The 56,555-nt window shown below is 28.6% G+C and overlaps 4 protein-coding genes across 7 annotated transcripts; 1 reads left to right on the forward strand and 3 right to left on the reverse strand.

The window, feature by feature from the left end:
* Nucleotides 1-170: 170 nt before the first annotated feature.
* On the reverse strand, nt 171-3,777 carry LOC111037232 (facilitated trehalose transporter Tret1-2 homolog). Its single transcript, XM_022319642.1, has one exon. The coding sequence runs from the start codon at nt 2,573-2,575 to the stop codon at nt 1,232-1,234; it is 1,344 nt and encodes a 447-aa protein (XP_022175334.1). The 5' UTR covers nt 2,576-3,777; the 3' UTR covers nt 171-1,231.
* Nucleotides 3,778-10,321: 6,544 nt separating this feature from the next.
* On the reverse strand, nt 10,322-25,466 carry LOC111037225 (probable phospholipid-transporting ATPase IA). Its single transcript, XM_022319632.1, has 24 exons — nt 25,355-25,466; nt 23,211-23,317; nt 22,846-22,999; nt 21,000-21,220; nt 16,554-16,652; nt 16,312-16,472; nt 16,027-16,224; nt 15,689-15,966; nt 15,500-15,609; nt 15,342-15,437; nt 15,167-15,283; nt 14,971-15,097; nt 14,711-14,907; nt 14,361-14,645; nt 14,147-14,299; nt 13,885-14,085; nt 13,668-13,826; nt 13,410-13,595; nt 13,079-13,336; nt 12,894-13,012; nt 11,392-11,526; nt 11,219-11,314; nt 10,700-10,791; nt 10,322-10,559 (listed from the first exon to the last, which is right to left on the reverse strand). Exons 3-24 carry the CDS (start codon nt 22,895-22,897, stop codon nt 10,462-10,464), a joined length of 3,438 nt encoding a protein of 1,145 aa, XP_022175324.1. The 5' UTR covers nt 22,898-22,999; nt 23,211-23,317; nt 25,355-25,466; the 3' UTR covers nt 10,322-10,461.
* LOC111037226 (vesicle-associated membrane protein 7) lies at nt 21,169-45,219 on the forward strand. 4 transcript variants are annotated; one of them, XM_022319634.1, is made up of 6 exons: nt 21,169-21,260; nt 43,532-43,761; nt 43,965-44,102; nt 44,169-44,259; nt 44,320-44,480; nt 45,097-45,219. In XM_022319634.1, exons 2-6 carry the CDS (start codon nt 43,558-43,560, stop codon nt 45,154-45,156), a joined length of 654 nt encoding a protein of 217 aa, XP_022175326.1. In that variant the 5' UTR covers nt 21,169-21,260; nt 43,532-43,557; the 3' UTR covers nt 45,157-45,219. The 4 variants fall into 4 exon arrangements, with proteins under 4 accessions (XP_022175326.1, XP_022175325.1, XP_022175328.1 ...); XM_022319633.1 differs by lacking the exon at nt 21,169-21,260 and adding an exon at nt 39,090-40,372; XM_022319636.1 differs by lacking the exon at nt 21,169-21,260 and adding an exon at nt 40,717-40,857.
* A 5,196-nt stretch (nt 45,220-50,415) lies between these two features.
* LOC111037222 (WD40 repeat-containing protein SMU1-like) lies at nt 50,416-53,453 on the reverse strand. Its single transcript, XM_022319627.1, has 10 exons — nt 53,111-53,453; nt 52,964-53,030; nt 52,664-52,807; nt 52,476-52,590; nt 52,060-52,248; nt 51,760-51,989; nt 51,466-51,689; nt 51,294-51,395; nt 51,047-51,230; nt 50,416-50,681 (listed from the first exon to the last, which is right to left on the reverse strand). The coding sequence occupies exons 1-10, from the start codon at nt 53,134-53,136 to the stop codon at nt 50,430-50,432; spliced, it is 1,533 nt and encodes a 510-aa protein (XP_022175319.1). The 5' UTR covers nt 53,137-53,453; the 3' UTR covers nt 50,416-50,429.
* Nucleotides 53,454-56,555: the final 3,102 nt, after the last annotated feature.

Genomic DNA, 56,555 nt, shown 5'->3' on the forward strand with positions numbered 1-56,555 from the left:
TCGGGCATCGATAATGATTATAATATAAATAAGGTACCTAAAATGATAGAGTCGATAAATCAAGATATTATTCATACTTTATTTTAATATTTTTATTTTTATATTCAATATTTTTTTTCTTATACTTAATATTACTATTTCGTAAGTTGATTTATGATACATTTTTAAAATGATGAAAATAATAAAAGTAAATAGTTGTACCTATATCGTATAATATATAGTTATTTTGTATGTTTTAATTGTACCACTCACAAAGAAAAATTCGCCTAAACTCTAATTTAAGGGGGGTGAGATTTTAGTAAATTTACAAGGGGGCGTAGAATGAAAAAGGTTGGAAACCACTGATTTAGACATACTCAGTCCAAGTTTGTTTTTAACTTAAATCTTGACTAACTAAGAATTGAAGATAAATATTTAAGCAATAATCCCTATGTTATACCTAACTAAAATTATCGAAACGAATAGTTACATATTATTATAGCAAACAATAAGAATAAAAATAAACCTCGTTATCAATATATTAATGCAACGAGGTTTTAATCTAAGAATTATTTATTATAAAATATATGTTTTAAAGAGAAATACATGCTCGTTGAACTATCTTAGTAGAAGTAGGTACTTCATAACATAACCACTTTAAAGATAATATAGTTAGATATAATATAATGTGCGCTTGCTGTAGAGAACGTAATTTTTGAAAGAATAATAACCTCAAAAGATATTAATTATCGAATAACGAAGAGAACATTGCATATTGAAATATTAACTGATTGCATGACTTGATGATCATTTCTGGGCCAAATTTAGATCAATTATACTCGTGGAATGATCAATATTGTAAAGGCAATCTAGTATACAACTTTTTTGAACGAAAATTCGTTGAATATTAAGATTTGCAGGCGGTGGTTTCATTTGACATGGATCGATTATGTACGAGATCTTACAAATATAGCTACGTTGTATGCTGTCTTCGACTTTGAGTGATAGGTACCCACTAAATCGAGTAGGCAAGAAACACGTATAGGAGTTAAATTCAAACAAATTGACGAATTGTAACATGATGACTTGTTTCGGACAGCCCGGCGCGCAAAGGCAACTCGAGCTTTTCACAGACGACGTTCACGGGGATGATGGTCGTAAATGGTGGGTGTGGGTGTGGGTCTGCAGAATATGTGATGCACGGTGCGAGTGAGGGGTGATTCAATAAATAGGTTACGACGGACAGGACGCGTCACAAACGTGCCTCGGGGCTGGGCAGCTTACTCTCGTCCTCGTTGCCGGACGACGATGAACTGTTGTAGTCGTCCAGGTGATCTTGGATGGCGGACAGAGACATGCCTTTGGTCTCGAACAGGAACAGGTACGCGAGGATGGTCCACGCGGCGTTGACGAAGCAGAACACGAAGAACATGACGTGCACGCCGAACGCGTCGCTGACGGGCAGGTACGCTTTGTTCATCATGAACGAGCCCAGCGACGAGACGACGGACACCACGGTGACGGCGCGCGACTTGACGTTGGCCGGGAACATCTCGCCCACCAGCGCGCCAGGCACGATACCGGCGCCCATCGAATAGGCCATCGAGAACAGGACGACGCACACGGATGGGCCCCAGTTATCGGGCCGATCGTCGATGTACAGCAGGCAGAGAGCGTACGCGGCGGTTATGGCGGCCAAGGCCAGATGCGAGCCAACGAGCAACGGCCGGCGGCCGTATACGTCGATGAGCGGTACCACGGCCACGGAGCACACCAGCCGGACGACGGCCAACACGACAGCCACGTCGCCGGGCCGGACGGGACCGTGGGTGGGCATCGTGGTGGTCGAGTAGGCCAACACGCAGCCTATGCCGCCAGCACGCTGTGCGAAACACGCTCCGACCACCAGCAACACCGCGACCCGGTTGCCGTCGTCAGTGAACAGCTCGCGGTACGTACCGGGATCTCGCATGTCGTCTCGCACGGCCAACGTTATCTTGTTGAGGCGGCGGTTGTTGTCCACGGTCGTGGAACGCGGCCGGTACCAGCGGAGCGCTGTCCTGGCGTCGTCCAACCGGCTCTTGGCCAGCAGGTAGTGCGGCGTCTCGGGCACGCGGATGACGGCTGCCAGGAATGCCAGCCCGACGGCCAGCGAAATCCCGTTCATGATCTCGTACTTGATCTGCGGCCCAACGGATAGGGCGACGAGCATACCCAGCGAGTCGGACATGACCACGATGACGTTGAGCCGGCCGCGTGCCCGATCAGCTGATATTTCGGCCATGAAGCCGGGAACAGAGGCGTACGCCACAGACTTGCAGGCGCCGGCCAGCGAACGCGCGGCAAACACGGCCCACCGGCTCGGCGCATAGAGCAGTCCGAACGACGCGACCAGGCCCACGCCCACGGCCAACAGACACCCTTTCCGGCCGGCGTGTTCAGCCAGCAAACTGGCCGGCCACGCGCTCATCAGGTTGGCCAGGTCGAACGACGCCACTGCCCAAGAGTGGTCGTCCCGGCTCAGCCATTCGGCCGGCGTGTCGGCTTCCGGCCGCTTAATCAGCGCCCATGACGGCCACCCGGCCCACAGGCCCATCACGAACTCGCTGGCTGATACTAATATAAATAATATTATAATAATTTACATGACAATTAAAACATTGCTCATATAAATATCACACATTGATATTATTTAATATTTTGGTTTAAGCATATTTTTATTTTTTTATTACTAGCAGACCCTGTGCACTTCGTTGCCCGTTAAAATATATGTGGTCCAAACTTTGTTTGATTTGTTATCCAAAAGTTGGTGTATGGTGATGGTGATCAAAACTTAAACATTTTCATCGATCATTTTGAATCTCAAAATACTTGTGCAAGCACCAATTTAAAATGCTTTCTCTATAAAGATTAGCCTTTCTACACAAATCCTGGCAACGGCACTTAGCACTAACCCAAAGCATACATTTTATTGACATTTATAGAATAGAAAACAAATCAAATTTCAAATTTTAAATGTCTATAAATAACTCAAATTGAGTCAAAATATTTCAAAAATTTTATCATGTATACAAAATGATATAGAAAAATGAAAGATTTTACATCTCTGTTTTTCTTGACGCTTTTGAAAACCATAGGGAATTTTTATTTTTGACTACCTAACTAGGTACCAACTAGATTCACTTTCATACCATAAAAGATGCTATTGAAGAAAATCGAACATTTTTATTGTCCCAAAAGGTGATAATAGACACAAAAAAAAATAAAAATCATTGCAAAATCTGCATTAGTCGGTACATTCATTGCTTTGCTCAGAATCTAAAATTAAAATCCACTTATTGAAATAAAATATAGGCTATAGGCTATAAGTTATAGGCTATAGAGTATTTAAACTTTTTTTTTCCGTTCAAAAAACTAGAAACGGGTGGGAACCGTTTAGCACAATACTGCCACCGCGAATATTAAAACCTATGTCAATGGATGCAGTAGCTTTAGAAATTGAACTCTTAGAATTATTGGACGATCAAGGACTGAAACAGTTAAAATACTGCAGTTATCATTATTTGTTGGAATTTTAGAAACATGTGCCCGTTATTAAATATCCAAAAATTACTTTTTGAGCTCAAAAATTAAGAAACAACACATTCTTGTGAGTCAAATACTCGAAAACGTAAATGACTAAATCTAAACATCGCTCTATTTTGACGGATGATTATTTAACGGAATTGTTAAGGACTACTCTAACAACGTATAATCCTGTCAATACTGACATCATAAAACTTACAAAAAATTAAACAAGCAACAAATAAGATATTAATTAATAATTTAAAATTTTAAAAAATGTATACATTTTTTCTATAAATTCTAATGCAATAAAATATTATACTTCTTCAAATACATCGTTATTCATATGAAAACATTTTTTTTGTAAAAATGTTTTGTATCTTACGATAAAATGCGAACCGCATGAGTCTATGACCCAAGCCGCAATTTGGCCACCCCTGATATAGATCCTTAATAGTAAAGGTTTCTGGTGGTTAAATTTGTTTAAAATCGGTAGAGTAATTGTAATTTTATCTAGGTTATCAGATTCTTTTTTCATTAAGTGTACTTAAGTTATGACCAATTTGTATTATTTTATATTTTTATAGCGGGTACCTACTTGGGACCAGGGTTACAAGCACAATATTTTCTTCGGGTATTTTGTTCTAAGCATATTTTTCATATTTTTGTTGTTTTTACCTACCTACCTACATTAGACTCTTAATAAGATAAGATTTAAACATTTCGATGTTTGCTTCTAAGTACAATATATTTGTGGGTACCTAGGTACCTATTGTATATTAATTATTATTTGTACATTTGAATTGTAAATGGATATTTATTCAAAATAGTTTTTATTATTAGTTATTCGTTGATTTATATGTTTTATTTAAAAAATAATTTTTTTTCAAATGTTTTTTATAACCTATAGGTTTTTGCAAATCACAAGATTTTTAGAGCATAAGTACCTACATACTATTTGAATGCATATTTTTTGCCAATTTCCAGCACATTAAATTCACAGCTTTGGTCAAACTATGGATCTTGCTAATGATATATGGTACCTACTAAAAATAGAACAGTTAGCAATCCACGTAAAATCAAAAAATAAACGTTTAAAAATCAATTCAATCAATCGAACAAAATATCATGAAGTAAAATCTTTACAGTTAGGTACTATAAAAAAAAAGATTAAAAATATATAAGTCTTAATGTTTGCACTTGAAATACTCGCTTTACGACTTGGAAGATTTGACGAAGCATATAATAGGTGCCTATAATATTGTTTAGTGTTTTTCGGAAAACTGATACAAAACTTATTCGATTGTCTTATTATATTCATACCTGTAACGACCGCGTAAATTAACCTTTTTCGACTCATGATGATGAATTTTGATAAACTTGTGTGATCAGGTATTCAAGTAGGTTTTTTCAATACAAAAAAAAAAATGTTAGATGCTGATATTTTTTTGTTTAGAATGTATTTCAACTCATAACCCGAGTAACATGAATTTGTTGAATGTACGATTATTTAATAAGCTAATTAAAAAAAAACTATAACCTATAACTAGATACCTATATTCTAAAAATATAACATAACAACGTAAATACTAAATAATAGATACTAATATTATTAAGTAGGTACCTAGGTACCTAGGTACCTACCAGACCTAACGGGAAACCTTATTACAATGTTAGTTATCAGGGGAAGGATTTCTATTCCTTATGAAAAAGTTTTCCGTAGCTGAGAGTTTGAGCACTTAAATGCAAGAGGTTGTTATTAATAAAAATACACGTTTAGTTTATAAATCTAGAAGTATCATTAACATATTTTAATATTTTAAATACTTTATCGTTGGAATATTGGAACTTGGAAGATATGGAATTTCAATAATAAATAATTATTTGGACTGAGTAAAGATATTGTGTGTAAATAAATTATTTCATATTTTGTATTTAGTGTACTTATAATAATGCATAATAATATTATATAGGTTGTAACAAATGTTACAGTTCTACCACAGAATAGATGGAATCTATTAAATCTATTTCATATATTCTGTGAATTGTGATACTACTAATAATATACCTATGTATGTTATTCTATCAGTAGGTATATATACAGTGATTCACCAAGCATTCTAATCCCCTTTTTTTCTGTACTACCTATTGCCCGAAATGATCAATCGCTGACGCAAAAAGTCGCCATATTAATAGGTTATTATCATGACCGTTATTTTTAGCTAACTATTCATATACCTAGCAAATAAATGTAGGATACAGATTAGGTAGGTACCTATGCATAATCAATTGAGTAGGTATGTATGATGATTCCATGTAATAATACTCCATGTAATTAACTAACCACCAAAATTGAATTAAAAAAATTTCATCTGTATATTGTATAAAAAAAATAGAATAAATGTAGCAGAGAAAATACGACAATGCTCTTATAACCACAATTATAAACGTTGATAGCTTAGAACATAATAGAAAAAGAAATCATAAGCTGCAACCAGTACTCACTCGACATTAATGGCTGTATTTTAATTTTTATTAGAATGCAATAAAAATAATAATTAAACTTAGGTACCTACCTATTTTTTGAATCTATACATTATTTTATTATGTATTACATATGAACATAAGTAGTGCCTACTTATATTTAATGGACTTGCAGTTTTTTCTGATTGTCATATTGATTTTTATTGCTAAAGATACATCATACATCAGGGTGATGCACCATGTACCTATGCAGTACATCGGGTTTCTTCATAGAAAACAAAAAAAAAAATATAACACTTCAATATCAATCAATAGTTTCCTAGATTATATTATGATTGATTTGTGGAGCAACTAAATTTAATTTATAAAAACCATTTTGTTAGTACAAGCTCTGTCTATACTCTGTAGACAATAGACATGCAATCAATAGCTCAAACATCAAACTGTAAACGATACCTATTAAGTAAAAATATATACATAGTAACTAAACATTTGTTTTGATTTATTTTATTATAAACCGCACATTTAAACTAGAAAACGTAATTTACGTTGTCTATATAGTAATAATAGCATATACCATTATCTACTTACCAAGAACTGAATCCAGCCAAATCAGAAATAGAAAATAAAAATAAAAAACCTAAAGCTTTATATTATGATCAAAACTTTAGATATTTTATGTTTGCATGACTCGTTAGCTCATACAAATCTATACAATACATAAATAACACATAATCAAATTTACTGTAGATAGTAGATACCTACCAACAGTTATTTGAATAAAAACATTTTATTCAAGTAAAATAAATGTCAAGATTAACTACAGCATCATAAATATTCATAATAACAAGGTTTTTCCTTCGAGTTCATTGAACAATTGGAACTCCAATTGAATGCAATTAACTATTTAGTTTGGAAAATGCAAAATTATTAAATACCCCTTTTATACAACCTACTTCAAAATATTTTAGTAGTATTAATATACCTACCTACTTACCATGTTGTAAGTGGAGATTTAATCTCCCCACCTCCCCATAAGGGACACTTACTATGAACCTAAAGGCTAAAATATAAGGATAAACTTTTATATTTAACTTTTAAATATTACGCGTAGGTAATATTATAGGTATACAATGTAGATGCAACTATAAACTAAGTAATAAGGTATACTTGAACTAAAGAATTTAACTTAACCTAATTTTATTATGTTGAGAAAATATTTCTATAAAATAAATGTGATAACACGCAATTAAAGCATGACAAATAAAATATGTTTTTTTACCCAAGTTTACCAGGTTTTTTCAAACATTTTTGCTCGTTAGCGATGATATAGCATATTATATTATTGGGCATATCGCGAGCGAAAAATTAAAAGACTGTGACAAATTTAACACAACGAATATAGAAATTGACAATTATATTTATCTAAAAACAGTATTTTGTATAAATAATATTACGTTAGATACTACGGTATAAATTAAATATATTTTAAAATATTAAAATAAATATAATATATATTATATGTATAGCCAATATAGCCGTAAAAACTATTAAAGTTCCCAGATCATTCAGACAACACACGAGATACACACATGATAACATACAACGAACAATTGTGATGAAAACGAAACTCGTGCTTTTTATCGTTAACGGTTTCACAGATCAATTTAGTGAAAGAAGCTATATCACATTGTTGTTTAACAATTTATAAATACACATTTATTAACATATAGGTACCTTTATATAGGTACTGAATTATACGATAGTAATATACTTGTATATAAATATATACAGGGTGATTCAAAATTTATGTTACAGCCATTTTAACATATAAATATTCAAATTAGTGAAAAATGTATGGTACAAAAGTTTTTTGATTTAGAAACATCTATTATGATTTCCCAATTTTGTAATTGTTAACAACATTTTAGGGGGGTTTTGGGGGGTCAACTTTAGAAATTCAAATGGAAACCTATNATTTGAATTTCTAAAGTTGACCCCCCAAAACCCCCCTAAAATGTTGTTAACAATTACAAAATTGGGAAATCATAATAGATGTTTCTAAATCAAAAAACTTTTGTACCATACATTTTTCACTAATTTGAATATTTATATGTTAAAATGGCTGTAACATAAATTTTGAATCACCCTGTATATATATATAAATAATTGGTATTCGCTTAATCGAATTGACGTTAAATATAAACAAATAATAAAAAAATAACGAAAGCGCCCTATCAGTCATCGTTTACCTCCTTAATTCAACAAGTGTAAAATACAATATATTATTAGGAAGATACCTTGATGTACCTCTGCACTGAACGAAATGCACAGGTCCCACTATATACACTCAACTGAATAAAACAAATTTCGGGTTTGACGTGAACATTTGAAAGAAAATCTAACGCGGTCCGTCGTGTGGTGATGCAATTGGAGTAATTGGACGGACAATTTTCCGTAACTTTTCTGCCAACTGCCAAAGTCTTACCTTTATAACACGTTGACATTTATGTCGTAGAGAGCTGACTGCAATACTTAGATACTATTTACCTGTTGTATGGTACAGTTATAGAGGGTGAGCACAACATCAGCGATCCAAAACGAAAAACAGACTTCAGCACAACGATTATTAGTTTAGTATAAAATTCGTAACTGAGACATCGAGTACCATCCATGTATTAAGTATATAGTGGGACATGCGGCGTTCTGTGTACGATGACGTAAGTCCAGAGATTTGTACACATACCTACCTATATTTTAAAATGTGTAGGTAGCATATTATTTACATTGACATTATTGTATTAATATAAATTAGTGGGTGCGAAAGTACGATTCTTATAGAATGTCTAAGTATTGTACACACAACACACACGTGCGCGATGGGTACCTACATGGGAAACGCACAATAATAGATGTAACAAATTAGGTATAAACATATTATAGTTATAGGCACGTATAAAAATATTATTATCGACTAGTCTCATAATAGAGGGGAGAAGTGACAAGCTCGCGTCTGTGGGTCAGAGGAATGCTTGTCAGTTGTCGATGACATTGAGGCGCGTAAAATTACCATGGTCGATACTCGATAGTGCCTTCTGTCATGCCGTGAGAAAATTACGATAACTAGACCGAATCGTGTATTCCTCATATGTCTCGAGGTCTAGGAAGTCGAGGGAGACATGGTTCTGGGTTCGACAACTCTACCGCTACTTTAAAATCCCTAACCCACGGGAACGAGTGCCGATTAGCAAGTTTTGTACGATTAATTTCGAGGTTTTAAAGGTCGACGAGTTGATCGAAAACAATAATAATAACGATGGTTAAATCAAATTGAAACTTAAATTAATTATGAATATTTTATAGTCAACAGAAGTGTGACCGGAGAAAAATCGATTTTTTGATAGAAACATAAATATACAAATATTAACACAAATATTTGTCTCGATAAACTGGTGGCTCTTCACAGAGAATGAAACAAGTCTAGCGTTGTCTTAAAAAGTATTGTGTGACTAGAAATTCCTTTACAAAAATAAAAACTCAGTTTTTTCCAAGATAGTTTACCTTTGAGTATGGAAGTTCACTCTAATAAAAAGCACTACATATTATTTTCTAGAGATACTTAAGATGAAAAAGTGTGCAGTCCGCTTTATATAATATATCTACAATCTACTAGTTAGGTACTGAATTTGCCATGTACATCGTACCTACAGAAAAATACTTCTGCTAGTAATTAGGTCTTCTATGAGCTTTAATGTTTTAGCCATACACTTTTAAGTAAGTAGTAGGTACTACACTAGATAAAAATAATGTCATCAAACTATTATATGATCTTTTTCCCAGAATATTCATGGTTACTGATTCAGCAAACACACATTGATAATATAAAATATATAAATATAAATAAAATATATTATTATGCAACTTATAAGTCAAAATATGGTGGGTGGGCACTATTAATTAAATGTTTCTAGTATTTGCACCTATAGCTTATAGGCTTTAAGATATTTTTATTTTTCTCATTTAAGTTAGCAGTAAAATGTTGTTATCTTTATCTAGTGTAGTATATAGCCATAGTGAATAGTCGAGAAATAACTGTAAGCAAATGTCAACGAGTACCTATTGATCGATGAGATTTGCACCAGATATTTTAATGTACTGAATATTTAAAATAACATTATTATGGTGAGCACAATGTCAAAAAAAAATGATCACGATGATAATGGAGATGACGATGATAATAATAGTAAAAATAATAATAGTAAATATCATAACAAAAAAATTATAGCGACAATAATGAAATTAACAATAAAAATAATATGTATGACCAGCTAACAGATTACAGATTGTAAAACTAAGTGCTTGACACGCGGTATTATATGTTTAAGATTATTATCCGTTATTACTAACAGTGGTTTAGCGGCAGTTCGCACGCATTTATACGACTTCTGGAGTTGGTGAGCACGTGTTGTACACGCGTATCATATCTGACTGACTGACGGCGCCTCCTTCTTCTTGTGAAAAAGCAAAACCATCTAAAAAATAATATTAATTAACCAATAAACGAACACCACTAGACATTGATCATACCAGATCACTGAACAAACAAAACTGCGTGCAGAAACCAAACTAACGTACAAACAAAAGTCACAACACACAGAATTTTGTCACTTACGGTTCATTTCAACTTCCGTAGTCGATTGTAATCGAGATTTGAAATTGAAAACATTTTTTACGTTCTCAAGGAGACGTGCCTTTTCGTTTGTTCTAGAAACAATAAATAAATAACGTGCACACATATTAACATACGTGACTACACTTAAGAACATTAACACAACAAATTAATGATTTACATATTATATTATGTGCAACAGTTATAAATGATATTGCATGTCACCACCAATGGTTTTATGGATACTGTTCAACCGATATAATTTTACATTTCAAATTGTATACAAGATACCATTCAACCAATATCATTTTACATTTCAACTTGTATACAATAGTTCAACAACACAATATATCTACTACAAAATCATTATCATAAAATATTCCTGAATAAAATATAATACTAACTAATTAATAATGACACTTTTTACACGATATAAAAATTTATTCATCTAATAAAAACTGTACATCAAAGGTTATTTCGAAAACACGAAAAAAAATTTGTACCATAACATTTTACACAAACCTATGTCTCGGATTAACAACATTGTTTGTTTCTGGTTTTCGTAATTCGTTTTCCCTTAATGTTTGAACCAGAGTTTTTTTGGTGGTTGTTTGAATTCTGAAAATAAAATGATAGTTAAAAATAAAATATATATATAGGGTATAATAGCATTTTTTTAAGCCACTTTTACTAACGATAAAGCCGCTAAATCCAATCCCATGACAACAGTTACAGAAAACACCATTAAAATCCAAAAAATTGGTGATGTGAATACCATGAAATCCATACCAGTAAATACAGAACCAATAGGAAATACCTGCCATACACGACTGAAACAAAGGTCAAAAATGTAAATATTTAACATGGAAAATTAAGTAATTTATTATCATATCATTTTATGTATTAGAAAAATATATCAAAAAATTGATTATCATCATGATACAATAAATAATATTTTGCATTTTATCACATAAACTACAAAATATTATTTATGTATATGTATGTAATATTATTATAATTACATGATATTTTAAATTATAAAGTAATAAATACTTTTTAATTTGAACATAATTAAGAGGACTGCAGTTAGATGTGTCTGTGTAGTATGTAATACTACTATACTACTAAATATTTTATACTACAAAAATATAACATTTAAAATGGTATTATAATTTAAGTATTGCATTAAAACTGTTTTTTGAATATTAAAAATTGCTTCAATTTTAAACATGTTAACAATCCAAAATACATTAACAAAATTAAAATCCAGTAAATCAGAATACGAAAATGTTCCTAAACAATTAGTTATAATACATAATAATATGAAATAATATATTTTGCTTATAACTAGGGCTCAGATTTATATGTATTCAAAATAACTATATGTTCTAATATTATATATGTAATAAAAATTGATTTAAATGTCACCAAAAAATGAAAATATGGAATATTATAAAAAAAAATTAAAAAGTACAATTTATATAATTAAATATTATTCTTGATTGCAATGTGATACTACGTATATGCTCAAATTAATGAAATTAAATCTAAGGTCTGGCCGTAACACAGATTTATAATGGCTGGAGGAATGCTTAACCTCAACTGATGTAATTGGTGCAAATTTCATTTTTACAATGGCCGAAACAGTAAGTTTAGTCTTCAATAATGTCCCATTTATTCCAAAATGGACTTCTCTAATTAATTTTAAGGAATGTAAACTAGGATTTTTATTTTATACACTGCATTTTTCTTTAACAGCCACTCCCAATGGCCCTAGAACTTGTTTTATGTTCTCTACAGATTCTTCTGCGAGTCCTAAACTTTGAACTAAAGTAATTTTAAGTGTTTCTTATTGTTTTATTGTATTAATTATTATTATACAGTTGACAAAATATCCAATACAAATCAAAATTGTGTTAATGTGTAAGAAAGAATAGAACTAGTGAGAAATGTTTAAAAATATGTTTGTATGATGAAATATGTAAAAATATGTAATATTCAGTATAGCTCATTTTATTACAATTCATTTGAAAAGAAATTTATCTCTTGCCTTAATTAAATTATCTAGGTCATAATAAAAACATGTATCAACATATAAATCGGAGCCCTACTTATAACAAACAATATTAAAGTCGATAACAATTATTATAAATAATATTGTTTTCTTCAATAATCCACTATACTTAAACATTCTTACCTGTAGATGACCAGAAACACAAACCACGCAGCAATTGAACCCCATATAGCTATGTGTACAATATAAGACCATGACTGTATGTGAAGCCCAGCTTTGAGACATACAACAATGACAACATACTAAAATACAAAATGTTTTATGTAGTGTATGTTACTGTATTGCAGGAATAATGGAATTTAATTTACTGTGTATATAAAATTTCCCATGAGTAAGTAACCGCCTTCTTTTCCATTAGACCAGACAACTTCATGTTTCATTGCAAACATACAGATCCAGAATAACAAAAATGAGTGAAGTATAGCGTTAAACACCCATATCCAAAATATCCGTACGTTAAATGTGTCCAAAGTTTGTGAATAGAGTTGAGGAAACTTGAGCCTTGTATTTGCAGTGCACACAATGTCAAATATACCAATAACCAAGGGTGGAGCAGCAGTAAACAGCTATGAAACAAAATTAAGTGTGAAATTTGAAATAAACATTTTCAATTACACTTTAAATTTTAAAAACACTTACAACATTATACAGTCCAATTGTCCACCTTTCAAAAATGATTTGACCGGACCAACCGGAATAAATTGCAAACCACAGTTCAATGATGTATAAGCAAATATTTTTGTAAAAACTGTACAAAATCAACTTTGACATTCTATTATAATTCCAAGCACCGTGGACAAACAACAATTTCAACAGGAACTTAAACTATAAATTATTAATGTTATTAATAAAATGTTAATAAAAAAATTTAAAACAATATATAATTAAAATGCATACTTGGGCTATAGAATAATCAGATGCGCAAGCAGCCTGCAATCCTTCAACACCAGATATACCAACACCAACATGCGCTTTTTGGATCATTGCCACATCATTTGCTCCATCGCCGATTGCTAATGTCACTTGATGTGTATTTAATGTTACTAACTCTACAACCTGTTTCAAGATAAAATTTAATTAAAATAAATGAGAAAATTGTAGAATTAAAACATACTTCTGCTTTTTGCATAGGTGATACGCGGCAACATATAACAGACTTGCAACTCATACATAGTTCTAAGAAATCCATTTTTAGATCATGGGATAAAGCATGTTTCAATGACTGTCCATCAATTACCAGTGTTAAAGGATTATCAGGCTTCCCTACAGCTGGTCCTCGCTCACTCATGTGCTGCCGTAAAGATTCTCTAAGTTCCTTTAAATTAAAACCAACAATTAATTATTATGGTTTAATACCGACTGAATAGTACACTAACATCCAATGTAGGCTCATTGAGTATAATTAAAGGAGTTCCTTGTGTAATCAAATTTGTTGAGAATCCAATATTAATGGCAGTTTCTTGTTTATCACCAGTCAGTACCCAAACATTAATATCCGCTTTTATCAGAGCTGCAATGGTTTCTGGTACCTTTGTCAAAACATATTCATTAGTTAATAATCATCAAACATTTAAATTACTATGAACTGACTTGATCTTGTAATTTGTCTTCAACAGCTGTCGCCCCAAGTAGAATGAGATTTACTTCAATTAATTTGGCCACCTCATCAATAGCACCTTCGCGATTTGTGAGAACATTACCAGCTTTCAAAAATTCTTCATTCCAAGCTGAGAAAGTGTCCTCAGAAATCTCAGCATAAGCGAAACACAAAGTACGATAACCATTATTTGCAAACTCCTCAAGATGCTTTAATGTTATTTCTTTGTACTCTTCACCCGCTCTTGAAAGCCGTTCAAAAATAACAGTATCTGCACCCTGGTAAAATTAAGTTAAAATATTTAAAATCTACAACTTATTGTTGAAGTAATCCAAAAACTTACTTTACAATAAAGATAAATTTTTTTATCCGGTGCACGCACAATGACTGACATTCTCTTTCTAGCGCTGGTAAACTCTATGACAGTCAAAACTTCATATTCTTCATTGATGCCTAATGCTGAAATAGTGACCGCTCTTGGAGTACGGGTATGGAACACATAGCCAAACAATTGACATCCTTTTAATAAAGCTTGCTCATCTAATGATAACATAACATGTGAATAAAATTGTATATTAATAACAACATAAGCAGTTTAAAAACCTGGAGATGAAGCATGGTATAACATTTCATCTGAGTCTTTAACTTTCTCGGGAATAACAGTATGACAAACAGACATCATTCTTAAAAATTCTAACACATAATCTTGTGTTGGATGGTTTTTTGAATTCTGTGAAATCCAATTTTAAATTTTAAAACAATTTCAACAGCATAAATGAAAAACACAATATTTACACACATTTATTAAGGTATCTTGTGAACCTTCTAGGTAAAGAACTCCGGCTATAGAACAATGTTTAAATTCCATAACGTTTCTTGTTAACGTGCCCGTCTTATCAGAAAAAATGTATTTAACCTAAAAAAAAAACTGATATTACTTTTTTTGTTCATTTACAATGCTTAACACCAATTACCATGCCCAATTCTTCATTTAAATTTGAAGTACGTGCCATAGCTGGTGTATTACTTTCTTCGTGATACATTTCAATATCATTGTTGATAAACAGTGCCTAAAAAACAATTATAAACATAAAACACTAAGTGACCATTAAGTATTCAAGATATAACTTACTTGCATAAAACGTACAACCTCAACAGTTACTTGTAGCGAAATAGGAATCAAATTGTTAAACAATATAAAGAATGTGAGTAAATTAAATGCAAATTTGAATGTCACAAAGTCTGAAAATAAAAATGCATTAAAAATATTTTTAATTCAACAAAAACAGGAAGTGAGTAACAAGAAAGTAATCTTACTTACCATCTACTTGTAAGTACCAGTCTTTTGATCCTTTCTGTTTTGTCCAGATAATGTTGCAAAACGCGCTTATCAAACACAATGTACACAGCAACAAGAAAAGCATTATAATCTGAGTGTTAACAATTTTGTCTACAGTTGACCTTTTTAGAGGAGCTGAAGTTTGGTTCATCATGAGCTTTGTCTCATGGCCGGTGTATATAACTACACAACATACCCAAGCGGTATTACGCAGCATGGCACCTCGCAACAGTAGATGGTTGGGACCCAAAGACAACGGACTAAAAATAGAAATTGTTATAATACTAAATACTACACTACCTGCATAATGTAATACTCACACTCTATCTACCAATTTTAAGCTGCCAGCAAAATCGTAGATCAACCTATTTGGAAGCTCACACTCAATTACCCCTTTGAAGCGCATGAGATCATTTGCATCGACGTAACGCGAAGTTTCTGGAAGACCTTGTCGTATTTTAAGATTTGTTTCACCATCTAGGTTCATTGTTTCGATATAACACATACTTTGTGGTTCACTAGAAACAAAAACAATACATTGATTATAGGCCCAGTGGACAATACGTGTTTGCATTCACGTACATAATGAACATAAAGAAACATACCTGGAAGAAAGTATTAGAAGATCGGCGGGGAAGAAAGTATTGTTTTGCACTTTAACAATGTCACCTACGTTAATGAGATCCCATCGTTGTGGTGTCCAAATACCGTTATTTAAGACTTCTACCTTTCGATGGTTGATTTCACGGTCAGCTCTATGTCTTTTCTAATAAAACACATGTAAAAAAATCAGTAATGACAATAGTTATGGTATAATGGTTAAATGGTGGAATAAATTAACACTTACAAAGTCTTCAATAATTTCTTTAAGTGCAGAGACTAAAAGAATAAAACATAATGGTACCAATGTTGTGAATCGACCAGTGGGAGACACTTCTGGTATTTGCTGTAATAAAATAAAAACAAAAAATGATAATTTTAGTTATTGTGTAGCACTTTGGACAAAAAACTATAGAACTAACAGTCATTTATATTGAAAACACTAAGAAATAATTTTGACTTATGTGGGATTTGATTTATGTTATATTAAAATGTATTGATTAAAATATCAATATTTCAAAGATACATTATGTACCCGTATAAAAATAAAACTTTTTTTAGTAAATAATTTCTGAGTACTTATTAACTTTTTTTATTCTGCTTTATCTGATTATTATTCTGTAAATTCTAATTTAGAATCATTTTAAAGATTAGATATTATCAATTTTAATTTAATATACAATTAAAATTATAAAAATAAAATATTATCAATTTCAAATGATTCAATCCATTTCAAAAAAAGTACAAACAGTTCCAGTTTATACCAATTTTGAATGTTACATACAAAAAGTGTGTTACATCCAGTCTCAATAGTAAGAAACAAATCATTTCAGTTCTTAACCAAAATAAAAAATTAATTTATACTAAATATTAACATGTACAAATATTTTAATATTATAAATGTTTTAAATAAATATAGTAAAAAATAAAATAGGTATTATACTAGTATGTAATAATATTTACAAGTAATAATGCAAATTTAAAATTAAATTTTTTCAAATTTGCTATAGAATATCCTTAAACTTCTGCATGGAATGATAGAAATAATAACTCAATTTTAATAACTTATTTACTCATTTATTTCAATTTTCCTCTTGACACAATTATATTTTATTATTAATAAAATATTTCTAATAAACATTTAAAGTCATGTATTTAGTCTTCTTATATCTTATACAAGGAGAGAGAGGGGTAAATAGGGTAATTGCCAGCATAACTAGTTCCTGTGGATAGTAGGCACCTAGAATACGTACAAATTTGAATGTGAATATTCTAAAAGCCAATTTAATCAAAAGCCGACTATTTATTGGCAAGTGCAAATGAAAAAAGTTGGGCAGGTATGAAAGTAGATACCGTTCTGCTGTACATAAGGTGTTGTGTAGGTCACTGTAATTTTATTGATGTGTTAAATTTGAACTTTAAATGTTTATAAAAAAAATCATCCCTATGCATGTTTAGTATTTTGTAACTGCTATTAAATATACTAACAATATATTTAATAAAATACTAAACATTCTATAGCATATATTGTTGTGATAAAAGGTAAAATATAAAGAAAAAAATTGAGCATTCAGAGGAAAATTGTTTATTATAATTCAGAACTATAGAAGGCCTAAAATATAAACAGTCGACACTTGTGAGGGGAATGAAAAAAATTACCGTGTAAACATCTTTACTCGGATTACGTTTTATAAAATGTTGATAAAGGAACAAAAATAATTTAAAAAAATAAAAAAACTATTCTGACTGATATTTCAATAATATATTATTATCATTTATCGTCGAGTTTTATACATGTATATCGCCCAGAGCCCCTTGATGCATATTATAGGTAGTCAATTTTGCTGTGTTCTGCATGTATTTGAAATTGAAACAAGAAATACAATAGTCATCAAATAAACTGTATGCTGTATACTGATGTAAGGGAATAAAGTATAATGTATACTGTATACACCATGAGCCACACTACAATAACATTTATAATCAAATTTCTTATAAATTAAATATGTTCTTTATACAACTATATAATAACTGAGCAACTTGTAAGTTTTAGATAAGTAATAATAAAATTAAAAAATACATTACATATTTAAAGTGATTAAAATAACGTTGATGATAAATTTAAATATTTATTATATGACACAAGATTTTTTTGAAACGTTGACAATATTCTTATTTTTGTATTCGACTCATAAAAATATAAAATGGACAAACCATCCCTGTCACAAATATAATATATTATATGCAATACAATATACAATATATATATATTATGAGGATATATGCCTAGGTATATTGTATAATGTATGTACAATACATAAATTGTATGTACAATATGTATAATAATAATACATATGTATGTACAATATTCCACTGGAAACGAATTTATGATCTATTCCCGGGCACCAGCAGTGATAGCCCCGATACAAAGGTCACGAAGCCATTAACATTTACAGCCGAGTGGCCTCGACAGTAAGGTCAGTTAATATCAAAGAGTGCATAGAATATCATACTTTTAGCAAATTACAAGTCAAATACACTTGGGAAACGTTGTTTTCCTTATTGTATATCAGTTTATCGTTCAAACGCGTCGGCGGTGACACATAAATCCGAAACAGCGACGCCCAATAATAAATAAGTCCCGAGTGTGACGGTATACGTCCGGCGCCAGGCAGATAACAGTATAGCATTCACACATATAAATATAGGTACTCAAATTAGGATTTGTTATCAATGTATAGTATATTCGTTATTTTTCTAGCATAAAATACCTGATTTAAACTTTCAGCGAAAAAAACCAAATTATTGATAACAACCTAACGAATTGAAGCCTAACGAGTACAATAATTAATAATAATGATATATTTCTAATCAAATAGAAATTAGAAACTGTGTTATAATTCAAAACATCTTGAAATTTTTTTTTTTAATAATCAAAACGTTCGTTCTCAGACTATTTTTACCCACGAATGTTATATATTATATATTTTATTATGAATATTCCTATACACAGCTACACATACACATAGTATTAGGTATAAAGTTTATTAAATGAACCATAGTCTAATATGGTCTTAGACTATATGTAATAAGTATATACTATATAGCATTAGCATAGGCGATATACCTACTATGTATGATCCAAGTCTAAACACTAAGATGAGATAGGATAAGATAAGGAAACTGATGTCCTTATTTATACGGTCAGTGATAACTAGCGTTCGAATTTGAAGTTAATACTTAAAAATGTTTTAAAAATATTTATTATTGAATCTTAATAACTACTAATTTAATTTGTCTTCAATAAAATGTAATATTGGACATTTTTCAAAAAGCCTTACATTACCTAACAACAACCTAGGTGGCTAGGTTTGTTGTCAACACGTTGACAAAGATCGTGAAACATCAATATAAACAATACAAGTTTGAAGTTATAGGAAAGTATTACATTTTATTTTATTTTGTTGCCTCTTTTTAATCAAAACTATAAAAATATCAATATTTTCAAACTGTATATTATTGAAGTTTTGTAATAGAGCTTTAATTCGGATAACTAAAAAAAAAGTTTTTCATTATAAAAATATTTTTATTTATTATTTATAGACTTAAAATAAAATAAAAATAATTCTTGTAGTATATTGTAGGGTATAAGTAATTTATTTTACTATTACTTACTTGCTACTATAATAAAGTAGTTATTATTTTATTATTTCATAAGTGTATTAATATAAGATGTTATTAATTTAGATGGCACTATAATTGACGTATCTAATGGTAGACCGGTGTGAATAGGTTCGTTGATAAACATCGCAGATTAAAATAAATCTAAATATTTTGAAAATTGCATCAAGTAAGCAGGGTAAAAATAATATACCTAATGAAGAAACGTTTTAGTTTCCATGAATAATATTTTCGGAATTATAGCAAAATAACTGAAATCATTATTTTTCATTTAAATATCTAATAATATTGCATCGAAAATTAAACTTGAAATTCCTATAGCAAAAATTGTGATTGTTTTTTTAAAATATATTTTATAAATTGCTTTGACTTAGCATACAATTAATTTATGATGAACTTTGTAATCATTTTTTCGACTTTTTAACCGAGCATAACATTTTTACAAACATTTTTAGAAAGAAAACTAAAAAAATTCGGAAATCATAAAAAGCTTAAAATTTGTCTAAATATATTTTTTTAAATTTCATTTTACCCAGATAAATATATTTTAAGTAATGGTGAAATGTTTCAAGTTTCTATGACTGATATTTTTATGACCTCATTCGTATTTGCATTGATCTCAATCCCATACTTTAAATTTTAAAATGTCAACCCTAATTATTACAGCAGATACCGTCGGACACACTCAAATTTTATTTTGTGTACGTGGTTTTGCCAAAATTGTTCCTGCACAACACTTAATGTTATAATACTTACATGTGTTGTTGTACAATTAAACAAAAACTGAATTCTGCTTACGAGTGTAATAGACTGTTTAGTGTCTATCCTGTAGCAAGGTTAATATATTAAAGTCAGTTTCAAAATACGTCACTGCGGAGAAACAGTTTGCCCTATCAGCCACGCCCCTCTGTCATAATGTATATCGATATCATGTATTATAATTATTATTTATTAGCATTGTATACCATTAAATCAAATGAAATCGCAGTTTGCAGATAAAACTTTACATTACCTGTAAGAGCGCTATGAGTAGAAAAAAGCAGTTCGAATAACGCCGAAACTGTTCGAAGAGGAATATGGGCAAGAACGACAGTATACTGTACTTAGCCGTGGATATACAGTTCGAACAGTGCTTAAAGTTATGAACGCTGTTAACGTGTATCGTCCTGCTATCTCTTGCGCCCAGGCAATCGACGGAATCTGGTGGTCCATCGTCTTCGAACCCGTACTGATCTGAAACAATGTCCGAAAACTCGGAGATTAACATCGGCCTGTACGTACAAAAATCACATTGCTTGTATAGTATTTACACAATTATATAATGTACCTATATTATTATAATACAAATTGTATAGTTGACAGTGGCGTAACTGTAGGGGGCATGGGTGGATGGCTACCCCTAGGCTTTTTTAATCATGCTTACGACCTATATAGGTAAAAAAAAATTAGTATTTAAATAGCCCCCCCCCTTCATTGAGATCTAGTTAGGCTACTGATAGTTGATTTCACACTACGGTTTTATTTATCCATGAACAGAATTCGATGTAGTTCGAACAAAATATGTACAGTGTACAGGGATACCTAGTTTGTCTGTGTGAGAAGTTTTTCAAAACGAACACTGAACCTACAGAAAAGGAGTAGTTTGATTTAGCTCCGTGCTTGGCGTTCAAAATAGGTATAAACCATATAGGTATAACACTAGACGAACAACGATGACAAATATAAAGTGTGTGCTTAGTGCTAACTATATCGGCCATTGTTCACGGATAAATAAAACCGTGATCTGTCACCAGCTTGTCCATTACTGTTCCGTAAACGATTTTATTATATTCGAAAATCGAGTTGGTGAAATAGCCTGTAAAGTGTATACATAAAGATGTAAATATATATGTATTATTTTTTCAGTTTTTTTGTTGAATGCAAAATGCGTTTCTCTTGCTTTCGGGTGATAGAACGCGAGTGTGTGTGAAAATTCAAAATACTAAGTAGAAAATTTAGAAATATATCGCTAGCGTAAAAGGGATTGTTATAGTGGTACATTAAACAGTTATAGACTAAAAATATTCTTGGGAACCACACACTACCGTTAAAAATGGATAACGGTTAGTTGTCGTTTGACATTTAAAACAATAAGACCCAACATTAGGTTAATTACATTTTTCATAAGTAAGAATTTATTTAAATACGAAAGATACGATCAATGTAATTTGATTTCATTATCTGCGATATTTTTAGATGTAAATATACCTAGTAACTAATAACTATACATAAGTAAACAATTGACAAGTTATTTTAATGAATAATTATCTGTTTATTCTAATGGCGTGTTATTATATTAATAAGCATATATTTTGAACATGCATACTATCTACATGCGTCTAAAAACTACAAAAGCATTTTTTGATGACTACGAGTTGAATTAAATAAGACTTTGTGTAATCTTAAATATTGAAAGTCTTATGACTTATACGTTTATCATTATTCTGTTATAAAGTTCATTTTATGATTATGTCTTAGTATTGACTATAAAATATAGTATAATGATAATAAATGGTAAAATATATTAAATATATTAAATCAATGGCCAAGTATAAAAAGTTTACAAAATATTTATATTTAATGTTTTTAATTAGTTTAATATGTTGTTAATTAGATAGGTAAGCTATTGTTAATTAACATACAATAAACAAATTAAGTAGCAATATAGCAAATGGAAAGAAAATTAGACAAGAATAATAATAAATGTATACATATGGGTGTATACTGTATATATAAACTCACATAATATAGGTAATCATATATATCATACATGTGTAATATATAAGTAATACAAATATATATTATTTTATTTTTCTTACCTATGCCTTGGCTACTGGATTGTGGAGCCTGTGAATTCCCTTTTTTTGACATGGATTATAATATTTTGCACACTGAGGTAAGAACGATAGGAAGACAAGCTAGCACGACATTATATTTTGTCTGTTCATAAAAACCAAATCAGCACACACACTACTACATACAAATATAATTATACCAACTAAAATTTTACGATGTAAAATAAAATTACCCGACACCAAAAAAGTAAAAATCTTATTTGATATTAAGTAATTTATGAGAAAAATTATTAAGGTCATTTTGACGTTTTATGGACCATTTTGTGAGGTAAGATAAACACGTGTATATAATATGTGGGGGAAATCATTTTTAAAGGCCGAACACGTACATTGTATATCAGGATAGCGTCGATCGTAATACGCTTCGTGTAAGTAATTACATTTTGCCAACATAATGTCCCTGCAACCATAATACCATATAAATCGCTATCTGAAACTTTAAGCCAACAAGGTCATAATGCAATTACCAATAAAAAAGTAATGAATAATTTAAGACATGTTACTTTTAGACCATTAATCAATGATTCAAAAATGTATGCTATATAGTTTATATATATTATATAGGTACATGTAGTAGATTCATACAGGGTGAATAACGAACTATGTGATTTCTAATCATAAAGTAATCGGAACTCTAAAAACTCTCAGCCTAAAATTAGCCGGTATGATACAATTATCAAATATTCAAGTACATAATAGTTAAAGATTAATAAAACATTTAAAATTATATATATGTGCATCAATCAATTAAATGTAGCTATTATTATTTTAATTGTACACATATAATCTTGTACAAAGAATTATCCTAATATGAATAGAATTTTTTTTTAAGTTTTACCCATTGAGCCTTAATAAAAAAAATGTTAAAAAAAATATTATATTTTACAATATTTCTGCATTTATAAAAATGAATAATATTGCTAAAAAATATTATTCAAACCTGCATCATTCGTAAACATAACTATGAATAGGAAGGGAAAAATAATATTTTATGTAATTTAAAAATAAATATCATAAGCTCAATCGATTTTGTACTAAAAAAACACTGTTTTAGTAGGTAACTGATACAAAATCAGACTGAAATATTCTGTAACTGTATATTTGCATCACCGAGGTTATACATTTTTTTTTAATTATGTGTGTTTATACAACACAGTATGCTCGGATGACTAATTAACGTGAGTAACACTTGTTTAGTGAAATGTGACATTCACTGTAACACACGAGAGCTGCATCGTATTCAAACCATTGAAATATTGGATATAGATTATACAATCTACACTCAACGATTTTAATGCACAGTTAATATTTCAAAGTTCAATTACATTCATTACACTAAAATTATAGTAATTCGTGTTATTAAATTATTGTTAGGTTTGTGTACAAAAATATTGTTGGCTAAATCTAATCACTTATAACACAGTTAATAATATGTAGGTCCATATCAAATAACATTTTTTTTAATTCCGCTAAGCTAAACTAGACACTTAAAAAATGAACTTCGATGATTACTTAAGTAAAATGCATCCATGATATTTAAAAATTGAAATATCTCGGGTACCTTTTTCAGAACAATTTAAAAGTAACATGGAGCGCGATTCAATCCTTTAATGAATTATCTAATAAACGATTATTATACCATTAATATATCATGATCACGTTAATTTATCGCGTTAAAAAGCGAGTGACACGGACGGGATTAAACAAAAATATTAAAATAATTTGTTTTCAGATGATATAAGTTAGATGAAAATCGAATTTAAATGTCAAATGTATCAATTAATATTTTAAGATACTTTTCTAGATTTGGCAGTGACAATGAAAACAATAAGAACCACTGAACTCACAACTGGCTATGACATGTAACTTTTATATCATATCCAGAACACTTCATGTAATTAAATAGGTATATTATGTATAATAGAATTTAGTAATTTAACAGACAGTTGCAGTAAGAATAAAAAAAATAATCTAATCTACTCGTATATGCGTTTAGTATATCATACTTAATAGTAATAAATTATAAAATGCATTTCTATACAATGACGATGTTTATTGAACATATATATTGTAAAGGTTAATTAATTTTAAAATTCGATTTAAAATACATTAATGTAGGTATGTATAAGCTGATAATCAAAATATTTGAGTAAAATAAATACTATTAAAAATATACAAAACGTTTTTGTCCATGACTTTAATATGAACAATATCCTAAATTCCTGATAGTAATAATGTATAAAATAATAAGCCTACGAGTAGCACCGAACGAAAAAACATTTAATAAAAATTGTAAACTGAAGAATTGTATTAATTTTTAAGCAATAGTAAGTACTAATTATTAATATACGAAGGCAATTTAAATTATTTATATTGATGTGGATTTAAATTACAGGTTTAAAAAAAACCATCCCCCTAATAGAATTTAAATTATAATTTAATATTTATAACTAAAAAATATTGCATTACTCACTAGCACGTATGAATAACTAAAACAGCTTCAACATTTTACAATTTGACAATAACTATATCGAGTAACACCAAGTACTAAACAAGCTTAACAGTATACACAACATTACATTTTAATAATCAAATAGACCATATTATATTGATATAATTAATAATCAAATAATCAATTAGAATATTAAACTTCAAATGTCCGATAAGGAAAATGTAAAGGAGAGTCTACTACGTATCCGCCCCGACTGTTCAAATAAGTATTCAGATAATAGCAACGTTCGGCAACTTTATCTAGTCCAAATACATTTTAAGTAAGTAATCACAAGATAGAATAATATCGTTTAAAAAACAAATTAATGAATTACAATTTAACGACATACCTAATACTAACAAAATAATTGCTATTAACTATTTAACTGATATTATTTAATTACAATGAAAATATTATTAAATTATGTTTATGGGTACCATAAATATTATGAAATATCAATGAAATGATCACGTACGATCATCGAAAGACCAAATTACTAAACTCTAACAATATGTGAACTTTTGTACAGACCTTTTTTAATACTTGTATACAAGAATAACCATCGCAGCACACGTTTGTATACTATTAAACTTTCATTTAAACCAACTGAAATAGTTCAAAACTAAATTTTAATTTAGAATATTACCAATTTTACAGTCGACAACACTTAATAACGTAAATATGTACTTTTTTCTTTTACTATTTGAGATAAATAAATTATAATATTTACATATTATTTTAATTGATAACAATAAAGAGATATATAAATATATTTAAATATATATTTATAACACTGTAAAAATGTCTAACGTTAAATTGTATCTAATGTTATGTCTAATGTTGAATGTTTTCAGTTTGGCTTAAATAATAAATTATTTTAAAAAACCAAGAACGCCAACGATCTAACAATCAACTTTCATACGTCCACAAGCCGCAAGTATAAGTGAAAGACTGATAGTTATGCCATGTCAGTGGGTGAACACAATCAAATGTCAACCATGCGGGGGTGTAGTAGGTGTTTCCCTGCTGCACTCCTTCCACAGCATATCATTTTATTACCCACGAATCACGATAAACAAATATCTTTTCACAGTATAAAAATGAATAGGTACAATATAAACGATGTGATTTAATCACTTGAGGGGTCAAAATATATCAAATGATACTTATTTCACACAATAGATACCTCAGTAATATAATACCTAAGGTATAATAAAAATGAATCATGCCTATTAATAGATTTATTTGTGTAAAAACAATTTGCCATATATATAAATAAACTACTTCAATATATTTATACATATATATACGTATATTATTAATAAATATTTATTTAATTTCAATTTTGAGAAACATTTATCGACAAAAAAACTATATAATATAAGTATATCATGAGTTTTAAGTGTACCATAACAAATAACCAAATAAGGCATTAGGCAGGAGTGTCTAGTTGTGTGTCGTCTAAAGTTTAGAAGAAATAAATTAAAAATTGAAGAGATTACAGAGATCTACTAATGGCTTTGTAAATAATTATGAGGACGTCGAATCCAAATTTGTAGTCTCCATCTTACAAAAGAACAACATAGCAAATCTGAGTTTAGTAGAACCAATTTTGTGTTAGCTTTAATAGTTTAATGTATTAGTTAATATCAAATGTACTAAAAAATATAAACCAACCATATTATATAGGTACGCGCTGTAAAAAGTAATCAATGTCTTTAAATTGTAATATTATCTTACATATTGTTACACTTCAATAGCCGAATACAAAATGTAATTAATAATGGAAAACATTTTTTTTTGATTACGGTAGACACAAACTTATGAAAAATCTTGTATTAATTTTTCAAATCTCAAAGAAGTAAAATTAAAATGTTTTATGAATTTCTAACTCAAAACAATTTGCAAATGTTCGTGATTAATACGAATATTGTCAAAATTCTAACTTCAGAAACTCATAAAAAGATATTGTAAATTTACTCTCAATTTTTTTTAATTTCCACAAACAACAACTTGTGATGAACGTTGTATTACATTTTCAAGATTTTTGATCGAGCAAAAATTTTATCGACATTAATTTTTAAAAAACTAATACAAACCAAACGTTTCATATGTCTATAAATATCTCAAGATTAGTCAAAATATTTTTAAAATATATGGTGTACCGAAAATGCTAATATTAACGTTCGGAGAAAATTGCATGTATTTACAGTAATTTTTTTTAAAGTAACAACAAAACCAAAATGTCGAAATTATTGAAAACTGATTTGGGGTTAAAGTTCCCGTTTTTTTCAGGAAAAATATCATGGAACAATACTTAACTAAATAACATGTAAACTGCAGTGGTAAGAGTAAATTCTCACCCACATACTATAAATTTAAAGACTACTACGCTTTTGCCATCAACGAGTTTTACTAAAATAGAATTCGATGTAAGTAATAAGTATTAATGACAATTTCTGTTTTTACTTTCACTTTATTTTTTGTTTTTAAACTGTTTTATTAGAAAATCGTACACCAGTTTAAGAGACCTACATTTATAAAACGTATAAATAATATGCATGTTACTATAAGCCATATAAATAACGTTAATATAACGTTTAAAGTTACAATAACTCAGACTTGGAAAAATTTGTTGGCCCTTCAGCACTCTAAAAATATTAAAAAGGTAGCAATTGTTTTTGGTTCATAATTTGACGAAATTGGATATTTAAACAAGAAATAACTATCTTTCCTTTAATAACTTTAGTTACCAATTGTATATTATTCAAAAAATATTTATCTTTAAACTTTTCACTATTACGTATATTATTATTTTCTATACATAGTGACCTTTCCAAAATATTTTCACCGTTCAAATATAGGAACATAAGTCAATAACAATAATATTATATGATAAAATATTATGATTATTATCATACAATATACGCAATATTTTTGGCTAAGATAAAATGAACCTACTGAATTTACTAATAGTAATTAAAATAAACTAAAATATTTTTAGAAATAGAGACGGTATTCTGAATTCTCAGCTCGGAATCGGGCTTCGTTAATTCAAATTTAACTCATTTTTTACATGGTTATTCCTGCAATCCTACTCCATGAGGTCAACTTAAAACCTATACTATGCATTAGAGTAACTACGCCGATTTTTTATTTTTATTCGAATCCTAATATTATTTTTTTAATTTTCAGGAAAAATAATTATAGCCCATTGGAAATGAATTGATAATAATCTATAATCGCACCATCAGTTTTATAAAATAAAAAAATATAGGTATATTAAGTTGTACATTTTTAAGTATACCAAAAATAATATTACAAATTATAAATGTTAATTCATTATTATTTATTAATAATTATTATCTCAACTTAAAATTTAAACGTTATGGTAATAAGTAATAACAAATAACTATAGGGCTTGGGTAAAAATAATTTTTGTAAAAAAATATGTTCCATTTAATTTAAGATAATGGATGAATCTTTTTTTCGCCTTTTATACTTATAAATACCTTTTTGCTTTATTGTGTTTAATTACGTCTATTTTTAATCGTTGCCGCTGAATACTTTATCGAGTATTTGGTATGGCAAGTTAATTTAACATTTATAAAAGTACCCATACTTATCTATAGATTAAAATATGTTCTTAATGCATAGATTCAAGATTTTTCGTCAGTTCGCATACATCGATAGTCGTTTAGTCGTTTTTCCATACTAAATGTCCAAACCGTCAACCGTTTTTTGAAAAGAAAATTCATGTAAATATATAATGGTAGTTAATTTGTTTTTATACAAACAATTAAAATATAACATAAATCTATTATATTGTTTGAACTCATTTTTTAATTGCTGTTTTATCTCTATTTGTCTTTTTCGCACTTAAAGTGTTTTTTAATTCTTTAGATTGCCTTAAAATTTGAGCCCAACTGATAATTATGTTTACGGTGATTGCATATTTTTATCTTTTAGTATTACCTAATTCATATTTAATTTCGCATATTTTTGAATTTTTAGGAATTTTTAACAATAAATACTTTTTTAATTTTAAAACGACATTATTTTAATGCATTTAAATTGAAATATTTCTCAAATTGCATTTTTCAAATAACATTTTTTTTTCATTAGATTTTACACGTTCAAGTTACACAAGCGTGCCATACACGCTGTATACAAACCCGTTGACATTACCTACCTATAGGTAGGTATTATTATTTGTGGTACAACTCATGCGAACGAGTGAATATGAAACATTGAAATGTGTAGTTTATAAAATATTAAAAACGTAATTAATATAATCTTGGTACATAAAAATAAAATAGTTAAAACCCAATGAAAAAAATATTTTATATCTAAAAATGTTGTTTTTGGTTTTAGAAATTGTATTGGATAGAATTATAGGAAATAAGATTATAAGAACCATTAATAAAATGCGAAAAACCGATAAAATCATCCAGATATTACGCAAAGGGTCATTTTATGTTTGCGATTACAACTTAAAAAGTTTGGTAGTCATTAAAAACATGTTAAATATTTGTAAGAAAAATATTATACGAATCATGTATAAATTGTATTATATACTCGTAAGATTATAATATAGTAAATACATTTGCCCAATTTATTTTAATAGGTTTATAAAAAATATTTTGTGGCGTGAATACAAATATTATTAAGCTTTAAAGAATATCAAGCTCTTTTTATTAACATTCAATCTAAATACAAACAAGTCAAGTTGAGAGGACGTCTCACCCGCTGTGTTGTCCCCGTCTTACACACATACGACATCACAAATTTTTATTTACCAGTTCCAATAGTGTGCTGTTAGTTTTGATATTAGAGTGAAATGACCTAATATACAATTTAAAGGTAAGATTATTATCTAGAGCCCCACGTAGGCTTAGTGATATTATTATTTTTGATCATTTAAAACTGTACATTTTAAAATGATCATAACGAGACGTGGGACGTCCTCTTAATTAATTTATCTAAATCGATTTCAGCCATTCCCTTATATCTCAGTTATAAAATCTAATTATTCTAATTTCTGTGCAATTGTTCTTCAACTCAACCAATTTCTGTTTTCACTGATTTTTTTTCGTAAAATTTAAAATCTTATAATTTCAATCACTGCACTACAGTAGTACCACCAATGCAAATATATAAGAATTAGTATCACGAAAAAAATCTTAACATTCTTTTACCACACGCTACACGCATAACACATTAAACGATTTATTATTTTTCTGATTAAAATATTAAGATGTATATATATATTACTAGACATATTGCGTCAACATTTGTACTTCGTTCTTTCCTTGTCATAACAATAACAAACGTCAAATAATCACGAAATCGAAAGGTATGTTAATTTATTACGGCACAGCAGTAGATGGCCTTTTTATATGATACATTTATTACTTTTAATCAATTTCAATTGTTGGCACTTTCTATACACAGTTTTTTAGCCATTAAGAAAAAACTCAACCCAAGTTGAGTTTGACGTATTTCAGCATTTGACATTAATACAATTTATGAAAAATTACAGTGTAGTTTAATATTGAACAAGAATAAAAATGATAACATAAATTAAATTAATATTAAGTATTATTTATTTTTTAAAACTTCTATTCGTCTTTATGGCAAAAGGAAGAGGGCTATTTATAGGCACTACAGGAAGCTCTAGAGAAAAACTATTTCTTATAAGTTAAGGTTAGCATGCTATCCGAACAAAGAATGTTGGATTTTCTTATAGGATGTATAAATTATTGATTACTTTGGGTGGGGTGTTCCAATATTTCAAATATCTGTTTACATGGGTGTGGCAGGTTAACAAGGATTTAGATACTATCAAGTTCGTCTCCTAGTTCAATGGGAAGGAAGCAATAACAACTAAAATAATTAACTAACAAAAATAAACAAAACACAATACAGATAACAATCTAAAATAATTATTTTTTTTTGTACGTTAAATTCTAAAAAGTATGGTCATTTTACTAAATTAATATGACCACCATGTAATCAGATTTCAAAGTCTTCCACGACGAAATAAAATATAAAATGTAACAAAGTTCAATGGAGTACCTACCTGTGGGAGCATTAATTTATCCTCCCCCGTAGTCTGTTTATTTTTATTATATGAATTATTCGATTATTTAATACTTATAATATGTGAGGCATTGATAAACATTTGTCTATTAGATTTTTCAAACTTTTTCCTACCATTACAAATAATAGTATATTGCATTTTACTTCATGATAATTAACGAGTTTTAAAAACCTCAATGTTAAGTTTTTAAGGTTACTATAGCTTACTATTTAGTATTTCGATGTTTTAATTTTAATATTTGATTTGATAATTTTCATATAATTTAATATTTTTTTAAACACGCCTAATATTGAATTTTAGTAAATTAATTTTACTATTTGCTTTAATTAGTTTAATTTATGCTTTAATGCTTTAGATTTAACACGTGGTGCGCTCGAAAATAACCAAGAACGCTTATATTGCATGTATTCATCATCATCTAAAGGCTACGCTTTGTCGTTTGCAACATTCCCCAGTCATGGATATATATATATATATTAATAACTCGTTTAAGAATTACAATAAACTAAGAAAATTGATTTGGTCACAAACTGATTTTATGTAATGATTCCCGTTAAATCATTGCATGCAAAAAACAATTCTGAGCTGAGATGGTCTGTAAATTTATTTTACTATTAGTAACACAGTAGATTGAATATTCATTTTTACCAAAAACATAAAAATATTATTAATATTTAACTATTAAAAAATAAATATTTATATTGTGTATTATTATTATTAACTTTTATGTCAATACTGATTTACGGTAGAACGGTGTGAATAAGGTCGTAGTATAAAATAAATAAGCAATAGCTTAAAAAAATTATAGCTTTAAATATTTCGAAAATGTCGGTCTGTATATAAAATATAAAAATATACGTAAATGTTTCAAATCCACAAGAATAACGTTCATTTCATTGGGAATAGAAAATTATAACTTAAATAACAGTTAAATTTGAATGTTTCAAGTTTCTATAACAAATATCGAATTTTTAAGAAATTTAAGCTTCAGACGCTCAAACAAAATATTTGTGGAATTGCACTCAAATGTTTTTATAAGTTTTGCAAGAAAAACTTATATGAAACTTTGAATTACATATTTTTAAAACTTAAAAATAGGTATAGAAAGGTATGAACATTAAATGTCTATTTAAACTATACAATAATTTGTAAATTTTTATAATTTAGATGAATTTCCTAAAAAGTTGAACATTAAACACTTATAATGCTTATAAAAATATATTTTGATTTTTTTTTAGTTGATACCTAAACAATTTATAAGAAATTTTGTTTTAAATGTTCAAGCTTTTTCACTCAAAAACAAAAATTGTACTGTAAAAAAAATAAAGATTTAAAATACTTATAAATTGCACAAAAGACCCGAAATATTTTAAGAACTACTTCACAACTAGAAAATGCTAATATAATTGTTTAGTCAAAATGTTAAGTCTAAAATAATTAATTTTTTAGTTAAACAACAACATCAATTTTTTCAAAACTGGTACGGTATAAAATTATTTCGTTTGTCCAGATTAATTAGAAAAGTATAGACATTTTTCTTTTGACCCACCAAAATACCAACTACATCCAATTTGTTTTCAGAATTCATTAAATTCAATAATAGAAAAAACAACAACACATTTATCTTAACACTTATCGTCTTTATAACAAGTCCAATCTCAAGTATATTAAATGCTTAAATGAAACTAATAAACCTACCGTATAAATTAAAGGTAATAGACGCTTAGGCGCTTTATAAATTATACTCCTGACAAGATTCAATAACAAAAGTCAACCCTATAACCAAAATTTTTTCAAATTCCAAATTAAAAGAAAAACCTTGTCTGTAAGTAAACACCAGGTTAATAATTTAAAAAATTAACATATCCGTAGCAAAATGTTTTCCAAATTCAACTGTAAATTGTAATAATTCACCCTTATGGAAATTATAAATCAGTATCAACCCACTAATGTATGAATGTAAAAAGAAAATTCAACAGCATATCCATAACAAATTTAAATAAACAGAAAAAATCTAACTTCTCTGCAAGATAGAAAAGAATAAAAATAACTGCTCAATAATATCAGAAGAAGAAAAGGTAATATAAATTAGAACTAAACTTACTAACTTTGTATTAACTTTTAACTCATAAAACTTTAAAATATTAGAATCTTTTAGAACAAGAGGAATTAATGAATTTTTTAGAGGTAGTCACAAAGTCAATAAACAAATCTAAATTAATTGTAATATGAAAATCATACTGATGACATTAAGTAAAACATATATTATTTTTACAGTAAATACACTGAGGTTTCGAAACATATTAATATTAACTATAGGGTATTGGTTACATCTAAATTACCCAATATTACAATATTAAGCTAACTAAAAATTAATTTTCAGTATTATTCAGTTTCATAAAATGATAATATTGTTGACATGTTGATAATTTACAATTATTACAATTATTTTTACTTTTTTGAATTTTCAATAATTTGGTATGAATCTGTCTTACAATTTTTAGAGCTCTAATCAAAGGTACTCAATATTGATGTCACTTATTTTTTAATCCATATTATCTTATATTTTAATTTTAAATTGTACTTCAATAACTATAAATGAGTTTGCCAGAAAAAAATAATAACTAATATATTATAATATTTTATTACCTATTTTTATTTTTCAACTATCACAATCATAAATTGTAAATTTTTTGTTGATTAAACTTCAAAAATAAATTTGCTCATATTATTTTGTAATTTCTAATATACTCAGTATCTATAACCACATCTGCATCAAAGAAAGATCCATATACCCTAATTATCTTTGTGACAAACCAATTTATCCCAATACAGTTTTTTCAGTAAATTATAAGTAATTATAAAGAGCATCATTATTAAGGCTAATCTTAATTAGTTGTAAGAAACCTCAACAATTAAAATGTTAATCAACATTAATTCAAATTCTTATAAGACTTGGGAATGAGTAAAACTGTTAGTAGACATACAACTTTGAACAATAGAAATATAACATGAACGCATAATTGTCAAGGTATTTGCTTGCCAAAGTATTAGAAATCAACATTAATAAAATTTAAAGTTAAAGTAAAACTTGATTTTAATAAAACAATTTTTAAATTTAAACAATAAATCGGAACATTTAAGTGGGATATCAATAACAGTTTTAAGGTTACCCAACTGTACTAAATAACATATTACATTCTTCCAAAATAAGAAAACTGCACAAAATAAATTTAAAATTAAAGTGAAACTTATAATTTATCAATAAATACTATCAATTCAAAAATTAAGATTAAATTAATAATTAGCTTGTAAATTTACTAACTAATTAGTAATTAATATAACTAACTACTAACCTCCAAATACAATTTCTATACGGCTTCTAGAAAAAACTACTAATATATTTTAATTAACATTGCACCCACACCCTAATACACAAAATGTATATATTATGCACATATAATTAAGTCTATAACTATACCAGCCAGTAACGAATCGAGGTAAAAAAATTTGCAGTAGAAAAGTCCTTACCATACAAAATCCGAAATAAGAAAGTCCGATATTTATATATAGCAATATTTAACATAATTAATTTAAAAAAAAAAATTCAATATCATAATGTTTATCTAATATTTTGACTTAACAATTTAAATAACAATTGTCGAAAAAATAAAATATGAAACTAAAAAAAATCTGGTATACATGTATATTGTACAACAGTTTTTAAAATAATAAATTTTACTTATATTTTGCCATATTGGTACCTACAAGATTATTGATTAATTTTTTCAAGTAAATCATTTAGTTACAATTTGTATTAATACTAATTTGAAGTTAGATTGTGCATCACACCACATTTTTCCTTTTATCTAATTATATGTACTGGACTTTTTCACCACAGACTTTTTATGCCTCAAACTTTTTTACCTTGGGCTTTTTGGTAGTCTCCCGCCAATAACATATCAATGGACAGTAATCAGAAATAACTAAAAAATACAAAGAAAAGGCTCAGTTCTACTATATTCAATTACATGTCTTGGTGAGAATATAGCTTATGAAAAAGATGTCAATATCAACTATAAATATTATGTAAAAATCAAACAATTTAATTTCTGAGTCTTTTACATTAATTAAAACTCTTTATTTGTATTTATTTGATAGTAGTTTATGCCAAAATTAATAATAGAGGTGGATTCTGAAACTTTTCATATCCTCAAACTACTTGAACTTAAACAAATTCAAGTTCAAATTTTAACACCCTGAACAGTTTACATTATTTGGGCATTATCAAATTTGAAATTTCAAGTATAACTATAGACTTTTTTATTATTATTGAATGTTAACAATGTTTTACTTCTATATTTTTTTTTACATACCGACCTAATAAATAATTTGTTTTTATGAATTTTAAATATTTGCCTTGCAATAATCCTAAATTTTGGTGGGTGAATAAGTGAAATTATATGTAGCAACACCTAAACAAAGACTTGGGTATTTCACTGAAGATTCTGCTGATATTTAAGGGATATTTGTTACAAATCAAAGGAAAAAAATAAAATAATTGGCTTGATTAACCCCTTTAGTTTATGGTCTTCAGTCTATTACCTAATATGTATAATATTATAAAGTTCAAATATGCGAATGAAAATCTGGATGATTGTTAGAGATGGGCTGGTACCGATATTTGATATTAATATCAGCCGATATTGGTACTATCGGTTTAATCGGGTATCGGGTTTTTTTCTGAACCGATAGTAAGACCGATATAATACAGTCGCATATCAATTTGTATGTAATGGTGATGGTTATACCAATAACGCTATTTGTAGACATATTATGTAAACAACAAATGATTTAGTATTTACTATTATAGACTATAGTATTATACATTTAATATTTATACAATTTTATGGTTATTTCAGTTCTTTCAGATATTTGTTTTTTTTGTGTCCACTTATTTAATAAAAAATAAAAAAATTGTAAAATTATTAATATTTATTATTTATTAATTTGTTATTATTTATTGTTGCGAAAATCTGGTTTACATATCGGGTATCGGTTTTTGAAAAATATATCGGATTTTTAAGTATTTTTATATCGGTTCATGGAAATAAAATATCGGACCGGCTATCGGTTTCATATCAACAAAATAAATCGGAATATCGGATATCAGAAAAAAGTGCTATCGGCCCAGCTCTAATAATTGTTGAACAATTACTATGTTGGTATTAGAAATTAGAATGAGTAGTTTTTAACTAAAAAAATACAATAGTTACAAAGTACCTAAAATATAGTTTAATGGAACTACATTCAACATGTATTGAAACAAAAATTTTTTTTTTTTACTTAGATTAATTTGAAAAAGAGACGTTGAAGAAATATTTTCAAGGAGACATTTTGTCCTTAATTTTGTTGTATTAACAAAGGTTATTTTTTTCCAACAAATTAGGTACAGTTGACATTTGACAAAAAATTGGTCTGTTTGGTTTGATGTATTCATTAATGTTGATTCAGGATGAGCAATTATTAACAGTCAAAATTTAAGTCGATTTTATGTTAAGAAAATATTCTGGTAGGTATATAAATGATATCTGTACTAAGAATATCTATTAGTCTTAACATATGTAGTTAAGCTTGCTAAAAACAACGGTGAAGTCAAAATTTGATGGTCGGACTTAGTTTTAAAGTTATACCTATTTAAATTCATAGTACTTCCATTTAAATAGGGCATGGTTATTTGATTGGTGCCCCCAATTCAAATTAAAAATTAACCTTGACTTGTTAAAGTGGTTCTTGGAGTTTAAACAAAATTATTAGAAGCACATATACACTTAGTGTGGTCATTCGTTTAGATAATTGAAATTGAAAACATCCCTCAGCTTGTTATGTAAAACCACCTTGGGTAGGTCTCGGACTTCAAATAACTTAAAAACTAAATCCAAATGCCAGATTCTGACTTCGCCATCATTATGAGTTTACTTTATTACTTATGTTAAAAATAAAAAGGGTGTCCGGTAATACAAGAATATACCAATATTTCAATTAAGTATAAAAACACGGGGAAGACCGCATATTATGATATATAGTAACATTCAAAAAAACTAATGCATTTTTTTTTATACTGACTGAAGATTTTGAACATTACATTTAATAAAAAGTTTTTAAAAAAATTTTTATTTTAAAATACTAGGTATATTACCCATATTAATTATCAATTACATTTGAACATAGGCTTGCAAATAGATTTGACTGGGACAGTCCCGGTGTCCTGGTTAATTTTGTCCCAGTTAATGGAAGCCGAGCGAAAACAATTTTAATATTGAATTATTTAATACATATAAAGAATAATATAGCTGTATTGAAAAAAATCTCTTCAACAGAAAAATATCAATATTAGCTTATAAGTTATAACTAATAAATGTAAAATGTAAATTAAATAAATGTAGTTTATGTTAAACAAATTGTATTGGTTTATTGGTTTTGAATAAAAATATTTATTATTTCCATACATCCATATAATTATACTAACTATCCTAAAAAAAAAAAGGTAATTTAATAATATGATATCTCGGTTTGGTGATTTTAAAATCTGGCAACCCTATTTATACATTTTCACCAAGGAAATGATTGTTTAAAGGTTAGCAAGGTTTGTTAAAATTTCATAAAAATATATTCTTTATTTTTTAGTTTGGCATAATGAACGAACACTAAAATTGAATAGCATAGGTTATTAAGGTACGTGTGAATTATACATAGTATATTATGAGGCAGTTAACATGATAAAACTAGTTAAATCCGTTATTTTAAAGTTAATAGTATTAGATATTGTAGTAGCACAAGCAGTTCCAGCAGCGTCGTTGGTAAAATAAAAAAAAGGTATTTGAGTATCACTAATCATTATTGCCATTTACCTCGTTTACCTAAGTCTGATAGTTTTTTTTTACATAATGAATTTAAATGACAGTTATTCTTAAGGGGAAATAATAAAACAAAAGACAACTGGAAAGACTAAATGTCTATAAAGTATAAGTAAACTCAGAGCTAAACATTATCAAAAGTGTTTCTATTATTACCATGTATATATGAAAAACAAAAAATATTTTTCAATTGAATAATGAAGCCTTCAAGTAAAAATTAAATGAGTGCTGATAAATGATAACAAAAAATAATTAAGTGATATCAACAAAAAGCCAATATTATTTAAACAAATTATTGTGGCGTCTAATCCAGTACCTCGACCAATACAAACACAAAAAACTAACTGATCCTAGGCATTTCAAATTAAGCTGAAAGTTAAAATTCAAATGTAATCCCTATTTTCTTTAGAAAAATTGATCGACAAGTTTTGTAAAATAGCTTTCTAAACTATGTGAAAGTGAAAACGCCCTATTTATGAAAACAAGAAATAAAATTGAATGATCTTACAATTGTGAATACTAGGAAATTGTGAAAAAAATTTACTGAATATCTTGTGTTTAATATAAAAGAAGTATGGTTGTGCCAACTATGCAAATATTAATGATTTTTTAGCAATTTGTTAAAATTATCAGTGTTAGTGTAAATTGAATTTAATTAGCAGATATAAAAGCAACAAAAACTTATAAATATACTAACCAAGTCTGGTCAATTGCCTCCTGTTGCGTATCCAAGAAAACATGGTCATAGATTGTTCGTACCTTGAGACAATAACATTAACCACAGCCTAAGTGTAAAACGTCACTGGAGTGTCGGCACATTATCGACGGTCAATCGAAATACATAAATGCACCATTAACGAAGGAAAAAAATAGAAACAAGCAAAACAGTTTTACGTGTTTAAACCAAATGTCATAAACTTGAAAATCCAATTAGACAGGTGTGCTTGTAAATTGATTTCTAGCGTTTTAATTGAAAAGCGACCAATAAGTTCTCAAGCCCAAACAATCGCACGGTGTGATGTCTAATGTCTATGAACTCGTTATCAGTATTCAGCTGCAGAAGAGCAGTAAACTGTTATCAGTAATCCTCTTCCCGTAAATATTTTGTCATGCCCTTTACGACGGCGTCACTTGCTCAACAACAACTACTATCGTCCACGACAATCAAGTTCTTCTGTTTTTCATTTTCCTTATTTCTTTAGTAAGAACTCAAATCACTCCCAAAATCATTGGGTACGCAATAAAACACCCTATGTCGGCACGGAACTGATTTTTTGGAGAGCGACAAAATCCACAATAGTCGACGTAAACGCGCGTCACGCGACGGTACAAGTGGTCGATCTCCATGATATTCATTTTTTCCCTGCTTTTCTTTGTCTATTTTTTATGGTCTTCAGATCACGTAACTTGCCATACTCGATACAGATAAGCAACGGCGGCGGAGATAACGTGAACACTCAGCGGGCGGCGACGCATCTACATCAATATACAACAACGACAACAACTTTGATTTAATAATTGTTTACCCATAGACCATAATATAATAATTTATGGTATTATCGATCTTTTAATGGCGACGTCGATCATATTTTCGTTATAGTTATTACGAGTTGTGTGTCCGTTGTCGTAGCCGTGTGCGTCCTCGTCAAAAATAATAACATTTCGAATAATAATATTGTGTGTTGTCCTTGCGCGCAATTGCGTCACACATATCGTTTTCCCATTTCTGTTAGCTAACAGTATCGTGTCCGGTGTCCCACACAATAATTGTTGTCGTCTGGCTTCCCACCCCAGCAACTGACGTAAAGAAACCCCAAAAACAAAAGTGATAGGTATACAGGCACCAAACGCACGATAGACGACAAGTGTCAATTACTGCCCGTGCACATTACCGAGTGGTACCACACACCTGCCCAGTGTGTTTTTGACACTTAAGATTTGTCAAAAAATGAACATCGTTGTCTGAAAACTAAATACGCAGTAAGTAAGAAGTGCACATCGTAGATACTAATTAGAGCCTGTATATTTGTATGATGTTTTTTTTTCTTTTCCTTATTGTCACTCATAATAAATTGATGTAATGCAATCTTCACTAAGACTCTGATATCCCTATTCATTGTGTCCTTACCTTAACAATCACTCGAGACTTATCTATGTTACAACTTGGTTAAGTGATTTTCTGATAATTGATCAATACCTATTTTTATTGGTCTTTTTAAGTACTAAAATCTAAGTAGGTTCATAAATGGGTTTAATAATTAATAATCTACATGTATAATGCAATATATTTAAACAATTTTCAAGTAGGTCCTACTTTACTAATAGAAAAAAATTTTCTCTTTCTATTAGTTGCACATTTGAGACTGAAATATTTAGTTCTGTGAATATTTTTAATTTGTGTGAGCAGCTAAGACTGTTCATTTTTTTTTTTTTTGTCATTTTTTTTTTATTAGAATGAAAATCAAGTTAGTTATGAAATAAAAGTTTTTTATGATTGATGTTTATTTAAAGTGTAAATGAGGATAAATTGTATTTTGTAAAGTAATTATTATTTAATAATTAGGTACCTACTAACCTATTAATTCATTAATGCCAGGTTTCATAAATAATCACTAAACATTTAACAAATTAATAGTAAGCAAATGGTCTATCAAACATGATTTAGTGAGCCATAATTGAACCATTAATCTAATCAATTATCATGCTACCCACCAGTGGTGGCCTACGGGTCCGTGCCTTACCTAAAATATTGAAATAAATAAATTTATTTAAAAACTTGTATGAAACTAAAATGTAATATATTATTTTCAAAGTTCTATCAAAATGTTTATGGTTGACCTTGTTTTCATTACGATTTACTGAATTCATCAGTCTTATTGTCTCCGTTGTCATAATTTTGTTTTTATTAAGTATTTTTGATATCATATACCTACAGCATAAGTGTGTGTGGGCTGTCATAATTACATTTATTTGTCAATGTGAATATTTTTTATGGCATTGGACGTCTAATGAATATTTTATAATGATGTTGAGGAAATGTTCAGTTGATTGCCTTTTTTTGGTTACCGTTCAGTATATAGAAAATAATATTCATGTACATTAAATATTATGTATTCATTATTGATCCCATTGGTACAAATGATAATATCTAAAACACAAATCTATATTATTTGTTTTAATTATTTACTGAATATTGTGTTCATTTTAAAGTGAAGAAAAATAAGTTACATTGAGGCCAATTGTGATCTTAGTTACCAAATGTTTACTTAAGATTTGCATAAGAAAAATCACATACTACAATTGTACATTTATTCCCCTATTTATTCATTTATGCATTTTACAATTTTGTCATATGTTAGTCGTTAACATAATATCCTCAGATAAAATTGTTTATACAAAACACCCGGTGACTATTTAAAAACTTAAAATATACTTTTGTATGGCCGGGTTATAACTTTTGAATTTTGAAGGGACTACTCCCTCAATCCCTCCTTTAATTTACACACCTATGTAAATTACAAGTATAGGTAAAATACCCCATATTTAAAAAAAATTAATCTGAAATCCCAAGTATAGTTAAATGTTAATAATTTTAAAATTTAAATAACAGCAATGCCTGATTGAGAATTCAAGACTATACAATTTTGATTTAAATAATATCCCGTAATATCCAAGGTTATATTTTCCGCTGTTATAAATTCGAGTAATAATACTGTTAGGTCTAGAATCTAGAGAAACTTATCAGTTTTCATACATGACCAGCATTTTTTTTTTATAAATCTATAAATGTATTTTTAGATTAGTAAATTAAAAATAACCCTCTATATACAATGCATACAACTGAAATGTTTATTTATATTTAATAACACCATTAGAGTATTTTTTTATTTAAATTTATTTAATGTTTTTTTGACAGTATTATTATATATTGTTTTTTATACAATAATCCCGCAAAATATTTTACAACAAGAGATTATTATACTAATGATACCTGTGAATATACATTTATTTTATTACATTAAATGCCTAATATGCCTAAATCTTACCTAATAAATAATTTATCGTTATTAATTATTACATATTGCTAACTCATCAATAGTCGAGACTCAATATACACTCACGTTTAAATGTGTTTAGGCACCAGTTTACCACTGATTAATTTATTGCATATTTAATCAGACGTTATTAATATCTTCAATTGATACATTTACTTATATAAATACAATTTAATACAATTTTATAATCTACTTTCAACCAAATGTCAAAGTAGTTTTGATCACAAGGAACTAATCACAGCTTATATTGTTATTTTTATTTTTTATCTATAATTGTTACTGTTGCAAATACATAAAAATCTATAAGATATTATATAGATTGTCTGGTTGTAGAATAGTAAGTTAGATTCACTTCCTGATACATATAGTTCTTGTGATGATGCTGACTTTGTATTTAAAACAGAATACAGGGCTCTTTATAATAAAATGATGAAAAAAGTATTTCTTTTGTTAAATTGTTAAAAACAACTATACTGGTTAAGACGCTTATACACCACTAACGATAAATGAAGTTTGGAACTTAGTTTTCCTCAATAAGCACTCTGTGGCCAATTATATTAATGAACCAAATTATTCGATAGACAATTATTATGTGATAAATTGTGTTTTTATCAAATAACTGATTCCTAGCTTATAAAACTAGCTGTCTAAGCTAATCATAAATGTAATTTATCAAATATTATTACCTACTCAAAAATAACCACGTATATAATTATGTAACATAATTATTCATGATGCTAAGTATAAATATACATTATTGTTATTAATATTCAGTTCATATGATAAATAGCTAATAGATAATAAATTATTATACATATTTATATTTATTTTCAACCAAACAAAATTTAAAATATATTTATTTAAAAATGTAAAAATCTTATAGGCATGTTATGTATAATATTTTATTTTTAAAAAAATTTTTTCAACCTTGTTGTTTTTGATAAATTCTCTAAATAAAAGTTTAGTATAAATAAAAAGTACAAATTATAAATAACCACAGCTATAATAAATAATTATTAATTTCATAATTGATATTACTTTTTGTCAGTATTAGTAAAAATTAATTATTTACTATTTATTTCAGGCAGTTCATAATATAATTGATAAGAAATGCCGCTCTTCTACAGTGTAGTAGCCAGGGGTATGGTTGTACTAGCCAAGCATGCCAACTATCAAGGAAATTTTGGAGAAATTCTAGAAGGAGTCTTAATCCAAATTGGACCAGAAAACAAGAAACAAAGCTTACTACATGACCGTTACTTATATCACTACATTTGTGAAGATCAAATAGTTTATATGTGTATCACAGACGATGTAAGTTTTAACATCAATTATTTTGGTACTATAACTCAGTAAATAATATAAATTAATACATTTACTCGTAATGTGAATGACTTTTTAAGGATTATTATAAAGTTCAAATTTAATATCAAATCTTTCATTATAAAAAAAGTGAATTTGCGTATTTTAAAGTTTATGATATTAAGCTATATGATTATTTTTATATGTATTTATAGGAATTCCAAAGATCTAAAGCATTTTTTTTCTTAAATGAAATAAAACGAAGATTTCAAGCTACATATGGTCATCGAGCATCCAATGCTATTGCATATTCCATGAATTCTGAGTTTGCACCAATACTTGCTTCTGAAATGGTACTAAATATTGTATGCTATATAAAATATTTATCTCAAAGATAGTAACAACAATTTTTTTCACAGAAACGATTTTCTAGTCCTAATGAATTTGATACATTATCAAAAGTGCATGGAGAACTAGATGAATTAAAGGACATAATGGTTCGAAATATTGGTAAATAAATAAACATAAACTATCATTTTAATTATAACAATAAATGAATACTATTTTCAGACAATGTAGCTCTTCGTGGTGAAAAACTTGAACTATTGGTTAATAAAACTGAAAACTTGTGTTCACAATCTATGAATTTCAGAGTTCAAAGTCGTACTCTGCGTCGTTCATTATTCTGGAAAAATGTCAAAATATATGTTTTGTTTATAGCTATAGGACTTGTAAGTTAAATATTTATACTTATACTCTACATTCACTGACTTTACCATAATATTGTTTAAAAAATAATAATTAATATTTACTTTATATATCTTAAAACTTATATATTTAAAAAAACCTTTATGTCTTATGTCTTATGATTTTAAAAAAGTGCACATGACAATATCCCTGTTTTTATTTTAATTTAAAATATTGAAGAAAAACATACGTCAAAAACAGCTACATTTTCTATCAAATTAAGTTGTTTCCTTGTTGTGTTTTTACTTTTTACCGGTACTAAAATAATAATCAAGTATTTCCTTTGTGCAACATGTTCGTCTGTTCCAGATGTATAGTATGACATTGTTATTTCCATAGTTTTAATGAATTAGAATTTGTTAATTTGTGTACCACCTAAACCATTTTGTCTATAGTAAATTCTTAATATTTAAAAACACTATTGATCACATATTTCCCTTTTCTTCTGAAAATGCTATAATAAATGTTTCTTATAAATAGAATAAATTTCAAAAACATAATTAAAAGGATTTGAAATGTTAATTAAGCATAACATTCATAAAAATTAATTTAATTTTAAGCAACACATTTTAAAATTAACTAATATGAAATTTTTTTCAGGCTGTTATTTATTTCATGACTGCTTTCTTCTGTGGATCACTTGCTCTCAATTGTAGTTAATTTTTATGAAATTATAATATTTATTTTATGTATACTTATGCCCATACAACGTCTCAAATTTTATATTTACAAGAAAATTTACAATACCTATGCTTAAAACGTATTTATACTTAATTATTGTAATATGTATAGATTTCTTTTGTTATATCTTTTTAGTCAATTGTTATATACATTTTAGACATTGAAATATTGTGATAAAATATACTATTGTACAATAAATTATTCTATAAACAATTTTTACTATAAAATATAATCTTTTAGTCCACAAATTGTACTTTACTTGCATTCATACCTGTCCAATGTTTTTTTTTTTTTTTTACTAGAATAATTTATTTAGTTTGTAAGTATTAATTTGTTCTAACTCAAGAACAAAATAATTTCACTGGATTAATCTCTACAATTTTTTTAAATAAATACAATATATAATATTATATTTAAAAATGTGGTAATTTTTATTTAGTTTACATAATTCTAAAGTGGAATAAGAAAATCACTTCATTTTATTGAATAATTTATAATTATAAGTTAAAATTGAATATAAATGGTTATATATTAGAAGTTTGTTTAATATACTTTCTAGTATCTACAATCTAACTATGAAAAATGATCATTCATTTATATTGCAAATCCAATGGTGTAGTGACAGAATGGTTGTTATAGTAGCAACTATTGTATTAATTATATTTATGTTGGGTATAACTTTGAGGTTGGAACAGATATTCAAAACATAAAAGTTGTAATTAGACACTATTTTAAGATTTAAAAAAATAATATATACTCAATGCCACGAGAGGAATTTCCCGTTTCGCTCATGCAGACTGACGGCAGTGACTGTTACGCGACCCCATTTCCCTTACTTTGTGCCATTCAGTGTCGCTCTGTAGCATGCCAACTGTTAACGATCATGTTTGGGCAACGTGGATTTGTCAAATAGGTGAGGAACGCATAGATTCGAACATGATTTGGTCGCGACATGGATTACTTCTCTAGTGACGTGGAAATAAACAAAGATTTTTTACATGATCACTAGATAAAATGATAAAAAAAAAATACATTGGAGCTTCGATTATCCACACTAATTGGGACCGGAGGGAGTGCGAATAATCAAACAACCATTTAAAATTATTTAGGTTCAAACGAACCAACTAAATTTAAGATTGCAACGTACAGACATATTATCTACATTGGAGTGAGCCGTAGTAGATAATAAAATAATCTCGCATTTCATAATATAACATAATAATATATGTAACAAAATATTATATTTTATAGTATACAATAAAAGGAACATAACGAATGATATAACTAAATTAAATTAAACTAAAAATAAATTTGTACACAAAAATTATGTAGTGCGGATAATTGACGGGCCGGATAATTGACGTTCCACTGTAATTATTTTAATTTATAATAAAATGCCAAGGTTAGTTAATGTATATGAGTGACTCGTACTTAAATATACTATATTAAAATGTTAATTTGTTAGGTAAGTTAAAAGTAAGAAAAATGTTACGTGGCGCCTAGCTTATAATACTGGTTGATTTATTTCAGATGTAAACTCTAATACGCTAGAAATTTGTTGATCCTAAGAATATAATTTATTTTATAGGCATAAATTGATGTACAGTAGGACAGAAACCCTGGTAACACGGACAATTTCTATGGTTCCAATTAAAATACATAGGTGAACTTTGTTAAGACAGAAAAAATGGTCGGTCCCAAGCGATTCAGTCTTAACGAAGTTTTACTGTACGTACACATACTTAGTAAGGTACCTATATAAAGAAGGCCATATGAACCATGACCCAAATAGCAAGTTGAATATAAAAGTATTACAAATTTGTAATTTTTTGAATTAATTGAATTATAACTCTTACACAACCATTCCTGACACAACTTGAACAGTTTCTTGCAAATGTATGCAACATTTATATGCTTGAATATGGAATTATATCAATATTAATACAATTTAAATATTTCAGGTATTCAGGTTAATGTGGAGATATTATTAAATTATTGGATAATCAATTACTGTTTCAGGCAACTATCCAATAGTTGTTACTGATGTATCAGGAGATTGGGGGTTCCTAAGTTTCAAGTGTTAAAGTGCTATATTTTAAGGTACCTACTACCTAGTATAATATTTTATAGCCGTAATCATAATTCATGGACCAGCCTAAATAAAGAACAATCTTAGCAAACTACTATAATACCCACGTAAAATTTTGTTCCTTTTTCTCCTTTTAAATAAGATTTATTTACATTTTAATATTATGACTTAATAGTTGAACATTATATAATACAATATGTAACTTAACTGTTCTTTAAATAAATACTCCTTAATAGTTAATTGAATATGCATAAAATGTTTTATGATATTAAATATGTCATAAATAAATAATATTTATGTATAATTGATTAACAGATAAATTTTAATGAAAATATCGATTTCACAGTTCGTCCTATATAATTTCCTTACACATATTTTTATGTTCATAACAAAATGTTTCTTTTTTGACCTAGTAGTTATGTATTTTATACTTGTTTAATTTGTGTGATTATTTTTTTTTTAAAGATTTGAGCAAAGAATTAAAAATCTAATTTTTCCACTGTATCAAAACTTTTTAACTTTTAGTAAGCCACAACAGCATTAAATCGCAGAAATTCATAGTACTTTTGTGCCACAAGTTTTCTCATCACAATTCGTTAATACGTACTGTATGTCTAAACGTATTTTTAATAAAAAATATAGTATGGAATATACTGCAAGTACTACAGTAGACTCTTGTTGTGTCAAACATCTGTATCTTGAATATTTTGTAAACTCAAACTCAATTGGGATTCCCTTGAAATAATTACCATTACAATAAAACCTGATATCTTGAACTTTAAGATATCTCAAACTTTTATCTGTTCCCCGAGTTTCGCATTACGAGTATTTACTGTAATATGGTACAAATAACAATAAATATTAATTGATGAGTAATAATTTAAACCTTGAGTATTTTTTTTTTTTTTTGCCCATTTAATACATATTTTAATTTAAATTACTTATTTAAATAATAATTAATAATAAACTATTTTTTGTCTTTTAAACGTACATTAGGATTTAAGACAAACAAAATTAACTGCCAGTTAAATTGATATTAAGTACCTATCTAAATAATTTATGAATATATATTTAAAATATTGTTTTATTTATGTTTAATCTATCTACATATTTGAATATATTTCTTATAGGTATATTGTGACTTGTAAGTGGATATCACCTATGGAAGGTAAATTTTACCCCTTATACATAATTTACTAATTAGTATTTTAATTTTTGGAATTATATAATCTTATAAATTTTAATTGACTTGTGGCATAAGGAGCAAGTGAATTTTTTAGGCTCACCAAATTATTAAAATAAAGATTTACAGTAATTCGTTATTAATCTATACAAAAATATATTTTACATGTCATGTATATCTTAAATATTTCATGATAAAAGAGTGAAAAAATCTTTAATTTTACAATTCTATTATATATTAAACAATTCATCACAATGCACAGGGTTGCCACCCATCCCAAATTTCACTAGACAGAACTTTTTTCAATAAATCTATTCTACATTCCGTCTTAATAAGCAACACTGCAACAGGATGCATTTTATTCCATATTTGATAAATTTCAGAATAATAATTTAATAAAAAAGCAAATAAGGTACCTAAATCATTATTACAAATTCGATATTTTTGAGAAAATGAATTTTTTATTTTAAAAATTGTGTATTCAAGTATACAAAGTTTTTTCTTTCAACAAAAATAATTGTTCGACTAATTAGATACCTTTTGGTTGTGACAGTGTTGATTAATGGAAAAAATCAAACGATTGAATTTAGGGGTTCAAACATCGCACCCTATTGTATATTGTACATCAAATTCACTCTTAAGTAAAAAAACAGCAGTAAACAAATTAATCAGAATGTATAATTTGCTCTGTTATGCCTTATGCATTTGTACCACTGAGACTACACATGCGGGTATGGCATCCTCTTAAAACCTTTACTAGTAATGGCTTAACATTTTGAGAGACATTATATAAGATGAGATAAAAAATGATCACATAAAAGTATATAAGTATTATTCAACAATTGCTCAGCTTTTCAATGAAATAATTATTATAATCTGGGTGGAGTTACATATATTGCATCAGAGTAGCATATCAGTTATTTCTCCAAGGTTTTTTGTTTAACAGTTATTATTATCACATTTAATGAAGGTTTTAGGGAACTATTAGTAGTTGAGGTGGATGAAAATAGTTACAGTGACAAAGACAATGATTCCGAAAAAAATATTTTATTATTATATTCAGAAAAAAATTATTAAAAAATAATATATTAATTGCAATAGATAATTGTAATAATGCAAATTAATTAATGACATTTTAGTACATTTTCGTAATATTTAAAAATTTTAAGAATAATTATTATTTATACTAAACAACATTGGGAACACATATAAATAATATAATTTTACCTGCCTAAAATTGGATTTCCAATCACTGTACGATGGCAAGAAACTGAAGGACACCAGTTTGATCTGATTTACTTTCAGAAATAACTTACAAAGTTGAAAATTGAGAAATGTATTGTACTATTAGTACCTATATACATCATCAAAATATTCCTCTTCGTCCTTGTCACCTTGTTAAGTGTCTTGAATTTAAAAAATCCTGAATCAATTGCAATTTTAATACATACATGATAATATTTTTATTTATTAGGTTACGTTAGGTTATATAATATATTATATAATATACAAACTAAAATATTTGTGGAATCACACTAATCTTCTTTTTTAATCTCAGTAATAGCAACTTAAGAGGAACATTGTATGGGATTTTTAAATCTTGGGTATGAATTTGTCTTGGGTATCCCTACAGTGATGTGGTCACATAATTTTTGATTAGTCTAATTAGTTGGACTAAGATTTATTTTATTTGTTAAAGTTATTTTAGTTAACAGTATACACTCAATAAACTAAGCTAAATGTGTCTGAAATTAGAAATACAGGTACAATAGAATACATCATATATACATTATACATTATTGCAATTTTATAAGTAATTAAATTCATTTTTATCATATTTATTACAATACTATATCATCAATACATATTACTTATATTTTATATTTATTGAACAATTATTATTATCAAAAATTATTTTTTTTATTAATAAATTCAAGAAAGGTTTTAATTTATACTATTAGGATAGTGAATATGAACATTTCAAGGTTTCCATAATCGTACCATACCATCTTCGGAGTAGGTACATAATAAATTTTGATGAGGATGATGTGTTAATCCAATAACACTTTTTTCATGTATTTTTAGAGTATTTTCTAACTTCCCACTGTTCAAAGAAAAACAGTACAAATTATGATTTTCGGCAACTGCATATATCCAATCTCCTCTAGGTGAAACAGCAGAACATACAAAATTGGAACCTCTAAATTTGCCGCTTGTAAATGATTTGATAATCTTTAAATATATATATATTATTTATTAGTATAATGTTATAATTTGAAAATGTTTGTAAGAAGATATTGTACCTGAATTGATTTTCACATTATTTTAATTTTAAGTAAATTACTGAGTTGGGAGTAATATATAAATATTCGAAGATGCTCACAATTCACTTTTAAATTAAAATATAGTAAAAAAACAAGGAGAGTACTCTGATAATTGTCTTACATTTAAGTTTTATAATAGATCAATTCGCTCTAATATTTAAGCCAACAATACAAAATTGTAACTGTTGGACATAAATGTTGGTATATTTGTAAGATGGATACAGCATGCAGGTACGGCATCCTCTTAATATACTCTTTTAATATATAACTTACTCTGCCTTGCATATTCATTATTACAATGGTGTTTGAACGGTTACAAATAACAAAATTATGTTGATGTTTAGGGGAAAGATGCACATTGTTAACAGCCACATCAGTTGCTCCCATGGATTTAAAGGTGTGTGTACATTCTGTGGTTTTCACATTCCATACTTTAACAGTGCTATCGCTGGACCCGCTATGTAGTAAATATGCATAAAATATATCATAATATTATATGGCTAATTTTAATAATATTCACCTGATTACGCTGCGACCATCAACAGTATATATGACTTCATTAACAAATGATGTATGTCCTTTAAATTCTTTAAGCGTTTTGCCAGATTTCAAGCCATGAATTCTATTTAAGTAAAACAACTATTTATAACTTTTAATAAAAATCATTTTTCTATTACTATTAGTAATCTCACCTTAGAGTCATATCAAATGAACCAGTCAAAATTTGAGTGTTATCCTGAGAAAATTGTACACAAGTAATTCCAAGTCTATGAGCTTTTTCAAATGTCCACTTCGCTTCTCCTATCTGTATTTTCCAAATTGTCACTTTTCCACCTTGAGAGCCAGACACCAACATATTACTATCGTGAGAAAAATTTAAGCTTAGTACAGCATCTTCCATAAGCATAAAATTATCCTGGAGTAAAATAAATTTTGATTACAAAAATATTTTATAGGTACCAATTGTTTCAGAAAATTAATATTACTTGAGCTTGATATGTAAGATCTTTTCTTATTGTTCCTGTAACAAAATTGTATACTTCGATAAATCCATCTACTGTGGCAGTCACCAAATACTGGCCATCTGGTGAAAATCTAGAACATAGTACGGGGCTCTTTTGGATAAATTTAATTTGCTTAAATAACTTAGTTGGGAATGATTCTTCCTCTAGATTTTGAACTCCAATTTTACCACTAAATAAATCAATAGAAGTACCTAAAAGCAAAAATGTATAATTTATATACCTAATAGTTTTTCAATATTTGAATGGTTAATCTTAAAATACCTGGAGGTAGAAGACCTTGACGTTTTTGCCACTTTAATGCTTGGCCAAACAGTACTAATAGTCTTGATGGTGGTACTACGGATACTTCACCAGCTAATGATTGGGCAATAGCGATTCTACTTTTTTCATTGGATGTACCTTCTGGATATGCTTCACAAGGATCATAACAAGACCGAGCTAAAAGATTTTCTGGAATTAAAAAAAATAAAAATAAATATTAAGATCAAAAATATACAAAAAACACAATAATTTAAATCTGAAGAGAAATTAAATCTTTCAAAAATATAGTATTTATCTATTTTATGTTTAAATTGTTGTAAAAGTGTAGGTATAGGGTAAGAATATTTTATTGAAACTATCCAGAATTTTGAAGAACCGTGACTACTGTTTAATGTTTGTATATAATATAATCATACCAAGGTGTATATAACGATTAGGTTCGTGTTGTTTTAATGCAATCATAGGATCTGTTTGACGTAAAAGTGAACGAGCAGTTCCAAATTCACATAACTGAATTAGTTCAATTATTACCTGTCAATTAATTAAAATATTGTAATATTTTAAACCATTATTATTTCTTTAATATAAATAGTAGGACACTAACTTGTTCGTACAAATCGATTAATTTACTAGTAGGTAATTTCAACAACTGAACTGTTTTTAACACTACATCCCATTGACCGTTGTGTATATCTGCAACAAAATCATCGATACGTTCTACCGTGTTCAACGATACACCGGTCTCTTCCTAGAAAATGTTATAAACAAAAGATTAAATATGAATTTACTATAAACAACCCAATCCAAATAGATTAAACTGTTTGAATATTCGATTTTTTTAACATAAAACGGGTGTTTTTATTTATATCCACTGAACAGTGGAGTAGATAAGTAACATAAATACTTGAAGGGTCTGCAGAGATTTCATTAGATTTGATTCCTTCAGATATTGCTGTATAAGTCGTATAACACTGTAAAAAAGTTAAATTAGTTAGGTGATGAGAATATTTTGTTAAATACATTAAATAATATAGTTATAAATACTACGAACTCAGCGGACTCGATTTCAATGGCCATTTTTCAAGAGTCTAGTTAAATGCACTTAAAGCTGGAAATATGTTCGAGTAACAGGACTTCTATGGTGATCAACAAACGAAACTCGAAAACTAACCTGACATAACCTAACCCTCAGAGTTTGTACGTTTTCAATCAGAGTAACCTCAAAGTGGTGGAGGTGTGACCGTGGTGAGCCGTAACCACATGATTTCCCCCCGGAGTTGGCATCATTGTTAGGTGGTTGGTCACCATGGCTTTCGTCGGCAAGGCGGCCATCGCGTCGGTCCGGCGGTCTGTCCTCTTTCGCTCTCGATTCGCTCAACCGCACATCCGATAACCTCTCGTTCACCATTCTCCGGTTTTTACGACCCCCCCCCTCCACGTGCGAAAACCTGGTGACCCCCGCCAGCGCCCGTATCTGAGGCTTTTGTAAACCGAATCTTTCACCTTAGTTCAATAATAAACCATATTTTTAACCCATTAACTGTTATTACTCATTTATACACTTTAGCAATATTTCTCCGCCTAGAATAACAGCTGTTGGAGGTAATCGCAATGAGTTGTAACGCGAGACCTCCACAGTCACATGCCAAACGAACGAAAATTGATAACGTGATGCAAAACTAAAGAGTAACCAAAACATTGAGAACAAATTAATAAGAACTAGAAATTCAGTGAAAAATGTTCTGTACCTAAATCAGTGCCAGAATTTGACTATAATTAAAAATTTTCTTGTGCTGTTGAAACTGATTCCACACATTTTTTATGAGAGAGAACCATGAACTAAGATAATATGGACTGGAAACGATACAGTGACCCAGTTTGAGTTCACAAGTAGGTAAGATATACGGGTTACTCAAAGCAGCATTAGTTTTAATGCCTAATGTTTATCCTCGATTACGGATCGCGAGAAGCGCCACTAGCGTCCAATTAATAAATAATTTAAAATAATTAATTTAGCTAAGCAATATCAATTTTCATGATAGATATATTTGTTTTATCTCGTTGTATATATACTATATAATTATATACACTGAGAACGCTAGCTGTACTTCTTCCTATAATGAACAGCTGTTTTTGGGGATAAAATGCGAACATCACTATGGAGGCCAATTTCTAAATGGCATTGAATAACCTGTGAATCTTAAATCGTGGCAGGGTTTGTTACGGGTGCCTCTGCGGAGATTGTTGTACTAGGTATGTACATAGCTGATCTTAACGCTACCAAGTAGCAGGGTGGAATTATTGATGATAAGAATGAAAATAAATATAATGAGAATGAAAACCCAAAATCAAAAAAAATAGTTGATATTTAACCAAGCAGTCAGCTATATGTACTAATCTTGGGAAGAAGATGCGAAGCAATTGCGGCCCCGCTTTCCGTTCCACTCCCACAAAATCGTTTCCTATCCTCTCTATCTTAGTCCATACTCTATGGTACATGCATTCAGTAGAGGGGAAAATTGGAAGGCTACAGTGTCTTAAGAGGACGTAGTACACACATGTTGTCTCCGTCATTCACGCTTACGGCATAACAAATTCTCGTTCAGCAGTTTCAATAGTGTGCTGTTAGTTTTGATATTAGAGTGAATTGGCCTATTATAAAATTTAAAGGTGAGATAATTATCTAAGGCCTCAATTAGGCTCTTATTGATGTTACTATTCCTAAGTAAGTTATGACCTGTTTGAAATTGTACATTTTAAAATTATCATAACTTACTGAAAATGAAAAAGCTACATGGTGCCCTAGATAATAATCTGGTCGCTAATTTCCGTAGTCCTAAACATATATTTAATCTTATATGTATGTTCCTATATGCAAACGTTTATAGATTTATGCGAACCTATAACTAAATTATAATTTTAATAATTCACTGCCAGATTCAGGATGGTCCGTCAATTTCTCCCTCCACCCAAACTCCATACGAAAACCGGACTGGACCCTCCCTCCTCCCACACAAACACCAACCAACTACGTCTTTTCCAGTCCATATTATCTTAGTTTATGCCTTATATCAATGTCTCAAAAAAACTTCTAAGACAGTGCCTTATACCAGGGGTCTCCAAACTTTTTTTTCAAGGGCCACAAAAAATATGAAATGCTCTTAGCGGGCCAAAAGTTTATTAACACATATATTTTTTAATTTTATGAAAATATAGATATACAAATATAAGTTTACTTTAAATCTTTTTGTAAAATATTGTATACAATATACTTATATAATTGGTAAAAATTTTAATAATTTTTTTTTTTTAATGAGAAGTATGAAATTTATGTTTTTCTGCTAATATTCGATCGAATTGAGGTTGTATGTTGCTAGTTCTAATTTTCAAAATTGACTCCAAGTGTTTGTCATTCATGGCCGATCTATATTTTGATTTGATGTATTTCATTTTGGAAAAAGTTTTTTCGCACAAATAAGTCGTAGCAAACTAGCAAATACAGATATATATTCAATTGCAAATTTTTTTAAATTTGGATACTGTATATCTGGGAGAAATTTATAAAAATCAACTAAAGTCTCTTCACGATGTTTGATTTTCAGTGCATCATTACTTTGTAAATCAATAATTTCCATTTGAAGGGTAAGAGGTAACTTATTCATAATATCACAACTAAACGGGGTTTGAAAAATATTTATTTCTTCCGATTTTGATTCCTGACATGTCGAATTGGTGAATTTCAAATTAATAGGTAAAGAATAATATTTATAATAAAGGCACTGCAAACTTAGACATGTAACTGTACAAACATAACTGTACAAACGTTATGAAATGATTTCGTCGTACCACTCGTCTATGTGGCTAATCTCTGACCAGCGCTAACTCCATTATCAGCGTTAAAAATAAAAATATAAAGGGAAAGTCGCGCTCAGCTCATAAATTATGATATTATAACGACTTTTTAAATTACATATATCCTTAGATATCTATATTTTATTTACCTATGGGTGCTGCGGGCTGGTTAAAACTTGTTCTCGGGCCGTAGTTGGGGACCCCTGCCTTATACTAATATATAAGAAGTGATTGCACACCGAGCGTGGAAACATAGTGGGCGCTTTTGGATGACTTAATGTATGGTAGTACATTGTAATACTGTAAAACAGGGGCGCCATTTCAGTTTTTTTTAGGGGTGTGCAAACAATTAAAGAGGCCAATTTTTCCCACCGCCAGGCCAATCCTTAAAAAAACGTTTCTCGTGTTTTTAATTTTTCAATATAGAATTTTAGGAATATAGAAACCTAGGATTTACACGCCTGTGGATAAAGAGATACTGATATCAAATTATCAACTATCTAATTATAGGACCCAATAATATTATAATGTTATTTATGATTAGCCGTGAATAGCGGTGCATACATAATTAAAGATTGGCAAATTGAAGGCCATAGTATAAATGATGCCTAGGCCAGGCCCATAGTAGACAACTAAATTACAGG

This window comes from Myzus persicae, unplaced genomic scaffold (assembly GCF_001856785.1).
Source record: "Myzus persicae strain clone G006 unplaced genomic scaffold, MPER_G0061.0, whole genome shotgun sequence".
In the NCBI taxonomy this organism is placed as follows: domain Eukaryota; kingdom Metazoa; phylum Arthropoda; class Insecta; order Hemiptera; family Aphididae; genus Myzus; species Myzus persicae.

Excerpts from the sequence above, each read along its gene's own strand:
- LOC111037226 (XM_022319634.1), top strand. The coding sequence starts at position 43,558 with ATGCCGCTCTTCTACAGTGTAGTAGCCAGGGGTATGGTTGTACTAGCC. Across the intron at positions 43,762-43,964 it reads ATATGTGTATCACAGACGAT|GAATTCCAAAGATCTAAAGC; the intron begins GTAAGTTTTAAC and ends ATGTATTTATAG. Across the intron at positions 44,103-44,168 it reads CAATACTTGCTTCTGAAATG|AAACGATTTTCTAGTCCTAA; the intron begins GTACTAAATATT and ends TTTTTTTCACAG.
- LOC111037222 (XM_022319627.1), bottom strand. The coding sequence starts at position 53,136 with ATGGCCATTGAAATCGAGTCCGCTGA. Across the intron at positions 52,249-52,475 it reads TAATCGTTATATACACCTTG|AAAATCTTTTAGCTCGGTCT; the intron begins GTATGATTATAT and ends TTTTAATTCCAG. Across the intron at positions 51,990-52,059 it reads TCAAGGTCTTCTACCTCCAG|GTACTTCTATTGATTTATTT; the intron begins GTATTTTAAGAT and ends TTTTGCTTTTAG.
- LOC111037225 (XM_022319632.1), bottom strand. The coding sequence starts at position 22,897 with ATGTCAAAAAAAGGGAATTCACAGGCTCCACAATCCAGTAGCCAAGGC. Across the intron at positions 15,610-15,688 it reads CTGGTACTTACAAGTAGATG|ACTTTGTGACATTCAAATTT; the intron begins GTAAGTAAGATT and ends TTTTATTTTCAG. Across the intron at positions 15,284-15,341 it reads TAAATGAAGAATTGGGCATG|GTTAAATACATTTTTTCTGA; the intron begins GTAATTGGTGTT and ends TTTTTTTTTTAG.
- LOC111037232 (XM_022319642.1), bottom strand. The coding sequence starts at position 2,575 with ATGGGCCTGTGGGCCGGGTGGCCGTCATGGGCGCTGATTAAGCGGCCG.